General features: G+C 33.6%; 1 long non-coding RNA gene and 1 pseudogene across 1 annotated transcript; one reads left to right on the top strand and one right to left on the bottom strand.

The window, feature by feature from the left end:
- Positions 1-2366: 2366 nt before the first annotated feature.
- LOC147825320 (uncharacterized) lies at positions 2367-36814 on the bottom strand. Its single transcript, XR_015440762.1, has 3 exons — positions 36708-36814; positions 5655-5708; positions 2367-2416 (listed from the first exon to the last, which is right to left on the bottom strand). It is a non-coding gene; the product is annotated as an uncharacterized LOC147825320 (long non-coding RNA).
- Positions 36815-55095: 18281 nt separating this feature from the next.
- Positions 55096-57362, top strand: LOC101720914 (nibrin pseudogene; annotated as a pseudogene).
- The last annotated feature ends 14727 nt before the right edge of the window (positions 57363-72089 follow it).

A 72089-nucleotide genomic window follows, 5' to 3' on the forward strand; every position in this document is an offset into this window, starting at 1 on the left:
ATACATACAAATAAATCTTCAAAGTGATATTATTAAAAAGTAATTTTTCCTGTCTTAGAGCTAAACTAAGAGCTAATAATATGAAAAAATCCCAGAAATTTAAAACTTTAAGTATTAGTGGCTAGATTTATTGTATTATATTTCCTCAAAGTAGTATATTCTCAAAGTAATCACTTGTTCATATAAACATCTTCCTAATGATACATTTCACCATTTTAATTCTCCATTGTCCTCTTGTTGCTAAAACAAATTATTATTAATTTTTCAAAATATATTTGAGAGATGAGTATTGCATACCAGACATGCAACATTATTCTGTGACAATACAGACATAAGATTCTTAATTTCTATTGGATTAATTACAAAGGAATATTTTAGCTCTTTTCTTTTATGACTATGGAATTCCAATCTTTTTACAAAATAGATGAAGTGGTATAGACTTTATCAACCTAAACAGAAAGAAATGTAAAGCATTTAGAGAAATGTAAAGCATTTAGAATAACAGAGAGTAAATTCTACACACAGTTTGAAGAGTTAGAAAAGCAATGAAAGACAGTGTCACTCAGTCATTGTGCAAGAGTAGAGTTCTCTACAGCCTAGAACAAGAACCTGGAAAGCTTTGTTATTATTAATTTTCCCACTATTACAGCCTGGTGGCCATACATGTATATATATTTCTAAGCTCAACATTGAATCATTTGTTGTTCAATGTAGATGCAAAACCTAATTACAAATTAGGTTGTCTCAACTACCTCATACTGTGGGACTTGTATCTCATACTAAAAGTATTTTTCAGATTTTTCCTCTTAATCTTCCTTAGCTTCACTGACAAATTAACATAAACCAATTTGGCTAACTCTAAGATTATGTTAAATTTCTTCTCCTACAACCTGAGTATGTACCAGAACGATCATAAATTTAGTAGAACAGATATGTGAGTGACTAAGGCTCTTCCAGATGATACTCTGTTTTTAAGTTCTTGATAGAACTTCTACACATTTAAAAAATAACGTGAGATGTTGAGTATAAGAGCAGAATTTGATTTTCAAAATTTAGTTTTAGACTTAAACTAAATGTCACTATAGAACACTCTTCATACCTGAGATGAAAAAACAAAGAGTACCTTAGTGTTTGGAATGGTCAACATCCAAGAGTCTAATTAAAATAGTGGCTTTCATTTATAACCTCTTGTCAAAAAACATCAAACATGTTATTTCCTTTGACACTACTGGAAACATTTCAATTAACTACTACCTGAAAATAGTGAGAAATCACTGGAAATTAAGAAACACATTCAGTATGTGATATGTAGCTAATAAATGCAGGATCAAGAATTAAAATCCAGGTGGCTTATTTCTAAAGACATTGCTCTTCACCAGCATGTCTCAAGTTTAGTGTCAGTGTCAGTGGCTCAATGACAGATGATTATTCTCTTTAACATGTAATATTTAGCTTTATTCCCTTCACTAGCATAAATTTAAGTAAAGCAGATATTGAAATTTTATTTTAATGGAGAATTATTTTTCAGAAAGAAACTTTCATAAACTCAACTGTTAGAGAAGCACTTAAAGGTTCACTGTCATTAGTGTGAAGATAGAATTTGTGCTATTATCAAAGTTGTCTGAATAAGGAAGCAATACAAAGTAAGTTTTATGAGAAATGTAATGTAATTAGTGGAAACAACATTAGATTCTCAGTTGTAACAACATTAAGTTTAAAACATCAAAATATATTTAAGCATTTACATAAATATGTTTGTGTTTTCTTAAACACCAGACTTTTCTTAACCTTGCAAGTAAACATTGGCTCCTTTTGTCAAAAACGTAAATAGAAAATACATTAAATTTGATGAGGTGACCACATTAAATACACAGAAAGGAAAATTATAGAACTCATACTACAACAGTAATATTAAGGTGAATCAGTAATAGAAAAATGTTATTTTTTAATTAGAAAGGTAGATATTCAAGTAATGAAAGCAAATTAGCGCTTTCTTAGGATATGAGAGCACATTGATACAGTTAATTTTTTGCTGAGTATAATACTTTCTGATAACTATAGCTATTACCTGTACAATATAGTAGCATCCAACTGAGAAATATTAGTTATTGCTATTGTGCTATACAGAGATTTTTGTGCATTTAATTTGATAAGTGTAAATTTGTGCAAGTAAATATTACTGTTGAGGAGTTAATGTGTTACACATTTTATGATACTAGATAATTATTATGTATGGCAAATATATACTAATTAAAATTAACTTTATGATACTAGGTAGATTTAATTTATGGTTTAATGAAGCCAAAATGGTCAATAAAATAATTATATTTAGAACAAAAATCACTTTATAAAGACTTACCAAGGCACTGCAGTAGTCATTCTCCACAAGCCCATCCTGAGTAGTTAGCATCATGACCTATCAAGCGTGAAAGATTTTTATGTATTATAGTATATATTGTTTTTATATTAGTTATAGACTGAATTGTGTTTCTCAAAAATTCATTCAAAGAAGCCCTAACCTCCAATGTGATTGTCTCTTAAACTAGGTATCTTAATACAGAAATCAATGTTAAATAAGGTTATAAGTGTGGGTTTCTAAACCTATTGTCCCGGTGCCCAGAAATCTTTCTGTGTGGCTGGAGAAAAAGTTGCATGAGAGAAAACAGGCAGAAGTCACTCATCTACATACCACAGGGAAAAACTTCATCAGAAGTCAACTGTGCTAGCACCTTAATTTTGGACTTCCAGTCTCAAGAACTATAAGGAAAAAAAAAATTTTATGCTTTGAATCATCTAGTTTATGGTATTATATTTTGACAACCTCAAAAGATTAATAAAAATCTCTGAATGAATCCATGCAAAATAAGAGAATATTATTCCATCAAAGTGATTTCTTCTGTGGATTGGCATTGACCTCATTAAAAAAGTTATTCTGCTCCTACCCAGACTACAATACAGTACTGAAAGGCTTACTAATTATGCCCCATAGTTAGATATTTCATATAATTGGGTTTGACTGATTGTTCTGATATTGCTGACCTAGAGACTGAATCTAACCTTAAGCAATAACTTCTTGGAAACTTCAGAAAACTATAATAGACAAAATAGTACTATAACTAACAACTGATCCTAAAAAGTTAACTCTGGCACCCCTTGCTTCCAGTCCACTGAAATATGCATATAATTGCTAAGAAGGGAAATCCTTAAACATAAATACAAGTCAGAAGAAGGCAATGTTCAGGCAAAAAAGTGAGAAAAGCATAAAGCTAAAAAGTAAATTTACTTTGTAAGGAAGAAAATCACAAAAGAATGTTGTCCAATTTTGGATTTCTTTATCATTCAGTTTTTAATCTCAAAAGGCTGGTCCATCTGTATTATTTGTCATGCCCCTCTTCACCCTGGAGCCTGTAGCACATATCTGCTGCCTGAAGACCAGGGGTGTGTACCTCAGTTAGCCACAGCCTAAGATCAATTTTTCCATTTAAGGACCAACAATAGTTCACAACTAATGTCTTTTTTTTTTCTTTTTCTGTCAAAATGCTCAAACCACGTTATTTTAGGGAAATAACTAAAAATTCTGGGAAAGCATCATAGAAAACATTAACTACAAATACTTATTTTATCTTCTCTATTCACATCTGCATTATAATTATCTTTAAAAAAATTGTCATTCTATCTTCTTCCATTAAAGTAATATTAAATATGTCATCATAAAATAGGATTCTACATCCATTTCTGCTTATCTTTAGAAAACATTAAAAACAACCTTCACTAATTTTAAAGGCTAAATCTGGTTCATACATGACACCTCTCAAAATAATTATTTTTCTGTAGTTTGAAGTGAAAAACTCTGCTTCAGAACTACAAGCTCAATTTAAAATGATTACATAGCATCTTTTGTATCATTTTGTTGTCAAACAGAAAATTACTCTCATCATTTGGCCATTCAAGAGGACATTCCATTAGAATTGCTGTAGTATTATTGCTGTTTTTATTTACTAAGATTGCTGATAATTTTCATAAAATATGTGCCATATTAAAATAAACTTTTTGCTGTATGACCATTCCAAACATTTGCTTATTTAAACTCAGTCACACTGTTTATTGATTGCTATGGTATGTGTCAAGATACTACAGTACTGGTAAATTTAACAGCTGTGTAAAGGTTAAAAACCTACCTAATAAAAAAATATTCCTGCTATGATTGTTCATACAATGAAAAAAATTGGAGATAACCTTAATATTTTCAGTATGTACTTGGTATTTTATATCCATCTAGGAAATAAAGGCAATATTTTATAAAATGTATAACATTCTATGAACAGATATTAGAAATTTTAAAGATATATTAAATGACAAATTGAAACTGCATATTTTATGTTGTTCTCTTCTTTCTATGGGAAATAATTATGTGTGTATATGTACATACACACATGTATGACTGCAAATATACACTAAATGATCATGATGCTTCCAGTCCTCACAGAAAACAATGCTAATTTCTGATGTAGAATGGTTTGGGAATTGAGAGTAGTCAAGGATGGGGATGCACTTTACTTTTATAGAAAGATTATCTTCATTTGTTACGTGTGTAACAAAAACAGAAAAAATAACTATGATGAAGAAGATAATCACAAAAGTTTAGGAATATCTTAAATTCAATAAGTAAATTCTTTCAAACACTAGACTTAGTCCTGTAAAATGAAGGGAAATTTAACTATGGATAAAAGGTTAACAAATTTTTAGGAAAAATTTTTGGAAGAGAAATACACTTATTCACAATCTAGTAGGTATAAATTTTAATAAGATATAAACTATTGCTTCAAGATTTTAGTAACTTGAAGAAAAAGGTGGAAAAAGTATCAAGAGTGGATTATCTTCATGTTGAAAGAAAAAGAAAAGTATAAATATATCTCAACTTTCCTCACATAATACATAAAGTCTTGGTGATAATAAAAGCTGCATATCAGACAACATAATATAATTGTTGCTAACCAAATCAATAGATTTAAACATATATCAAATAAAATTGTGGAAAAAACAATAAAGTAGAAAGTAATTGCCAATATTAAAAATAAGGATATAAAAATAATTTCTTATAAGAACTTACTCCAGAAAATCTTTTTGTGAAAAAAGAACTTATTTTCTAATCTCATGCTTTATTTTCTAAAAATAGTCAGGATATAATGTTTTATTTCTTATGTCTAAAAAATTGGTAATAATGCTTTTAACAGCTTTAACTTTGCACCATTGATCAGTTTACTTCATTTTAAATTAATACAATTACACAAGATATTTTTGTTGGAAAATAAAAATTGAGAGAGAAAACATGATGCTAGCTCTTCTGTGTCTACCTGAGAGTAGAATAATAATTACTAGAGATTGGGAATTGTATGACAAGATACACAGAGCAGGCCAAGAGCGGCGCAGGGCTGTGGCTCAACAGGCCGGGCCTGGCCCATGGGCAGCAGCCAGGGCCGCGATGACAGACTACAGCCAGTGAGGAGCCGCGAAACGAGTTGGAGGCTCCGGAGTCCATCTAACCCCACTCCTTCACAGTATTATCAGAAAATCCACCCAGCTTCACCATCAGTGTGGCATCTGAGGCTGGAGAAAATGATGAAACTGTCCAGACTACCCTCAAGTTTACTTACAGTGAAAAACACCCAGATGAAGCTCCTCCTTATGAAATATTTTCCCAGCAAAACCTAGAAGACAATGATGTCATAGACATTTTAAAATTATTACCATTACAGGCTGAGGAAAATCTTGGTGTGGTCATGATCTGTACTCTAGTGACAGCAGTGCAAGAAAAATTAAATGAAAGAGTAGATCAGATAAAAACGAGAAGAGAGGAAGAAAAGAAACTAAAAGAAAAAGAAGCAGAAAAGCAATTATTCCATGGCACCCCATTACAGTTGAGAATTTCTTATGTTGGAAAGCCAAGTTTGATGCAGAACTCTTGGAAATTAAAAAAGAAATGGATAAAAGAAGAAGAGCAAGCAGGAAAAAATAAATTAAATTGCAAAGAGCTGTTTGAAAATGATCATAATCTTGACACATCTGATATCCAGTTCTTGGAGGATGCTGGAAATAATGTGGAAGTAGATGAGTCTTTGTTCCAGGAATTGGATGACTTGGAGCTGGAGGATGTTGAGGACGACCCAGACTACAACCCTGATGGCCCAACGAGTGACTCAGAGGACTGATGCACCACCTCCGGAGAGCTCCACAGCCACAGCATCTGTGGCTGTGCTGAGAGGTTTTTAATTTTCCTTTCTTTTTTGCTAAGAAAAAATAACTCTCAGGAGAATATTCTTCTGATAACTTTCACCATTGAACTTAATAAACTAACCATAAAACTTCAAGATTAAAAAAAAGATACACAGAGCAGATGGCCAAGTTTATATGGTTTTATATGCTTTTCTTTTGTTAGTTTGTCTCTTGATATAAGATCACATCCATGAATCTTACATTTGTGAGAAAAAGATATTGTTTATTTAATTTTATGAGTATTATGTGATGATACAATATATGTATACATAATGCAATGTTGAAAAGTCAAGTTGAACATGTGTATCTCCTCATTTGCCATTTCTTCTTTTATGGTGAAAAACTTTTACAATCCTTTTCTTGCCTATACAAAGCAAGATGAAGAAACCAATATTGACCTTGATTTTCTACCCTCAGAAATTTGGGGAATAATACATTTCTGTTCACCTAGTTTTTGGTACCAGATGTGCAGGTTCAGCTAAAAAGCATCTATTACATACAATATCACTTGCCACTTGCATGGAATTCTTTCTATAAAATATCCAAACAACTAGTCAATTGTTAATTTTAAAAAACGTCTGTACTTTTTACAGACCTATCTGAGTCATACATTATAAGACATTAAAAAGCAGCAGCATCTTGTCACATTTGGGATACTAAAACTACAATTAAATTTTATTGGGGAAGTTTGGGGCACACTTTTCTTGATTTTCACAAACAAGTGAATAAATGTATCTTCATATAATTGTATACACATTATCAGTTGCTGCTGACCCAGTCAAAATAATTTTGCAGAAATTCTGGGGTTTTTTCCTATTGGATTCACATCAATTTTAAAGTTAATATCAAAAGAAATCATAATTTATTAGCAAATATTTTAATTTTGTCACATGATAAAAATTCTGCATTTCCAAATTTTAATGAATTTATTACTTATAAAACATTTCTCAGACAAAGAAGCAGAAATAGCAAATAAACATATGAAAAAATGTTCAACATCACTGGCTATTCGAGAGATGCAGATGAAAACAACCCTGAGATTCCACCTCCCCCCAGAAAGAATGGCTGCCATCATGAAAGCAACCAATAACAAATGCTGGCGGGTCTGTGAGGAAGGAGGAACCCTGCTCCACTGCTGGTGGGAGTGTAGACTGGTGCAACCACTGTGGAAATCAGTAGGGAGATACCTCAAAGAACTAGGACTGGAAGTCCCATTTGACCCAGCTATTTCCCTGTATCTTCCCCAAAGAATTAAAAGAATCATACCACAGTGATATATGTGCACCCAAGTTCATAGCAACACAGTTTGTATTAGCTAAAACTTGGAAACAGCCCAAATGCCCATCAACTGGAGACTGGATAAAGAAAGTGTGGTTTTTTAATAAAATGGAGTATTATTCTGCCATAAAAAATGAAAAACTAGAGGCATTTATAGCTATATGGATGCACATTGAGGAGATACTCAAGTGAAATAAATAGGACACACATGTTTAAATACTGAATAATTTCTCTAGTGTGAGAAACTGAAAGTGTAAATAAGGTCTAAAATGTATAAAATAATTCACTCTTTTACAAATCATAGTACTTATTAAAGTATACTATTATTTGTTACTATTTTGTGCCTATAATTTATTCATATTTGCCCACTTTTTTTGTAACATATTTTTTCTATCAGATATTTATATCATTTCTAGAGTATCTGCTTTAAGAAATAACACCATCTTACCATGAGAAGAAAAATGTGAAAGGAGTCAGGAGTTTCATAAGACCATTAAAAACTCTGTGACACTGAGTATGGATTCTGGAACAGAACAAACTGAATAGATACTCTGATTCCAGAAGGAAATGCACATGTGACCTTGAACAAAGTACACCAAACTTATATGTGTCCCTTTCCATTTTTTTAATCAATGTAATAAATATTTATTGTGCATTTTAAATTTGTTAATGTATGCAAAGTGCAGAGAACAGCCTCCGACTTACCACAAGTTTTCCATAAATTGTATTTAAGACAATCTTTAGCCTTGCTTTTTAAAAATGTGAATATGCAGGACCTTTTAGCCTTTACAATATTAATATTTTTGGTCATGATGGTGGATTCATTTATGCTTGAATACTAAAATTAGGATATGTTTCCTTCTTAAGGTTGTGTTACCATAGCTTTCATTATTTAATAGATAAAGAAATGACTATGGATTACAACGATTCTTAACTTTAAATTATGTTGTGAACACATTTTAAAACTGCTAATATTTATTTTCATGCCAGAAAATTTAAATCAATGTTTAGGTGTGGGGTTTAAGCCTGGTCATAAAAATTAAGGCTGTTAAATGGTATCTACTCATAAGATAATCTAAAAGGATATGATATTTTCTTCTTTATAGTTATAATTTCCCATTAAAATTTTATGTATTGAAATTAAAAATATATTTTAATTGATTATATTGATGATTAATTAGTAACAAAATCAAACAAAAGAACAATTCTAAATATCAACTTAGTCATTTGTCTATCCAATTTTTCTTCAAATTTTTGGTACTCCCAAATTCTTTCATTTTACCTCCAGAATATTTTTAATGATATTTTAACTCTTTTGCATTTCCATATGTATGATCTTCATGAGAATCATTATTCCTTGTTTTTAGCCATGTAATAGTTAAAATACAAGCCTCATGGCTGCTCCATTTTATGACTTAGAAATTTTGAGATTTGATCATGAAACACAGTTATTATAACTTGTACAGTCACTGTTTTTCATCTAAAGCTAAATTTTTAATTATCAACAGTCTAAAGGTTCCCTTTCCTATAAAGTTATGATTAATAGCTATAGTTCAAATAATCTATGAATATTCCAAACCCTGAACCTTTAGTCCAATTAAAAAAATGGCAAAGCATGATTATGTCTTTAAATAACAAATCTCTAAATTTTAAATCTCCAACTTTCTATTAAAATGTTATTCAGGACTGTGATTATTTTTCTTCAAATCTGTATTCTCTCAAATGCTTTATTTAATTTATTTATTTATTTATTTATTTGGTACCAGGGATGGAACTCAGGACTTTGCGCTTGTGAGGCAGGTGGCAGCACCACTGAGCTAAATCTCTGACCCCTCTCTCAAAAACTTTAACAGACATAAAATTTAATTTTCCCCAGAAAATATACTGAATATTTACTAGTAAAAAAGAACTATGGAATCTAAGATACAAATAAATACAAAATAAATTTACTAAAGCAACTTCAAAGTTTCTCTAGAAAATATACATCTCAGGTAATATTTCAGGATTGATACTCATGCTAAAACATATCTTTAATGAAAATCCAATTTATAAAACAGAATCTGTGTAGTCAGAAAGAACAATTCATAAATGATAGAATGGATTCCTCTTCCAGAGTTTTTTCCAACACAACACACTTGCCCCCATTTCTCCACCCCCTCTTCATGAGAACTGATTTTAGAAGTTAGAATATAGAAATACAGCATATAACAAGTATTCTTTGAAATGTGACATTAATTAAGCCTATGAAAACACAATAATCTTCTTTCGCCTACCTTAACTAAACAAATGCTATATAATTCTTTATATTCTTTTTTTTACTTACAGAGAGAAACTGAGATTTTTAATATGCCTCTAAAATAGTTTTTGCTATGCATTGTAGAAAATAATCAGAGGAAAGAATATTCCACTGGAAATTTTATTCATTCATTTGTACTTAGTACAACAGTTGGGACAACACTCTCATTGGCTTCCATTTCTGCTTACATTACCCAACAAGTACAATGTTAAGATTTTTATGCATAAATTATCATGTCTCACTTAAGTTGATTCAGAATATTAGGAAGTTTTCTACTTTTTCTTTCTATATGATATGCTTATAGAAGATATAGATCATGACTCTTGATTATGAAAACCCGTAAAATTCAAACGACAAAATATTCATTTCAGTTATACAGTTTTATATAAGAACAGATGGCTGATAAAAAAAATCTACTCCATGGTATTGAGGCAAAAGCAGCAATCGAAGGGCAAAGATCACCCTTTCCTGTGGAGTTTAAATTAAATTCAGATTTGTTTCAGCAGGACTTTAATAGAAGCTCCATGATAGGAATGTTTTCACTTAGCTGATATCTCCACATGCTTTTCCTATGTCTAAGCCTATTGAGTTATTTTGAATACCAATAAAATGGTGTTAGTGATAACCAACTACTATATTTATTAAGCATATGCTCATTATATTTTTTACCTGTTGCTACATTTCTTAAAATTACAAGGTTTAAGAAAAGCACATGAATAATTCTTTATTTATTACTCACATTTAGTCTTTGCCTCTGTACTTTTTCAGTCTCCAGTGTCAGTCCTACTGCCCCATATCCAGCTAAATTTATTTTTTCCAATAGAATTTCTTTTGGCAGTAATCTAAGAAATTTACATCTGGAAGATAAAAGTGACTTAGAGGCTACAATACTCAGGAGTATTGTACTGGTAGAAGTTCTAAAATAGGTTTCTTTTAGTCACCATAGAAAAGAGAGCCAAAGTAAAATAAGGCTGAAAATTAAACAAGAACTTTTTTTTTGGTAATTTTCTTTCTTTTACAATAATTCTTTATGTCTGCTTTGTTCCTTTGTTGTGACTTGAGAGCTGTCAGCATCCTAAAAGTGCTGAAAGTAAAAGAGTAGATCTTCCAGTGAACTAATGTATTTGAACTGCAATATTTGGTCATGTGCTGCCAATAAGCTGCAAGGAATTCAGTAATAGCCTTTATTCAACAATGGTTTCCTTTGGTATGTTTTGAACAACTCAATATACACAAAAAGGAGTATGTAGAAAAGAATATTTATAGAGGAATTTGTACATTTACTTTGTGAATGTTTCAGGAAAAGTCAGTTCAGGGGCATGAAAACTGAATGCCAAACGACAGAGACACTGTGAAACCAAAGGAAGAAGCACACAGTTCCAAGATTGCACAAAATACAAATTGTTGGAGACTTACAGACAAAAGTCTCTTGTTTGAGGCAAGGGAGGTGGATCTGCCCACCTCAAAGCAGAAGAAAATGATTTATGTGTGAAGTTAGTGAAGGCAGGCTGTAGCCAACCAGAATGTACCTGACCTTTCTCAATAAACATCATCAGGTCCAATACCAGTTACAACAATTTTGGGGATCAGTGGCTAGCTCAACTTGCTTGGCAATTTAACAGCTTTATTTTGTCCTGTCAGGTTCAAGATGGATGCCAAGGTCGCCTGATGTGCAAAATTGCAGTTATAACAAAAATGTTATTATAACAAGGATTTTCTTAGACACAGAGTGAAAGAGAAATAGATGAGAAAATCATTGTTCTTTGTCAGAATGAAAATATAGGAAGGCATTGTTAAAATTTTAATGAATGATTTTTTTAAGTGAGTCCTGCCTAATGCATAGTACTTTTCTTCTGGTTCAGATCACTGTGGTTGATTACTATGAGCAAGAGTAGAAATAACATGAAGCAGAGATAATCAGAGTTTCTGAATAAATCTCCAAACTGATAACATAATCTGCAGTCTTTGAAGGCAAGTCAATTTGGACCTTAGTATTTTGATATTCACAAATATAAATACAAATTTTATCAGGTTACTATTACCTATCTTTCTCAATATCTCATGGTCAGAAAAATCCTTGCTATAATTTTCTACTTTGCTCTAATACATAGGCAAATTTCGTGGCTGAAAGCAACCTAAAATTGTAATATTTGTAATACCGTATAGATCTCTGGTTCAGAAATTTGAAATCAGTTTTACTGTGCTAAATTTAAGATGTTATCATAGCTGTCCTTTTCTGGAGGTCCCATTAGAGGAACTGGTTTTGTTTTACTTTGTTTATCTTTTCTAGCTTCTAGAGGTTGCTTACACTCCTTAGCTCATGGCCTCTTTCATCTTTACAACCAGCAGTGGACACTCATTCTTTATCTCCCTGATACAGACCATTTAGTAACTCCTTTCCACCTTTAAGGATCCTTGTGATCACATTAAGCCCAGGATCTTGTCATTATTTTAAAATCTACTCATTATCAACCCTAATGTCATCTGATACCTTAATTCTCTTGTTCCATGGCATATTCATGGCTTCTGGAGATTAAGGTGGACATTTTTGACAAGATATTACTCTGTGTACCACATAGAGTTTCTCACTACATCTCCATATTACCAAAAAAAAAACCCCACAATATTTGAGACAAAGTTCCTACTTGCTAAACCTGAGCATTTTCCCTCTCACACCCACACCCACACATTCACATACATTTTTCTTTGAAGATTATCTTTAGCTATATTGTACTTTTAATAGCTAGTTGTTGATGAGATCTGGGGTGTGTTAGTTTCCTATTATGGTCACAGAAATTACCACAATAGGGTGAATTAAAAATTAAAATGGAGTCTTGCATAATTCTAGTTGTCTGAAGACTGAAATCTGATCATTTTTCCAAATATAAGGCTAAAGTTTCTATCAAAGTTAAAGCATTGTTTCATATTTTTTGAGTAATATTATTTGAGGAAACTAATATAGGCAAGGAATATGATGTATATGATGTATCATATTGCATTATTGGATTTTAGTCCATTTCTATATCTAACTGAAAATTTGTGGTAGCATTTTAATGCTGGGTTCTCCTACTGTTTCAGAATTAATCAAGTTTATTTCAACATATTTAATTTCCTATCTTTTGTAGGATTTTTATTTTTATTCTTTTTTGGGTAGTAAATATTTCAGAGCTAAAGGATAAACTCAAGGGAAAACAAGACTATTTCACACAAATGCTCTGAAAATTAAACAGACATTCTTTGCAAAAATTTTAGTGTCTTTAGTGTGTGACCTTACACCCCTAGCTTCCTACAGAATTTCCATTAATGTACTATAAATAGTAGTAGTTACATAAGCCAAAGATAGAACATTTTAGGTTACTTAAAGCAACAGCAGGGCAAATCTATTCTGTTCATATTTTAAAATGTATTTATTTACTGAACACCTAATGGGATCTGCCAAGTCTGATATTTTACATTAAAAGATAATGTTTATTTTTGTGGATTATTCACAACCATATACGATAATAGATACATAAAAAACTTGTTCACTAGCAGAGTTTTTGACATTGACAAAAATAAGCACGAACAAAATTTTATTTGAATGACGCAGAAATGAATAAAGTAATTACATAGATATTTTTGGAAAGTGCATAATGAAGTTTTTCAAAGAAATTATTCCACTCTATCTATAGTACTTCTATCATAGGTAAGGAAAGGGATAGAATTTGAACAAGTATAGCAATATAGTTATAGATTATAATGATATATGCAACTGACTCCTCTGCCTTAGCTGTTTAAGACATGTTAAATTACACAATTTTGAAATTATGTATAGTTTAGTAGCTAGATCTTCTTTATCCTACTTCATCTATGATTGTAATGAAATGGGTGAGTAACAGATTGATTAATAAATGTCAATATAATAATCATAACATGATCATTATATGACATTATATTCTTTATACAAATGGGGAATAAAATTTCCAGTATGCCTTGTAGGACTTATATTCTCATCTTTTCTATGTATCTTTTTTTTTCTTGTATTATATTTCTTTCAAATTTCATAAATCCAAGTACTTCACATTACATCTGGTATAGTTGTATATTTCTTATGATAGTATCATTAAATTCATTTAATAAAACAAGTTTTATTATGAATGTAGAAGTCTAAGCCTGCCAGTAAAATTTTCACATTGTTACACAAAATTCACCTGGGTAGCTTCTGCCCCACTTACTTGACCTAAAGGAAGTTAGACAGCTCAATGGTGTCAAAAGCAGATTTCCAGCATGAGTAATGTTGACAAGTCTTATTGGATTAGTTTAAGTGAACACAGAAAGAGAACAATTAGAGATATTCTGCATAAAAAAGTTTAAGAAGATTCTTTTCTAAAAAGGAAAAAGAAAAATCAACCTTTTGTGGAAGGAGGACTATATGTTTAAGACTAATTTTGTATGGGGGCCACTAGTTTTGTACACTAGTTTTGCATGCGGTGCATGCCTTTAGTCCCCACTGTGCTGGAGACTGAGGCAGCAGAATTGCTTGAGCCCAGGATTTGAAGCTCAGTGTGGGTAACAACATAATATCCTGTGCATGTGTTTGTGTATGTGTACATGTGTGTGTGTGTGTGTGTGTGACTGTTAGTGAATAGCAACATAATATCCTGTGTGTGTGATTATTAATGTATATAAATTGCAGAAAATTGTGCTTACTTTGGCAGCACATATAATAAATTGCAGAAAATAACAACTGTGTATACTTATAGAATAATCCGATAAGTATTTTCAAAATATTAGTGTAAGATGGAAAAAAAGTGATAAATATATTGTCTTAGAAGGGATCAGAAGGGGTGAGATTCTTACATATAAGAAAGGGTCAGATTTTGTTCAGCTAAGGAGGAAAAAATTATAAAAGTAATAGGTGTAATAAGGAACTTTTGTATGATCTATTTCAGTGGCTTCGGTTTTGACAGTGATGTAGTAAAAACCAAAACCAGCTGAAAGTACAGAGGATGAAAAAGTTTTGGAGACTTAGGGGGAAAAAGGAATTAAATGGTCATCCAGGAGTTTGAGAGATTACATACAATTAAACCATACTGGAGCAATTCTTGGTAACCATCTGAGATCATAGTCATGAATTTAAAGTGAGTTCTACCTACATTGTCCTGTGTTTTCCTTAAGTTAACTTCAGCTACAAAGATACAGACATCCAGGTGACCCCAAATCAACTGATACTAGGAAATGATTTTTTAAATGGTGCATGAATCTAAGTCATATAAAGAGAGATGTGAGCACCTGCAGTTTGTGAGTAGCAGTAAAATGTTTATAGGTCCAAGAAAATGTAGTTCCAGGCATCAAGTCAAAACAATAAGAGAAATGAGTTGGAAAGAGGATGAATGATAGTGAAATTATGATACTTGATACTGAGACTTTTAAGAGACTGTAGTGGTTAGGAAAAGAAATAAGTAAAACTTGAAGTTATGCATAAAAGAATAACCCTAGAAGAGATCAATACTTTTAAATAAGAAGTAAAGGGAATATTTAAAACAGATTTAGAAACTTTTTGATAGCTTGCCATAAGCTTCAGGCAGTAGGGTGGAATTTTAGGAATCAAGTAGGTAGGAGATAGAGTCAGAAAAAGAGGTATAAAGATCTGTGTGTGATGATGTGGGATGTTAGACATAAACTCATATTGGATGTCCATACAAGTAAGGACAAAAGACGTAATGAATTCTGTTACAAATACTCAAGATTGAAAGTGAAAAACAGATTTGAGTTTAGGGAAAGATAAACTTATTTATGAATCAGGGAGTTCTAGCAGGTATTCTTCACTCCTAAAAATATTTCCATGAGAGAGGAAGAGAGTTGTTTAAAAGGAAACCGAAAACTCAATGAAAATAATATGTCATGAACAATAGAGCAGACCAACTCAAATAAAATAGTTAGAATTGAATTGTATAACTAGTTAAATCAGATACTCAATTAATTGCTAAATAGCACCCTAAAATAAAGAGAGAAGTAATAGAAAAGAATAGTAATAGAAGTAATGGAGAAAACCTTTTCAGGAAGAAATTTTAAAAATTGAGAACTCTCTTAATAACTATAAAGGACTACTTTTTTTCTTAACATCTTTTAAATAACTATGACTGCATCATATTTATTATGGAGCTGTTTAGAGCGTTTCCAGGTAAATTCTGGAATTCTTTAAATTTGAAATCAAATAAAGAATAAATATTTCTTATGAATATGTTTCAAATATTGGATGGGACTTATTTACACTGAATACTGTCATTTAGCTGGTATTTAAACTGAACTGAGTATTGGTCTTTTTATTTGGTAAGTTTGGATATCTTAGGAAAAATATAATGAAATCTGGTATATTTTTAGCACAGAACATGAATTTTGGAGGACACAGACATGTATGGTTATAAAGTTTCTATTTTTAAGCAGTGCAATATTAACTGCAAATAATATGAACACTTGCATATGATAATTCTTAAAATTCTTAAAATTATAAAAAGCGATATGGCTAAAAATTCAATAAGTAAGTAAAAGTAGAACCCAAATCATCCATAGGGAAGAAAAGGAGAAAACAAACAAATAAAAAAACAGAGAAAGGGAAGAGAAAAAAAGAGATAACAAAGAGGAAAATGGAAAGTCTAATTCAAACAACTCCAAAATATGACTATAAATATAAATACCTCAGTAATAACTCAAAGTACAAATAAACTAACATTTGTATTTGCAAAAAGAGATTATCTATAAGAACTGCAATTAAATATGACACATAAAAAAGTAAAAAGGAAATATGACATATGAGAAAGGAAAAAGAAAGAAAAGGAACTAATGGAAAAAAAGAAAGAAGGAGGGAAGGAAGGAGGAAGAAAGGAAAGAAGGAGGAAGTATAAAGGGAGGTAAGAAGGCATATGGTGATTGGATTTAATGAATAAATTAGCAGAAACACAAACCAGAAACACTGGAAACAATTCTTGCTGAGGGAAAATCTGAGAAATCATGATATGACCATAGAAGTGAAAGTAATAATTAACACTCATACAGAGTTGTATATACAGTTCGCATATGCTCAACACATGTACTCAGAGAAAGGAAGGAAAAATTAGTTTTAATGATAGTTTCTATAGATAAGAAAAGGGGGATAGATGGGAGATTTAAGAGCATTTGAAGAAATGAAACAAGGTATGAGGAGGAAATTTAAATGAAAAGTGAGAGAAGATACATGGAGATTGAAATCAATTAATGAATAACAAAAATACTGTATAGCAAACCCTATGAAACTACCATTGGTGTAGGAGAACATAATATCATAGACAAAGAATTAAAAGCAATAACTAGCAATTGTAAGCACCTACAAACACATTTATATCCCCTGGCACTTTCAAAAGAAACAGCATCACAAAAATAATGTCTACTATTTCTCCTTGAGATGGTATTTACACTGGAGTCCAACTTAGTCGAGATTTCTCCTCCCCGAGTACAAATATGAGAATGACCTATGGAGCTTTCAGGAGGCTGAGTTTCACCCCTCTGTGATTGTGGGTTGGAATTTGGTGAGTCAGAGTGTGGCTGAGTTAAATCCAATTTACTAACTTAAACTCTTCCACACACATGAGAGAGGAGGGTGGAAGATCTAAATTACTTGCAAATGTGTCATTTATGTAGTGTTTAGTCAGGCCCAAAACTGCAAATAGGTCTCCATAAATTTCCAAACTATGCTTTTGGAATCATCACATTCTGGCTCTGACTGTGCCTTGCTGTCTCCATTTGAGTGCCTTAGTGCAGATTTATGGGGCTGTGGGTACACAGCTGCATATTAGGGACCACTAGTTCCCAGTCCTTAATGACCCCTGTAATTGTACTACCTGACATATCTTCTTCCACTGCAAAACATCACATGATTATATTAATTGCTACTTTCAATCTGGTGCTATGTTGGGCTATCTATACTAGTGTCAATATCCCAGCTCAGATTTAGGGTCTCTGTGAGCTGAAGTGTGAGGTCTCTCTCCAGATCATGCAGTTTTAGTTTTACTGTGTCAGAGTTACCACTGTCTAGCAGCAACTTTAATCACTATGATTGGTAGTCACTCTCTTTGTAGTACTGGAGTCATAGTCATATCTTGACATTATGGAAATTTCTGGGTTTTCTGCACCTATGCAGAGGGAGTTACTCGAAGTGGGATTCCTCCCCACCTCAGCCTAAGTCCATTTTCTGTTATTCTGTGAAGGTTAGGGTCCAGATTCTCACTCTGGCCCTGTCTAAATCTCGGGAGACAAGATTGGAATTACCACTCTTGGCTCTGTTCACTGTACTGTAGTCAGATATCCTGTCTGCATGGGCTGTACCTCTTTCCCATGGCAGAGCCAGTGCTCCTGAGAGAGTCTTGAGCTTTTACTTCTGCATAGGAGGGGAAGATCTCTCTCTCCCTCTGAGCTACTATTCGTTTAGTTCCAGAGTGTGCGATTCATTTATTTTTCTAATTAACAATATTTCAGGGTTTCCCCTGGTTACTACCTCTCTCTAGTCATAGTCTCATACTTTTCTCTGTTCACCTATCCTCTTACAGATCTGTCTGAAGCTTTGAATGAATATTCCAGAGAAATTTGTGAGTACAGGCTGCCTCTAGTCTGCCATTCTTTTGTTCTGCCTCATTTTACTTTTTATTCATTTAGGATTTTTAAACTAAATATTCATATAGCTAAACTGACGAGAGTAACTATAAACTGAATTAAGTAAAATGATTATTTAAATTACTTTAGAACAATAGATAGAGGGCCAGGGATGTAGCTCAGTGTTGCCATGGCTGCCTGATACTCACAAGGTCTTAAGTTCATTTCCCAGTACTGAAAAAAAAAAAAAAAAAAAAGAACACTAGATAGAATTATTTATAATATGAAAAGTTTTTAACTATTTACTTAACTAAAGAAATAAGAATGTATTTGAAGTCACAGGTATAAAAATGAGTAGGTGAGTAGCAATCTGTTAACAACAGTAATTATAATATCATTATTTGAATTGTTTGCAGGTATTTTGTAATACAGTTTTTACTGCAGTTCTAGGGTTAATTGCCTCTTCTCTAAATTTAAGGATAGCAATAATTTCAACAAGTGTAATAGAAATTATAACTAATATTTTTAAGCACAATAATCAATCTTCTAAGCCCTTAGATTGTATCAGCTCAATTAAATCTCACAAAGCTATATACAAGTCTGTATTATTGTGCTTGTTTCAAAGAGGAGGAATCAGAAAAATTGGGTAAATATTTTTGTTTGTCCAAATAATCAGTGAAGAAATTGTATTTGAACATAGACAACCTGCTTCTAAGAATTTGTGTCTTATGCACAGGACAATGGTTAGTCTTACATCTCTTTCAGAGAGATAAAAACATGAAATTTTGTGAGGGAAAAATATCTATACACAGAATAAAGCACATCAAATTATGCTTATCTTCCCTCTCTACTTTCAAGCCAAATCTGCTTTTTCTGTTATTATCTGTCAGTTGCTGACAATAGAGATAATTTAGATGCTCATGAAAGGAAACTGACTAGTGATACTTTGGTGGTGACAATAGAGCCATTTTTAAATATTAAACTTAAACTTTCCAAAACAAGTATGCAGAAATACACTATGTCAAAATCAAGGTAAGAAAATAAAATTTTATGGTCAAAGAATGGAGCAAGGAAAGAGATTTATTTAGACTGTGGGTAAGAAACTGATTTATAAATGGTCTTAAATTCTGAAGGATGCTTCATATTAACTCAGATAAGTGGAGTATATTTCAAGTTGGGGGTTGAAAACAGACAGATAAGAAAATTATGAAAAAAAATGAATTGAAAACAGAGAAGATTGTCACTAGCAATCTAAGGTGTCTGGGTTTTGGAGCAGGTTACCCAAAGAATATTAGAACTGAGGAAACCCAGAAGCCAGGTGCTGAATTTTTTATCATTAAAGACAACATGAGAAAATGGGAAGATTTAGAGTGAAGAGGATAAACATGACCTGAGACTAAAGTCTCTAATGACTTCAAGAGGCTGAGTAGCTTATAGAAGATATCTGTAAATACAGAGATTAGGTAGTATTACAGAACAAACCTTTACATTGCCATCTCACAAAGAACAGTTAGAATGTCTGGAAGAGGCATTGAGTCTTTTGTTTCTTCACCATAACTCAACTGTTGGTAGTGGTTTTAATTCCTACTTGTCAAATAGTATTTAAAATTGCCCCATTTCATCTGTTCTTTCACTTCTTTCATTTCATTCTTCAAATTTAATATCATTTAAGTATCACAAAATGTATACATCCATCGAAACATCACATAGTAGTACCTCATTAATATATAATTTTTATGTTTTTGGTATTAGTTAAAATTATTTAAAATTTAAAAATCAGTGCTACTCATTTTCCTCAAGTAATGTAATTTCCTCAGTTAATGTAAAAATAATTGCAGATCTCACATAACTTGTTCCCTTCAGCAATTTTCTTTCCAGTACAGGGGAATCCCCAGCCCCGCTTCAGCAATTTTTAAAAATCTTGCTTCTTCTAAATCTTTCAGTGATTTTCAGAAATTTATGTGAAATATCCTAAGCTTCTTAATAAAACTAATAAAGTGGGGCTTGGTAAATGTTATTGGACTATGGGGCGTGCTATAGTTGAATTACTGTTAGGAGGTGGTGACTGGTTGGAGATGGGTTCCTGAGCTCACTGATATAGGAGAAATATAACTACTAACCTGCTAGGTATCAGATATGCTGAGTTCATGTCCCCTGAAATCAAAGAATGAATTCCAAAGGGTAAAGGCAGTTAAGAGTAGGAAAGGTTTATTGGGGACTAGGAATAGCTCCTGAGAGACAGTAGAGGTTTCCACCAATGCCTTTCATCTGGGCTAATTTATACAGCAAAGTCACAAGGTGGGTAGAACGTGGGTCAAATCACAATCAACCTATAGGATTACAAGTTAGCAGTTTAACCAATATTGATTCAATAGGGAAGCAGGTCATGTAGCAAAGGAATATGGTTGACATCATAACCTTGGCTTATCTATGACTTCAAAAACATTAATATTTTGGGAAGTGGTCCAGATGTTCTGGTCACTCACCTAGGTGTCTGATGCATATCTGGGCTTAATGAACCGGGTGACACTAATTACAGTATAGTCCCAAGTCATGCTTATCCCTTAGAGAAGTATGCAAGCCTGGCTATTGTGAGTTTACTGTTGATTTTTATTTTAATAAAAGTCTCTCCAAAGGGAGACCTGGAACCCCAGAAAGCACCAACTTTTAAAGAAAGAAAAGGATACAGCCTGGGGGATGAACAACAGTTTAATTCCTCTGGCACTATTTGACAATCACAAAGGAAAGAAGCAAGGCTTTTATATATGTAGGAAAGCAGCTTAGTTTTTCTGGCTATTGTCTTTCTGATTTTAACCTCTGATGATAACCAGTGACTTTAAGTGACTCATAAAAGCTACAGGAGAATTCACAAGTGCCCTGTTTCCATTGACCAATCCCATACATCAAAGAGCTCACTGCAGCCCTCTTCTTATCAGGTAGTATCAAGAGAGCAGGAGGATTTCAGCCAAAATCAAGCCCACCAGCCCACCATAAACATCACAGATGTACATAGTGAGTCCTATCTCTCTTACCACCCTTAGAGTCATTGCTTCTCAGGCCTCTGATCCTGGAAAATGGTAAATAAGAAAACTAGGAAAACCTGTTTTTGTCCTGTGAGACTTTTACAAGGTCTCAAAGTTTTCCGACATTCTTTTGACAAACAGACTTGTGGAATTTCCCAGAAACGACTTAATTCTCTTAGTTAACAAACTTTTTGTGATCTATTCTTACAACTGGATAGCGAATTCTACCATTTCCCACACTTTACCTTCTTCACATGCACCTCCAGGTGCAATTCTAATGTCTTTATTTTCACTGATTTCCTTGAGAGCCTATTCCCTCTCTGACTATATATTAATTTCTGTCTATCTTAGCTGCCTATAATATCATGACCAGAAAGTATATAGCACTCTCTCTGGCTCTTCTTTTCTGTAACTGGCTCCTGGCTGCCATGAAATGAGCAGAATTTCTAAACAAGACCCTTCTGTCAGGCCTTTCCTGCTTTGTAGCCAGCCAAACATGGATTGAAAATTGGGCCTAAAATAAAATTACCTTTAAGTTAGACATATTGGTTAATTGATTCCACTAACAAGAAAGTTACTAAGACACTATTCAAGATCAGCATGCCATGGCTCCCAGGCATGAGGAGGCTTCCAGTTAGGCTTGCTGCAGCTATGAGCCCAGAGGAGGTGAGCCACATGGACAGCAGGAACACACACCAACCCTACCCCCTCCCCCAAGTCAAAATGAGAAGACAAGTAAACAAACCATAGAAAAAGACTTCCAGATCACCTACAGCAACTCCAAAGGGAAACGAGATGGAAAAATCTGATACTCAACCACCTGGACTCCCTGAACTAGCAAAGAAAGAAGATCTGGAAAAAATGAAATCAGAAATAATTTCTCACAAAACAGCAGTGACTGTGCCCATAGTGCAAGACATGATTAATAAATCTAGAGAGGATACAGATAAAAAATAGAGGAGTTGAGGAACATGATGGAATGCCAACATAGGAAACAAATTGAGTCCATAAAACAGATGCAAACAGATTTCCAGGAGATTAAAAATTCCATTGAAAGCTTATGCAGCAGAATGAGCCAATGTGAAGACAGAATTTCAGATATATAAGATAAGATTGCAATTAGTGACCAGGAAAAGAAAAAATTCTTTAAAATTTTAAAGGACCACAAGAAATTAATCCAGCAGCTGCTAGACAATGCAAAGAAAAATAACATAAGACTGATTGGAGTCAATGACAAAACAGGAGAGAGTGCAGATGACATAAAAAAACTGTTTACAGAATTGATGACAGAAAATTTCCCAAGCAGGGGAAAATAATTTGACATACAGATAAGCAAGGCATTATAGGACTCCAACTAGCCTTGATCAAAATAAATCTACACATAAGAATATAATTGTTAAGATCTCAGAAACCCAACAGAAGAACAAAATTCTACAAGTACTTAGAGAAAAGAAACAAATCACCTACAAAGGAAAGCCCATCAGAATCACAGCAGAATTCTCAGTGCAAACACTCAAGGCAAGAAGACCTTGCATTGATGTGTTTTAAGCCCTAAAGGAAAACAACCTACAACCCAGATTGATGTACCCAGGGAAACTATCTTTCAAAATTGATGGTGAAATAAGATACTTTCATGACAAAGAGTACCTTAGGAACTTCATGAATACCAAACCAGCACTCCAAAAAATTTCAGGCAAGATCCTAGGAAAAGACAATGAGGATCACAACCCCAGGAAGCCCAGCAAAATGAATCCACCAGGCACAACAAGAAATTAAAACCAACGGGGGAGGATCAAACAAAAAGAAGAAGTCATGACAATGATAACTCAATACATATCAGTTATAACCATCAACGTTAATGGTCTCAACTCACCAATCAAAAGAAATAGACTGGCAGAATGGGTCAAGAAGCAAGATCCAACAATATGTAGCATACAAGAAACACACTTAATTCAAAAAGAAACTCATAGACTGAAAGTTAAAGGGTGGAAAACAATACTCCATGTGACAGGATCCTGAAAAAAAGCAGGAGTAGCTATCCTCTTGGCAGATCAAGTGGAATTCAAACCAACACTGATTAATAGAGACAAAGAAGGACACAACATCCTTGTAAAGGGAACAATCCAAGAGGAAGAGATGACAATCATAAATATCTATGCACTAGTGCACCCATCGATATAAAAAAAAATACTAATGGACATTAAAAACCATATAAGCACTACTACAATAGTAGTGGGGGGACCTCAATATCCCATTGCCACAAATAGATAGATCAACTGGACAAAAAACAAGCAATGAAATACTAGAACTCAATCAAACTATTGAAGATATAAACCTAACAGATGTTTTCAGAGTGTTTCATCCCACAAAATCAGAATACACATTCTTTTTGGCTACACACAGGTCGTTCACCAAAATAGACCACATACTCATTCATAGAACATATTTAGCTAAGTGCAAAGGAATTGAAGTTATCCCCTATATATTATCAGACCATAATGTGATGAAATTGGAGATCAACAGCAAAAGAAACTGCAAAAACTTCACAAACACATGAAAACTGAACAACACACTTCTGAATAACCAATGGGTCACAGAGGAAATTAAAGAAGAAATCAGACAGTTCCTTCAATTAAATGCCAATGACCATACAACATATGGGAATCTATGGGACACAATGAAAGCAGTCTTACGAGGGATATTATTCATTCAAATAATCATATGAGGAAAACAGAGCAAGCCCAATTAAAGAACCTGATGGTGAACCTCAAGCTTCTAGAACAAGAAGAGCAGGACAAATCCAAAGCTCATACAAGGGAGGAAATTGTAAAGATCAGGGCAGAAATCAATGCAATGGAGACTAAGAAAACAATACAAAAAAATCAATGAAGCCAAGAGTTGGTTCTTTGAAGGAATCAACAAAACTGACAAACCCTTAGCCAACCTTATCAGAAAAAGGGAAGAATAGTCCAAAATCCATGCAATTAGGAATGAAAAGGGTGAAATTACAACAGACCCAGCAGAAATCCAGAGGATCATCAATACCTACTTCCAGAACCTATACGTCAATAAGATGGAAAACACAGAAGAAATGGACAGATTCCTGGACATGTATGAATTACCAAAGTTGAATGAAGAAGACCTAAAAATTCTAAACAACCCAATATCAATCAGTGAAATTTAAAACGTAATTAAAAACTTACCAACCAAGAAAAGCCTGGGTCCTGATGGCTTCACTGCTGAATTCTATAAGACATTTAGAGAGGAACTACTGCCACTACTGTTTAAACTCTTCAACAAAATTGAAAAGGAAGCAATATATCCAAAAGCATTCCTGGAAGCAAACATCACTTTGATCCCCAAAACAAAGAAAGACCCAAGCGAAAAAGAGAACTATAGGCCAATCTCACTAATGAACATAGATGCAAAAATCCTTAATAAGATACTGGCAAACAGAATGTAGAAGATCATCAAGAAGATCATACACCCTGACTTAATGGGATTCATCCCAGTGATGCAGGGATGGTTCAATATACACAAATCAATCAATGTAATACACTATATTAATAGAGCCAAGGACAAAAACCTTATGATCATCTCAATAGATGCAGAAAAAGCATTTGACAAAATCCAACATGCATTTAGGATAAAATCCCTTCCAAAGATCAGAATAGATGTTCTCTACCTCAATCTGATAAAAGGCATCTATGAAAACCCAACAGCCAATATCATACTAAATGGTCAAAAAATGAAATCCTTCACACTAAAATCAGGAACAAGAAAAAGATGTCCACTATTACTACTCCTGTTCAATATAGTTTTGGAAACATTAGCTACAGCAATTAGACAAGAGAAAGAAATAAAATGTATAAAGATAGGAAATGAAGAAGTCAAATTGTCATTATTTACAGATGACATGATACTCTACATAGAAGACCCCAAGAACTCCACCAAAAGTTTTCTAGACTTAATAATCAAAGTCAGTCAAGTAGCTGGTTATAAGGTTAACACACAGAAATCAATAGCTTTCCTCTACATGAATGACAGACTCACTGAGAGAGAAATAGGGCAAACAATTGCTTTCAAAATAGCATCCAAAAAACTGAAATACCTAGGAAGCAACCTAAGAAAAGAAATCAAAGACCTCTTCTCTGAAAACTATAGCACTTTGAAAAAAAAAGAGTGAAGACGATATCAGAAAATGGAAAGACATCCCTCGTTCCTGGGTAGGAAGGATCAACATAGTGAATATGGCCATACTTCCAAAACTGCTATATAGATTCAATTTAATCCCAATTGAAATCCTAGCAGCATATTTCATAGACCTTGAGAAAACAATCCAAAAATTCATTTGGAACAAGAAGAGACCCAGAATAGCAAAAGCAATTCTAGGTAACAGAGACATGGCAGTGGGTGTTACAAGCCCCAACTTGAAACTATACTACAAAGCTACTGTGATTAAAACAGCATGATACTGGCCAAGAAACAGACTTGAAGATCAGTGGAACAGGTTAGAAGATGCAGAAATAACTCCAGACACACTCGGTCACCTCATCTTTGACAAAAGAGCCAAACACCTTCCCTGGAGGAAAGATAGCCTCGTTAATAAATGGTGCTGGAAAAATTGGATTTCAACCTGCCAAAGATTAAAACTAGACCTATTTCTCTCACCATACACTAATCTAAAATCAAAATGGATTAAAAGTCTAAATATTAAAATAGAAACTCTGAACCAGCTGGATTAGAGGTTAGGTAGGACTCTTCAATACATAGGTGTAGGAAAAGACTTTATGAACAAAACCTTAGTTGCCCATGAATTAGCACAAACAATGAACAAGTGGGATCTCTTTTTACTAAAAAGCTTTTTCACAGCAAGAGAAACCACTAGCAGTGTGAAGAGACAATCGACCATGTGGGAAAAAATTTTCACCAGTGGTCCCTCAGACACAGGTCTACTATTGCAAATCTATAAAGAACTTAAAAAAAATCAGACCTCCCAAATTTAAAGACCTAATCAAAAAATGGGCATCTGAAATGAACAGACATTTCTCAAAAAAAGAAGTAGACATGGCAAATAAACACATGAAAAAATGTTCAACATCATTGGTCATTTGATAGATGCAAATGAAAACAACGCTGAGATTCCACCTCACTCCAAAAAGAATGTCTGCTATCATGAAATCAACCAACAACAAATGCTGGTGGGACTGTGGGGAAAGAGGAACACTGCTCCACTGCAGGTGGAAGTGAAGACTGGTGCAACCACTATGGAAATCAGTATGGAGATGCCCCAAAGAACTAGGACTGGAACTCCCATTTGACCCAGCTATTCCCCTGCTGGGTATCTTCCCCAAAGAGTTAAAATAATCATACCACAGTGATATATGTGTGCCCATGTTCATAGTAGCACAGTTTGTAATAGCTAAAACTTGGAAACAGCCCAAATCCCCATCAACTGGAGACTGAATCAAGAAAATGTGATTTTTTTTTAAATGAAGTAACACTCAGCTATCAAAAATGAGCAATTAGAGACATTTATTGCTAAATGGATGCACATTGAGGTGATACTTTTAAGTGAAATGAACTGGACACGTGTAAATACCAAATAGTTTCTCTAGTGTGAGAAACTGAAAGTGTTAATAAGGACTAAAAGCTATAATAGATAATGTTAAACAGGAAGAAAAGGGGCAAAGGGGAGGGGGAAGTAGGAGGGGTAAGGGAAAGGAAAGAAAGAAATGGAATTATTTTGAGAAAATGAATAAAATGGAAACAAAGACTTTGTAAATAGGGAGGGATGGAGGGGTTGAAGAGAGGGCAGGGGAAGGGGGAAAAAATAAGAACCAAGAGAGTATGTAAAGGTGCATATCTCCAATTATGAATGTCATTATATTGTACACCTAAAATGTACCAATAAAAGGATATGCAAAAAACAGACAGTATTCATAATATGCCTTCAGCCTTCCTTTCAAACATCATCTCATGCCACTATTTACTTAGGACTTTAAGCTTCAGCAAATGCAAATTTTCTGTTATACTTCAGCAAACCATGTAGACTTGTCTTCTAGAACATTTATTTATTGTTGCTGCTATAGTTCATATCTTTATGTTCCCAAGACCTTCATATATTGATAGACAAACATGTGAAAGATTATTGGAATGTGAGACATTATTGCTGACTTGTTTTGTACATCCTGTTCAGTGAAAGCTGACCAGGGGGCACAAACTAGAAGGATATATCTCCCTTCCTGACCCCCTCCTTTAGCTCTCTGCTTCCTAGCTACCATGATCTGAGTAGCTTTCTTCTGTCCATGCCCTTCCACCATGCTCTTTCTGTATATAAGCCTGATGAACACAGACTAAAGCTTCTGAAATATGAGCCAAAATATGTCTTCCTCCTCCCTTAAATTGTGGGTGTTAGGTATTTTGTTCTAGTGATAACAGAAGTTTCTAAAACAGATTTGGGTACCCAAAGTGTTGTTGTGATAGTACTACCTGCCTATCTGATTCAGAATCCATTCGAAATTGTTCAGGGGAAGAGTTTGGAAAAGTTTGTAGTGCTAGTTACAGAAGACTTAGAATGTTGTAAATCAAGATTGATGAGAAATTCTGATGAGAACTCAGAACACCCCAATGCGGAAACAATGCAGACTGTAAAGTCCAGGCTCAGTAAGTTTCAGTTGGGAAGAAAGACTCCATTGGCAATTGAACTAAAGACTATGAGTGCTACACTCTAGTAGAAAATTTGTCTACATTTTGCTCATGCCCTAAGACTTTCAGGAGACTGAGATTAAGTGAAGCAGACTAATTAATCTGAAGGAGGAAATTTCAAGGGAGCCCAATAATTAGGCTGTGGTGAGGGTACAGCAGGAAGATTTTAACCAGGTTGATATTGAAAATCAGGAGCAAAAATTGAATTAGAAAAGATTGCAGTTCACTGTAGGGAGCAATGATACATAATTTTAGGGAAAAATCCTAGTTCTCCTGCCTACTGGCCAGCTATGGCATTTTGGCCCCCAGTCAAAATTGAGACTTCAATGATAGGGTGATGCTGTGATGCTCCAGGACAAGATTACACCCACTGAAGACATCCTGGGAGGAACAAAATCTTCATCTACTCAATTCCTCATTGTTCTTGCATTGTTACACTTTGTTCATCCAGATGTACTGAAATCTCTGCAAGTCATTTGTTATACCTTGTTTATCCCAATGTACTGAACTCTCTTCAGTACTGACTCAAATGTCCTGAGTCATTTTTTACATCTGTTTCTCCTGATGTACTGAATAAAAGGTATGGAAAGCTGGGGGCTTTTGTCTTTGCCACCCAGAGCAGCATTGATCAGGCCCAAAGCTCAGCTTCTTCTCCAAGTCTCATTTTTTCTACCTTTCCTGTGTAATAAGTTAATTTGCCTTGTTCTGCCATGGGTCACAGGAGACTAAGACTTACTGCAGAGGTTCTAGTAACATCCCCTTTCCCTGTTCCCTACAGTACACTGTCACCAACAAATTTGAGATTCAGAAAAACTTGCTTGTTTAGAAGATTAAATTAAGAACAAACCAAGGACTTTATATCAGGACAATATGGAAAATGCCTTGTGGACATGTAATGAATTCAAAAAACCTCATCTATGACAGGCTCAAGGACACAAAGCTATAAAACTTTCATTTGAGAAGGCAGCTGTGGGACGTATTGCTTAAGGAGGGCCACCAATGGAATTGGTTTTCTGGGACTTGGTTCATAGCTCTTAGTTATTCATGCACTCAGAGGCCTCTACAGCTATAATTGAAGGGGCGCAATTATTGCTTCACCTGATGACAAACCTTAGGATTATCCATGATGTTCTGATTTTATAGGCATGCAAAATGTAAGAGTTGTGTCAAGAGAGGGTTCTATCCATATTTCAGAGGAAGGGTTGGGAGGTCAGGCAGTATGCCTTGAGGAGGTATTGTGTGAAGCTTTGAGAATAAAGCTGAAAGTAGAGACACCAGAAAGCAGTGAGCAAAACCAGCCCAAGAGAGAAGCATGTAGATTAGCACCAGCCATGCCATAATGGTAAGTCTGCCAAAATTCTTTGGAGTTTGCATCTTGCACCTACTTGCCTGGGGTAGTGGAAATAGGGTTACAGGATTTAATGTTTTCCCTGCTGAATTTCAGTCTCACTTTTGTAACATTTCTTTATATCCATCTATTTCCTTTTGGAATGAGCATGCTGACCTTGGGCCACTGTTTGTCATCAGTGTTTAACTTTTCTTTTGATTTTTAGAGGGGATCACAACTGAGAGTTTGCCTTATGTTTCAGAGGAAATTTGGACTTGGACTTTACTTTTGATGCTATAACTGTTAAGACTTGGGACACTCATAGAGTTGGACTAAATTCATTTTGCATAAGGAGATCCACCTGTGTCTCTGGGGGACCAGGGACAGAATGTTACAGTTTACATCTAAATGTTCATCAAGAACATAATATGCTCATGGGTGGGCTTTTGAAAGTTGATTGGATTATGCAGGCACTATAGCTGACTTGCTGTTAATGAAGCAGACTCTGGTCAGAAAAGGCAGGTCACTGAGGGTGTGAGTTGGAATGGTATATCTCCTTTCCTGGTTCCTCCTTAGCTCTATACTTCTTTGTCACCATGACCTGAGAAACCTCTCTGTCCAAGACTTTCCACCACACTGTTTCTGTGTTCAAGCCTGCCAAACATCGACTCAGACTATTGAAGCATGAGCCAAAATAATCTCCTCTCTTAAATTGCAGCTGTCAGGTATTTTGCCCCATTAGCAAGACAGTGACTAAGACAGTTCCCCTTAACATAAACAAGAATAATTATTGACTTTATATCAATTTGTAAGTTATTTGAAGGGTGATTATTTGACTAGCATAGTCCCCGGAAGAGAATAACACTTAAAAAGTTTACATGGTTTGATTGAATTTAGTTTAAATTTCATTGTTGATGGAGATATGAAATTTTCTGTAGAAGCAAAAAATAAAGAGAACATCCCTGTTTTCAGAACTGGGAAAGCCTGTGGGTAGCACCAATATTCTAAACTAGTCCTTCATTAGGGAAAAGGGTTTTAGTTGATATACCATTGAAAAGAGAATATTCTGAAGAACAAAAATAGAGCCTTAACAAAAACACAGAGGCAGAATATGTGACATGGTAGTAGGATTACATATGTTCTGTATTGCCAGAATATAGAACATATTTTTTTTGAGCCAAGGTCTCACTATGTAGTTTAGGGTTTCCTTTAACTCATTATGTACTCCAGGCTGGCCTCAAACTCATGGCGATTCTCCTTCCTTAGCGTCCCAAGTGCTGAGACCACAGGCATGTGACACATGAAATTTGAAACATAAAATTTTTAGAAATGTGGAGTTAGAGACAGAGCTAGGTAAAATACAGCGTGAAAATAGATTTGGAGACAATTAAGTTTGCATTAATTAATACAATTTATAGATGATATTAATGCTATTTCTGGAAATAAAAAAGACTTTCAGTACAAACAAATTTTATTATTTCTAACCTGAACTTATTATTGATAACTAGAATTTATTTCTGATTTATTATTCCTAACTGTATTATTTCTAACATGTGTCATTATCACATGTGGGGTCATTCTCAACTGAAATAACTGATGTAACTGTATGAAGTTTGCCACTAGATTTATAACCACAGATACTAAACCCTGTATTCTCATAATTAATCTTATGGCAACTTACATACTGAAGGATTTCTCCCAAAAATTTTAGTATTTTTTTCTCAGGTGGTTGATCAGATTAAGTTTTTGCAGTTATAACATGCCAGTGAACCCTGGCATTTAAGTTAATAAGGTATAAATGAAGACATACCTTGTTCTCTGTATGGTTGTAACAGCCTGCTGGGTTTCATCAATCATGAAGCAGTTCATGTTGAGACTAAACAACAGGAAAAACACTAACAATGGTGGAGAACAGAAGAGTGTTCTTGCTTTTGAATGACAATGGGAATATACCTGTCATACCAAAAAGTGACAACCTACCATATGAATACTCATAAATGTTTGAAAGGCTTTATGTTATAATTGTTTTTGTAAGGATGACATACACTATTTTCAAAGATTAAGTTCCTAGACAGCTGTTATTTAATTAAATAAAAACTATATCAAAAAGTCTGTAAAATTTAAGGTAACATTTATCTTTACGTCCAAATGGCTTAATTCTTGTATGATTTAATTTTTGTACAAGGGGTGGTGAAAATGTATGGTTAGTATTTTAAATTTTTTAAAATTATTACAGAAAAAAGACACATGATCATTAATCTCCCTTGCAATACTCTCCCTCACTTCCATTTATTCATTTTTCCTTGGAATTTTCTGAAGCATTTCTGGAAGTCCTCTTTTGTCAGTGTCTTTCTGAGGTCTGATCAAAAATATAATGTATGCTGTTGCCAAGTGCCATTTAATGGAAAGGCAGTTTTATAAAAACATTACAGGTGCCCTCATCTACCTTATTTACCATAACTTGCCCAAAGCAACTTCTAGTTCTTTTGCAAAGTTAAAATGACCATGAAAGGTAAATGTTTTAAATGAATTCAAGACATCAAGGAAGCCATGTCAGAGCAACTAAAGGCACTCAAAGAGGACTTCTAGATTTGTTTCACTAAAGCGGCAAGAATGATGGGACATGTGTGTAAAATGAGAAGGAACATTGTGAAGGGGACTAATGGCAATGTGTTTTTTTATTATAATGATTTTTAAATGTAAATATTCACTTCATTGTTCAATTGCACATCCTATATATGTCTCATGTTTCCATGAGATCCTTATTTAAGTCAAGATATTTTTTCTGAAAATCTGTATGTCACTCTCTTAGAGTTGTTTACTTATTTAAAACTTTTCTTCAAATATATTTTAATGTTATAAAATCTCTTCACAAAGTAATTTTCTTTTGCTGATAGAGAATAATTATTTGTTTTAAAAATACTTTAAATTATACCTGGCTTTCAGTAGAAATATAATTTCAATCTTCAAGCTGTTTTAGGTCTTCTTTTCTTTTGAAAATTTTATAATAAATTTAACAATGTAAAACTGAATCCTTTTCAAAAGAACATCTAGGTAAGATAAAAGGAACTTAAAACACATACTTTTGATTATTAAGTAATATATACTACTTGAATTACATGTGAATATCTTAAGCTAATAGTGATGTCATTTTTTGTAAATTGATCTACCAAGCCAGGAATATTACTCTTGGGAATATAGTGGGGTTGAAATGGACATGAGTGAAGTTATTACCATTTGGGATTTTTAGCATAAATATGAAAATTAATTAACTCACGTGCTTCTTATTAATGATATTATTAGATTTGGTTTGGAAAAATTTTCCATTCTTCACTAACTACAAACATATAATATTTGTTCATAAAGAATTAGAACAGGAAATTATTAACACAGACCTGTATTTTAAAATGAGAATATCTCTATGATTCAAAATTAAATGCACTATACAAGGCAGAAGATTTAACTTAGTGTGACCTGGCTTCTGAAAGTATATAAATTTTGCAGATATTTGAGATTAAAAGTTATTCACACTAGCAGTTTGTGTGCTAAAGAGAAGGGGCACATCTGCTTCCAGAGACAGGGGAGGGATTCTTCCATTCTATATGCATCTAAAGAAAAGGTTTTGCTAATTGTTGCTTTTTGTTCAGTGGTTTATTTGAAGCTTCATGCATAAGAGGGTGGCATAATACATTAAATCCTAGATTGGGCCAATTTGATTGAAATATACATTGGATTTGATTGATTTTTAATATTCCCATCACCATAAGAAAAGGGAAATTTTCAAATTATTTAAACTTAATTAAAGAATGACTCCTTCTGGCAAATGTGTTTGCCCATTCCTGTAATCACAGCACTTTTAGAGGCTGAGGCAGGAGGATTGTAGTTTCAAGCCCAGCCGAGGAAAATTAAAAATTTAGTGAGACCATGTCTCAAAATAAAGTGAAAAATGAAGGGGCTGGGGATGTAGCTCAGCGCAAAAGTCTTAGGTTCAATGTCCAGTAATACAAAAAATAAAAAAGAAAAGAAATTTTCACTGAAACCAATACTAAGCAAATGTAAAATTATTAGTAAAACAAAAATCAGTACCAAAAGACGGGTCTGAAAGACAAGGGAAAGATATATTTCATTTATGAGTAAGTGAAAAATCAAAATTCATGGTGAGTTTTGAGAAAATATGAAAAAAGTCTACTACCTCTAACAAAATTCAACTTTTACAAAATTAATTATGTATAAAAATCAAAACAATTGACAAAGTATGTTTAGGCCTCCAAAACAAAAAAGAAAACATGTTATCTAAAACAAATCTAACAACAGAATTGTTCTAAAGTGTTATAGAACAATAATAGGCAGAAATAAATGAAGCAGCTATGAATATGAAGATTAACATTTATCATGGAAATGAAAAAGTCATTAAAAAACAAAAACATAGATCTATACTATGTGCTTATATATGTGTGTGTTTTTACACATCTTTTTTGGTTTTCAGTGATTTTTTCACTTTAATAGTATGTATCCACGGGTTTGTGCATATCTGAAATTCAGTTACAAACACTATGCAAGAACATTAGAGGAGATCAGGATTATGACATACTATCTCTGCAAGATTCTATTCTTAAGGAAAAACAAATTTGAAGCATTTTTGTGAAAATGACAGTATTGTTAAAGTGTGTAAGGAGTCTTCCAGCTGTTTCATTATATAACCCTCAGTGATGGATAATCTTGTCAATTTGATTGATTTGAATGATGCCCTGGAGATTAGGAAAGCATGCTTCTAGCTATGTCTATGAGGGTCATGAGGCTGTAGCATTGCACACTGTAAAGGTGCCTGACCCTTTCTTCTCTAATGGTCTTCTCCTACTCACTTCTTTGGGTGCCATGAGTTGGGCAGCTTTCCTCTGCCATTCCTCCATGCCATAAAATTTCTAGCTTAGAGTCAGCAGACCATGTAAAAATGGAACAGTATATGCATTAACACTATTAAAATAAATTATCTAAAGAATACATGTGATTAACAATCTGGATGATTACACATTTCTAAAATAGGATATATATATATATATATATATATATATATATATATATATATATACTACATTTTTCCAGTCATTGAAAGCTTTGATACTAATGCAGTCAGGATAGCAAGTTTAAAATTGGTGTGCATGCACAGTGTTTATAAAAACCTCATCAGTTTGTAATACTAATGTACATTTATTATTTAATAATATATTATTTTTAAATATATTTATTAATTTTATATAAATATGTTAATTTTATATGAATATAAATATAATGTATTAATTTAGCATAAATGAGAAAGGAAGGGAGATAAAGTTAGCTGTGACTAAGAAAGCAAAATTCTCTTCAAATTATAAGGCTGAGATGACAAATATAGATAAAGTCAGCTACAGAGTTTACAAGAAATGATTTTTTCCCAAGGGCAGCCTGTAAATTTAAGGCATCATCACAATGACTTCTTTGAGTGAAACTTCCCTCTTAGTCCATGAAATTAATAGATTCAGAAGAAAATATAATAATTTAATACTCATTTATGATATGTAAAAAAACAGATTCTTAGCAAAATGTGAATAAGATGGACTTCATTAATATAATTAAGACCTAATTCATCAAGAAAATATCATTAATACAAATATGATAGAATAGTTTTAATTAATATGAGTAAGATGGTGATGCTCTATTTCATTGTTTCCATTACTTTGTCCTAGTAGTACAATAAGACAATAAAAAGTAAGAATTAAAGATGTACATATCAAAAAGGGAGACAAAATTCAAATTTCGTACAATGAAACCTTTAAAAAAAAAGTTAACATAAGAGGCTGGGGATTTAGCTCAGTGGTTCTGCCACCTGCCTCCCAAGTGCAAGGTCCCAAGTTCAATTCCAGGTACAAAAAAAAAAAAAAGTTAGTACAAGGTAACCTACTGAATTAAACACAAGATAAATACTTACAATGGATTTTTTGTACCTACCAACAATTGAAAATATATCATTAAAATAAATAATTAATAAACTGTGACAATCAATATACTAAATGTATGTGATTTTTTTTTTTTTGGTACTGGGGATCGAACTCAGGTCCTTGTGCTTGGGCAGCAGGAGATAAAACCATTGAGCTAAATCGCCAGCTCTGTATGTGATTTTTTAGAAATATAAAACATGTTTTAAGAGGTATTAAATTCTTAAACTAACAAAGCAAGATGTTAATTTTCTTATTTTAAATGAAAAGTCACCAGGACAGTTATAAAATTATTTTTAATAGAATTTAGAAATAGGTCCTAAATTTCATATAAAAATTTCAAAGAATGGACAAAATAATTTTGCCAAATGACATATTTAATTTCCCTTGTCAGATTTCAACACATTATAAAAGTTGGTAATTAAAACAATATCATTGTAGAACCAACATAAAGAAATTGACCAATGGTTCAAAAAAAGAAACTTAGCCTGAAACCTACAAATTTATAGACTTCATATATGACAGAGGTAACTACAAGTCAGGAGGAAGTGAATATTTTATCCAATAAAATGACCCTTAAACAATATTGTATTACTATTTAAAAAGATAACATATTGCTGGTCTTTTTGAATGTTTACCATTTGGAATAAAATATTTCAATTTATAAACAACTTTCTAAGGCTGATGATGGTTTCAGTACATCACCAATTAGAGAAATAGATATAAGATGTGGTCTCTGAGACATCTATAAATTTACTAAACAGAAAATTATGAACACTTTGAGATTGGAGGGAAATCTTTGTTTCAAGTTGCCTAGCATCCTCTCTCCCGATGGTAAAAATGTAGGACATTACTATAGTTTAAATTAGGATTTCACTGTCTTTTCCAGTATCACTTTTTTAAACAGAGGCACTTGTAACTACTGCATTCACAGAACCTTGTGTACAATGAATTTTTCCAAGGAATGTCCTGAAACTAGGCAAAATTATTTTGCACTATTTAGTACACTTGCAGGTGAGAACAGTTTCATTTCTTTTAAATCATGTTCTTTATTTTCTAAAATAAGTTGTATGTACTATTTATAAACCATTTAGTACCTTTAATGTGCACAGAAAAAAAAAAAAAAGAAGAGAAAAATGTCCTACATAGCTGAAAGAGAAAAGGAAGCAGCAGGGGTAAAAAGAAAGACTATCTTTTGAGTTTAAGGCTAGAATTGCTCACAATACCTGAGCAAAATTTCCAGGGTGCAGAGTATCTATGCAGGTCAGCAGTAATTCTGCCATCTGAAAGCTTTGATTCCTTGTAGCTGGGCACTTTTAAAAGCTGTTCATTCCTTACGGTAAACTTAGCATTTCTGCTGTCCTGGCAACTATGCACTCGGTGCACAGCCTGCATCTGGCTGTTAAGTTATTCTTGTCAGATTACCTCTTCCCGCAGACAAACTGGAGCCAGCGGAGGGAGTCTTAGGCCGGCTGCAGCATACTGCAATCATGTACTACAGTCAGAGAGCTGTAACTACCACTCACAGGTTGCTTTTCCTGGATGTGTAGGATTTTAAAAAATGCTTTGAATTATGCAGAAATTTTGATCTTTTAGAGCACACAATATTTTAAGTATTTTAATTGATTTGTTCTCTCAGAATTTTTAATTGCAAGCATCAGAATCTGGCTTTGGCTTATTTAAATTGGGAATTTAACAAAAGAAAACTCAGTAGCTCACACATTTTACTAGGTCTCTGGAATCAGGTGTCTAAGCTGTGTAGCCACAGGTAATGTCAAGAGTTGTATCACGTAACAGTTACATAAATGCTCATTTGCAAATATCCGCTAGTACAGGTGCTGCCAAGTGCACCAGTGACTCCAATAGCACCAACTCGTAATACTGAGAGTGCTGAGGAGCCAGGTTTATACAGTCACCACTGCGGGTGGTGGCTATGCAGCCTTCAAAAAAATAACTTCATCATAATGACTGCTTTTAGGGTTTTTTATTGTTTTCTGAGTTTTATTTATTTTTTTTATATTTTGGAATTCCAGTTGCTGGAAGTGGAAATTACTGATGAATCCTACATGATATGCCACTGTCTTGACTCTCATGTGCCTAAGAAAGCAAGTAATGTGCTGTTGAATCTTCAGTAATAGGAAGTGAATTGTGCTTTATTACTTGACATGGTAATTCATGGGCAGTGGTTTTACATTTTTTAATATATGATGGATATGATATAGAAAATATTTTTACCAATATTATACCTATCTTCTTGTAATATCTTAGCATTCTTAAGTTTGATGTGATAGTCTTTGAGATTTTTCTGCTTGAGCTATTTGCCCCATATTTCTATCTTGTTGACTGGTTTTATATATTACTGCCATACTTAGGATTCAATGCATTACTCAAATATTCAGAATGACTATATTCCATTGAAAACGAACACATCACTGTAGTTTTGTGGGGGTTTTTTTGAGACAGGGTATAGCGATGTAGTTTAGGCTAGCCTTAAACTTACTATATAGCCCAGGCTGGCTTCAAAATTGCAATGATCCTGCTGCCTCAACTTCCTGAGTGCTGGAATTTCAAGCATGCACCACCACACTTAGCTACATGCTCTTATTTTATTTTATTTTATTAATAGCATATGTTTGCAGTACATAACGTTTACATTCCTTGTGGCGAGTTGGTACATGTACCTAATACATCTTAATTCCTTTTATATTGTTTCGCTCCCCTCTCTCCTCCTCTCCATTTGAGAAAGAGCTCCTTACTTCCTACTATGTATTTTTATCTTGCTTTTTATTTATAATTAAAGTTTCTCATATAAGAAAAACAAGATGATATGTATGTTTGTGTGTCTGATTTATTTCACTTAACATTGCCATCTCAATTATGTACCCATTTTCCTACAAATGACTCAAGTTTATCTTTTTATGGCAGAGTAGTGCACCATTAGGAGTAATACCACGTTTTCTCTATCCATCCACATCAATTTCAAGGAAATACAGACCAACACCCTGAAAACAAGAAGTAATTCTCTAGCTCACAGAGTTTTTTGAGTTTTGTTGCTAGTAAGCCTGGAATCAGTCATGGCTTTAAACATGGAGTATTTGAACTATAGAAGAACTCTGGGGAAAAGGTGAGTTTCCTATCAGATTCTTACTCTTAATTTACAGGAATGAAGCTGGTTCTTGCAATTACAAAAATAAAAATAAAGTATCACTTCTTGGTTGAGTTTGTTGTGTATTTTTCCGGTGCCCTTTGTATCCTGGTTTGTCTGGAAGACTTAAGAAATATTTATACAAAGTTTATACTGAGTAACATTTCACCCTATTTTATGTATATGGGTGGATAGAGCAACATAAAACATTGAAGAAATATAATACCGAATTTTTAATTTAGTCATCTATAATAAAATTGAACATTAGAATTGTGAGTAGTTTTATTTACTATAAAATATTGAATATTATAATTTCATTTTTAAAATTCAATCTTAAATATTCAATTTTTTAATTAAATTCTTTTATTGGTACATTGTAGGTATATAACACAATTACATTTCTCATTGGGAATTGTACCTTTACATAATGCATCTTGGTTCGTATTTTTTCCCCATTCCTAGTCCTCCCTTCACGCCCTCCACCCTTCCCTATTTGCAAAGACCTTATTTCCATTTTTTCCATGTCTCATCATTTTCCCTTTCCCTTCTTTCCTTTCCCCTGCCCCTCCCACTACCCCTACCCCTTTGGACCTTTTCTTCCTATTTTGCATTATCAATTATTCATTCTAATCAATGGTACATTTTAGGTAAACAATATAATGACATTCATCATTGGAAATTTGCACCTTTACATAGTCTCTCTTGCTTCTTATTTTTCACCCTTGCCCAGCCCTCCCTTCAACCCCTCCAGTCCTCCCTATTTACAAAGATTTTGTTTCTATTTTTCCATTTTCTCTTATTAATCTCATTCCCTTCTATCCTTTCCCCTAGCCCTCCCACTTCCTTCCCCTTTGCCCCTTTTCTTCCTATTTCACATTACCTGTTATACATTTAGTCCTTATTTACACTTTCAGTATTCAATTTAATATTTTTATTGTAAACCTATACTCAATATGCAATGTATATTTCATATTTTAATATTTATAGAATATTTTGAATAAAAAATAGTTTCATTTTTCAGTTTCTCAAATTTTAATAACAAGAATAAAAATCTATATGAAAATATATATGTAAATGTCTGAATCAATATTGAGAAAAAGAATAGAGATTGAATGTTGGCTATTGTGTTTTGACTGATCTATTTGGAAGGAAATAGGTACAGAATGGTAATATAGTACGAAACTAAGTAAACTTAACCCAGAATGTGTCTATATTGTAAGACCTTTCATTGCCGGTTCTCTGATCTATAATGCACAAATAATATTAATTTTTTCTCAGTAGATATGTTTTGTGAAAATAAAGCAAATATATTAAGAGCAGTAATAAACTTCATGGTAAAGCTATTATTAATATATTGTGGTTATTTAATAATGATTTAAATTTAATTAAAAAGTGTGAATGACTATCTATTCAAAATAGAAAATAAATTTGTGTACCATGCATGAAATTCTTTGTTGGTCTTAAATATGGCTTTCTATCTCAAAATAAAATTATAAAAAATTGTATTCCACAAATTTTTAATGATTACTTTTTAATACAAGCTGTTTACTTCATGGCATTTTGAATTGTTCTTCAGTTTCTTTTTTCAAAATCTCAGAAGTAGTAAAGAACTCTCCTTAGTTGTATCATCATAACAAAAGGTTCTTCTATAAATAATTTAGGGACAAAGACCATGAACATAAAGGAAAATAAGTTATGGAAAATAGAAAATGTATATGATATGCTGAAGCTGAAAGCCTCCTCAATTTCATGACTATTTGAGCATGAAAACTGCTCTAAAATGTTAATGGTTTTAAATGAATAGATTACACTCTGGGATCCAAATTGAGACCCTGAAGATCTTAAAAATTATAAAAGTTAATAACTTACTAACTCGGAACTGTAAATTAAAAAATAGTTTCTGTGAGAATATTTACTTTCTAAAGTACAATTCAAAAAAAATGCAGGGATTTGGGAAGGAGCATCACCTAGTCTTTAAAGAGCTACCGCATAGTCATGCTTTTAATTAGTATGTATTTAATTAATTATGACATTTCTTTATACATGTCACAGATACTTCAAATTTATATCCCTGCACATACAAACACATGTATGCAACATATATACCCTTCACTTAAAATTGCCAAATCACTTAAAATTAAAATTAAAATCACTTACAATTGCCAAATTTTGTATGTAGCTAGAGTTTAATGATAATAAAATCCGAAGCAGATGAATTATTAGATGCAGAGAATATGAACTCACAACATTTTGAAGTTATTCCCAAATATGAAGTCACTCATTGATAAATGGAAAATGTGTAGCCTCATTACCAGTGATAATTACCTAAAAGAATAGTGTCACTATTAAGCAAAAAAAAAAGTATGAAAGTTTCAAAAGGCAGATGGTTCAAGGACTATTTTATGAACTCAAAAATCTTTAAGCAGCAAACACATAGATAAAAGGATACATCAGAGATAACCAGAGAGAACGTTCTTTTGTATATAACAGGAAGGTTCCAAATCACAAAAATAGTAGTACTGGTGGTAGAAAAGAGACTTTCATGCAATTTATGTTAGTGTTAACTTCCAAGGAAAAGCTAACATTTTTGAAACAAACCTATAGTGGTAGACATGGAATAAAGTGAACAATTGACTTGCCTTTGACTAGATAAACTATGTTGCAAAAAACCATAAAAAAGTTAATCTATAATTTTTTGAATAACATGGAAATTGTGGATATAAACCCTCAAACTACAAACTTATTCATAATAATTTTTTTAGAAAGCCAAGATCATGAAAGATCAGCCATGTTGATACATAAAAGAGTTATGGGCATGTAACCACAGATAAGTATGTTCTTTTGGCTATATATTTTCTACATGATAGGCCATGCTCAATATGGAGTTCAGGGCCAAGGGGCCAAGTTTATTGTAATGATTAATCACTTCTAGGGTAGGACATAAATGGAATCTTGGATACTACATTCCATAAAAATGATGTATATGAATGATTCACTCCAAAAGCCTGTGCTATCTAACATGAGAGCTGCCAAAATGTAATGATTTTGGAAGTTTACTCCTCTAAATCATGCATATGTTGGTTGATTTTATTCGCATTTTCAAATGGTCTTTAGACTTATTCTGCAAATTATAGATGACCTGTAGTCTTGTTTAATTTCTCAGTATTTCAGGATTTTCCTTCTGTCTTTCTCTTTTTTTAGATTCCATTTGATTCCATTGTTCTGGGAAGAAAATTCCTAAAATGCCTATCCTTCAAAATGCATTACTGAGTGTTTATGGCATAGAATATTGTTGATTTTTGTTTGTTTATTTGTTTGTTTTTGGTACCAGGGATCAAACTCAGGACCTTGCACTTGCAAGGGAGGCATTGGAACCACTGAGCTAAATCCCCAGCCCATAATATTGTCTATTTTGAGGAAAGCTTCATATGAATTTGAGAATAATATGTACACTCTGCTATTGTTAGATGGAATATTTTGTAACTGATCAGTTAGAACCAGTTGACAAATATTTTTGGTCTTGTCATCTGGTGGATTTTTTTCTTGTTTTGTCATTTATAATGAGAGCAGTGTGTTAAGTCCTCAAGTATAAAGCATATTTTCTCAATTTTTTTTTCTGTAACAGAATCTACACCTACTCTTATGGCTGGTATGAATTGATGTTCCCATTTCTTCTTTGTGGTACTTCCTCAGACTCTATGACATGTTTGAGGTCTTCCACCAGGTAAACTGAAGCACTGACTTGTAAATTCAGTCAAAATTTCAGCTTCTTAATTTATTTTTTTACTTTAGCTCTTTGTCTTCTGATAGCATGGCTTCTCCCCCCCACCCCCACCCTGCACCCACAGCCTTCTCCAGCTTTTTTCCCCTTATTTAGCTCTCAGAATCTCCTAAAGTCAGATAGAAGAATGTCTTCTGAATAGCTTACACATTGATCTTTCTCTTCCTTAAATAAACAGAATTCTGGTAAATTTTTGTTCTTCTTCTCTGTTCCTCTCAATAGGAAGAACAGCAGTGAATTTTTTCACAGAAAGGTGAAGGAGGCCTTCCCTCCAGACTAAAATAGGGTCCCACCTGTAGGAGGGAGATGTGCCTGCCAAACTAGGAATGGTAGCTCATAGGTTCCAGAAGTATGGTGGATTCTGCCATGATGGGTAAGGGGGCACAAGCACTTCCCCACAACTAGCCTTACCCCAGAGATGAATATTGGCATGGTTTTGTCTGCCATGCTCCCAAATGCTTTAATTTAGACAACCACAAATATCCTCCTCATGTCTGCCAGCCCTACTGGGTCATAGTACCATCTTGTCCATTGCTCTTTACTCCATGTCCCTCCTGGGATATCTCTGGGTCTGTAATGCCAGCTGGCCCCGTCCTTATCCTTTGTTTGATTTTGTCTTTATGATGTCCTCAACTTTGTGTTTGTCTACTTATCTAAACCAATAAATGGTTTTAATTGTTACAAAGAGGTATTTCCAGACTTCTATTTTTTAAACCATAACCATTTTCCCATGAATTCTTTACATTAATTACAATTCCATATATATATATATATAAACACATATATACACACACATATATATATACATATATATACACACATAAACACACACACATACATGCACACACACACACACACACACACATATCAGATTCTAAAACCATACTAGTGGGACTGGCTGGTGCTTTTAGATCCCTGAAAATTTGAGGCTGCCTCTTGCTAGTCTTCAGATATATCAGAACTGATTGATGTTATCAGACCTCAGAAAAATGAGCCAATGATATATATTAGGACACACATACCTAGGCATGAGTGCAGGAACTAAAATGATATTATCTTTTTTTGTCTTTATCTCTTTTCAGAAGCACACAAGGAAGATCTTAAAAATGTGAGGTTTTTGTCTTTTTTTTTTTTTTTCCGGTACTGGGGATCGAACTCAGGACAACTATGCTGAATCCCTGGCCCCAAATGTGAAGACTTCATTTTTACAAAAGGGTAACTAAATGACTGTCATTAAAATATCACCCTAAAATGTGTTTTCCACAATAATGACTGATTTAAAACAGAATATTAAAACAATTTCTTGTGAGTTACATAAAAATACAAAAGTACTATTTATTATTCCCCAGGCAGACCACTAACTATCTAGTCTATTTTTAATTATATGCCTAAAATTAAGTTTAAAAATATTATAATCCTACATAGACAACACATCTAAAAGAACACTTTGGTTTAAAGTCATAATTTTATATGTCTTATGTACTTTTTTTGTTGACCTGCTAATCTATATACAATAGTTCACTAAAGTGACCATGAGCTGCTGAATTTTATATTTGCTTTTACGCTCATATTTTTAATTCTATTTTCTGGTTTTATCTTTCCCCCCCTCTGCATAGACTTCTCTGTCTCTTTGGGCTATTACCAAAAAAAATAAATAAATAAAGTAAAACAGTTGAAACATTTATATAGATGTTCAAGGGTTACTATACTTATTTGGGATATTGAAGGAAGATGGTTTAAAACTCAGTCATTGCCACAGAAATTGGTAGGCTCAAATTTTATACATAGGTACCAACACAAACCTCAAAATCTGATGACGTAAAAGTTACATGGTTTGGTTAACATGTATATTTCTCTGTGCAACATTCTGGTACATATATCAACATGATAAAATTCTCCCAAAAGTTCTGTTTAAATTCATTTTTAGATAAATAGGTACTCGTGTAATTCATCTAGACTTAAGTAAACTTTTAGTAAATGAGTTAATTTAAATTAATTGGTAAAATAAAAGTAAACATATTTAAAATTGGTGACTTACATTTTGACTAGGTAATTATTCAACCAATTTATTTTTATTATTTCTCAACACAATTTTAGGAGCTTTTTGACGAAAAAAATCAATCACAGTATCAGTTATGTTTACTCAATGTCTTCATTTCTATAAATAACAAAATTTGTTGTTAAGACAGGTGAATTATAAAAATATAAAAACATTTATAATAAAACATATGAGTCATCAGTTCTAAACATCAATTCAAGTGTTCTTGGCTTCTTGAGGTTTGTAAAAAGGAAAATATTTGCATGTATTAAATATGTTGAATAAATTATTAATATAGTCAACAGATTTAAAATTACATTCTTAGGACTAAGAGTTGAAATTCATGTATAAGATATGAATAATTATATATAGGATATGAATATATATTTATGGCTGCAAAGAGATCCCTCGTGGCTAAAAAAACTGTTGGACAAAATTCTTTTACAGCTTGTCTCTAGAGGCCTGCCCACAGCCTCATGTGGTCATAGGTGGGGCTTTTTGGAGGTGGCTGGATCTAGGGTGTGTGCTACTGGGATCATATGATGCTGAGATTGATTCATAATGTGATGCTAGGATTAAGACGGCCCCACCCTGGGTCTGAGTGCTACTGCCTTAAGGGTAGGTAGCCAGGATAAGTTATAAAGGACAGAAAGGGGGTTGTTGCTTGCTGCCTCTACACTACCCTGCTGCTTTGCTGGCTTCCTGCTTGCCATGGACTGTTTCTCCTCTGTGATGCTCTTCTGTCATGCTGTTCTGCCTTGGAGCCAGCCAAATATAAACTGAAACCTCTACAAACTGTGAACCAAAAATAAACCTTCCCTCCTTTACCTTTGAATGTTAAGTATTTTGTCTCAGCAACAAAAAGAGTAACTAAGACACTCTCCTTGACTTGAAAAAGTAAGTGCTTAAAACAATTTTCTTCAATTTTATCTCATAATGAATGACCTATCCAGTTTTCCTAGGAGTTTTTGTGGCCCTATCACAACAAATATTACTAAAAAAATTACATGTAATTAAGTTTCTATAATTAAAATGTTATATAGTTTTCACAATTCAAAATTTAATACACTTACATAAAACAAAAATCTCAGCATCAATCTAGATAGTTTTTTTATTATATTGATTTGCTCGGTAAAAGTTTATAAAAAGACATACTCAACAAACAAAAGAATGTATATTTTATTAAGGTAATTTTTTATGTTTTCTGCTATTGTATTTAAAATTAGTTTGAAGAGAAACTAGTTTATTTAAATGTGAGGGTGTTATGAAGTTTTTTAAGTGATTGGTTTATACCTCTGATTAAGTGGACAAATACTATTTTATGTTATTTTAGTATATTTTATTACACATGATATATGACTAAAGATACATATCAATATAAACACATAGATATCTAAGGACTAAATATATTTATGGACATTATCACAAATGTACAAAGGTTATAAACTTAATACATAAGTTTATTACATATAAAGTAAGCAATATGTTTGCTCTTTTATGCAGTATGCAATGAATCTGAATTTAAACATATAAATGATCAAAATTGTTTGCCTTTCTGCTTCTTGTATTCAATAGAGTTCAGTTCTTTCATTTATGCTTGATGTACATCTATGATCAAATAAACATTTTGTTATTATATGCATGAACTATATATTGTGGCTAAGTCTATTTATAATTACTAATATTGTTTTCATAACTTGCAGGATGTCTAAAGTTATTTTGTGACTATTCTCAGTCCTGCTACCCTATGTAGAGTTAAAGGACTCTAAATCACACTCAAAAGCTGAGTTAATATATGTAAAAGATTTTTGTTTACCTATGTTGCTAATTAATGCTAACTTCTTTCTATGTCACAGAATTTTATGTTCCCCAGATATAAATGCAAATTTTAGAAAAACACCCTTTCATCCTAATATCTTCCAAACTAAAATTGTTTGTAATGATAGACTTTTTCAGGTTTGTGTTTTGTTTAAATGTTTCTAATTGTTTTATCACTTTTGTCTCTAAATAGAAATTGTTTTGCTTTTATTAGTTTTATTTAACAATTCCTTTATAAAACTTTGTAACTTTTCTACACTAACATTCTACAAAAATATGAATAACAACCTAAACTGTACTATAGCTATACATATAACATGGATAGAAAATGATACTCACAATATTAATACTAAACCCTTTTAGATAAAAGGAAGAACTGTCCTCCTATGTCATGTTATATTTCAAAGTGCCTCAATATTTTTTTAAAAGTTGCAATAATTAGGATTAATACTAACTTCAAGACTGGTATACAGTAATTGACATTTTTAGTGTTAAGCAAAATAAAAATGAAAGAGTTAAAAAGTGAAAGGAACAACCAATATTTTAACCTTTTCAAGCTCAATCAGAGCCCAGGGAATAATGGGAAACTCTCTAAAGAGCTCTACACCTCTGGGGAGTTGCCCGATTTCCCAAGCAGAGAAATCCTGAGGATCCAGGTGATCAAAGCCCAGCTGTTATTTTATGTCCTGCAAAGAAGAGGTCACCATGAAAAAATGTCCCCATGCTTCCGACGAAGTCACATGGTCAAGCAAAACCAATGATCCATCTTGGCAGATGAGACATCTGGAAGAGAAAAAGCTAGAGGAACTGAAGGACTCATCACATGGCCCCAGAAGTGAACCATGAAGAGCCTTAACTGAACTAACAGACAAACAGCAACAGCAATAACAAAAATGCATGTGTGTGTCTTAAGGTATGATAGGCAAATATTGTAAATTCTTTGTTCTGTACACCAATGACCTAAGAAAGAAAACCCACAGGACCCTTCTCCACCAATCCAGTAACATTTTGATCGCCTCTGTTGGTGATCTCCTCAGGCCTGATCTGGTGACAAGGTGACTTCCTTATTATGAAATAATTTATTCTAGCAGAGAATCATGCATTATAATTAAAGAATTATAACTTGCCCCACCATATTTGTTTTCACCTGCAAATTAGTAAACAAAATAATACAGAGAGTAAAATTGGGACCATGAGACCACTCTCTCTCCACTCACCTGGACTTGGGCAATGCCACAGAATCAACTCTCCTCATTTGCTCCCAGGGAGCCAGAAATAAAAATAATAAAGATGCCAGGACATTTCTGAAATTCCTTGAACAGATGTTAGATCCATTGGCATGAGCTAGAATGACCTTTTCTCACTTGAAATTTGTTAATGGTTCATACATATGGACTGCATGTCATGTGTATAATTAAAAGTTAGTGAATTATGGGAAAGGACGTGCAGTAGGCACAATTGGGATGACTCAGAGCCCTGTCAATCACCCTAGGTGGGACATACATTTTTAAATCCAAAGCCCATCTTTTTCCCAGGTCATTCTCTTCTCATGGTCCCCACACCTTTTCCTTTCTGCTCTTGCCACTCTTCCCATCAGTGCAGGCCATGCTGTCATGAACCTGCTCATTCTGAGCGCCTCTTTCCCATTTAAGCATTATTAAACTCAGTTGTTTTTTCTGTATCATTGTGTGCAATAGCCAATGCTTTGTCATGCACAAGAATCTAAAAACCAGCCCTAGACCCCACCATCCACTGTAACAGAAAGATCATCTAACTTTACTTTTTCTTTGAAAAGGAAAATGTCTGTGTATAAAGGTTATTTTGAAGTTCTAATCTAAACTATATTTATATTTAAAGTTAAATGCAACTCTTTAACTTCAGTTGCAAAATAGACTGCAACATTTATTTCATAAAGCAAGCACTAATAGAAAACTAAATGATGCATATAAACAATGAATATGATTTTAGAAAATAATATTTAATGTCTGAATTAAAAATAATTATTTAGAAAAATAATACTTAATTCCCTATGAAGTATCAGTCATTATGTTATCAACCACATAGGTCTACATGCTCAGGTTTGTTTATTTGTCACTGACCAAATCAAAAGAGGCTATTTATCCTGGTAAAGGAGGAAAAGAGATAGAAAAACCTGTATTCCTCAGCTTACCATCCCACCATGTACAGGTATACTAGATATTTAAAGAAGACATAATCTAAATATTTAATTGAAAAATCAGTCATTTTTAGGATATGTCAGATCAAACTGAAGATAAACATACAAGAAATATAAGAAAACTTTTGAGATTAAAAAATGACCAATATTTACAATCATAATACTTGAAATAAAACTACATTTCAAGAATGTATATACATATATATATATATATATATATTCTTTAATTATAAAGCAGTATGGTAAAAATGTAATATAAGCATAGATGAACATTTGATTTTTATTTTACTTCCAAAATCATAAGTATCATATTTATCCCAAGAACAGACTAAAATATTATCCTAAGAACAGACTAAAATAGAGGAATATCTACTGATATTTAAAAGGGAAAGTTTGCAATTAGGAAATCTATATCTTTATCAGTTTTTATTTTATGTTTGATAGAACAGAAAAATAGTATTAAGTATGCAAATAAGCATAAAATGAAGTCACTTTATAGGATAAAGCCAGTCCCCACTTGAACTTTCTGATGAAAAAGATCACCCCCAAAAAGAGAGCTGCTCTTGTGAACTGAAGATTCTACTCTGAAAGCAAGATTCCTGTACTGCTTCTGGTGCAGGTAGGTAAAGTCACTAATCCACCCACATTTGGACTACCATTTAACAAATTAGATTCATAATTGTGGCAATATTACTGGGGCTAGGGTTCTCAGGGCTCTTGGCAGTGTATTTAATATTCCCCTTTGCCATGCTCTCTCTTCCACAGGAAGCACAGAAATAAAATTTAGAAACTTCTCACAAAGAATAAGATGGGAAAATAATGTCTCTAATTGCTGGGTCTATCACAGTCCACCTTTGAAGACAAACCAGGAAATATTCTGACCTCCTCCTTCTCATATTTGAGTTCTGCATCCTCAATCTAATAGTAATTTTATCCATTTAAGGCTTCAGATAGTCCAAGTTCTGACTATAGCCATGACTCTTCTAAAAAATTCTGAAGCTTTCATCCATTTAACAGGTACCTCATCATTTCTTCACATATAGACAACCCACAATGTGGGAAAAAATCTTCACCTGCTCTTCCTCAGACAAAGGTCTACTATCTCGAATCTATAAAGAACTTAAAAAGATCAGACCTCCCAAATTTAAAGACCCAATCCAAAAATGGGCATCTGAAATGAACAGACATTTCTCAGACAAAGAAGTAGAAAAAGCAAATAAACACATGAAAAAATGTTCAACATCACTGGTCATTCAAGAGATGCAAATGAAAACAACGCTGAGATTCCACTTCACTCCAGAAAGAATGGCTGCTATCATGAAATCAACCAATAACAAATGCTGGCGAGGCTGTGGGGAAAGAGCAACCCTGCTCCACTGCTGGTGGGAGTGTAGACTGGTGCAACCACTGTGGAAATCAGTATGGAGATATCTCAAAGAACTAGGACTGGAAGTCCCATTTGACCCTGCTATTCCACTGCTGGGGATCTTCCCCAAAGAATTAAAAGAATCATACCACAGTGATATATGTGCGCCTGTGTTCATAGCAGCACAGTTTGTAATAGCTAAAACTTGGAAACAGCCCAAATGCCCATCAACTGGAGACTGGATAAAGAAAATGTGGGGGTTTTTTTATAAAATGGAGTACTACTCAGCCATAAAAAATGAGAGATTAGAGACATTTATACCTAAGTGGATGCACATTGAGGTGATACTCTTAAGTGAAATAAATAGGACACACATGAATAAATTCTGAATAGTTTCTCTGGTGTGAGAAACTGAAAGTGTAAATAAGCACTAAATGTATAATAGATAATGTGAAATAGGAAGAAAAGGGGCAAAAGGGAAGGAAGTGGGAGGGCTAGAGGAAAGGATAGAAAGGAATGGGATTAATAAGAGAAAATGGAAAAATAGGAACAAAATCTTTGTAAATAGGGAGGAATGGAGGGGTTGAAGGGAGGGCTGGGCAAGGGTGAAAAACAAGAACCAAGAGAAACTATGTAAAGGTGCAAATTTCCAATGATGAATGTCATTATATTGTATACCTAAAATGTACCAATGATTAGAATGAATAATCGAAAATGTAAAATAGGAAGAAAAGGTCCAAAGGGGCAGGGGTAGTGGGAGGGGCAGGGGAAAGGAAAGAAGGGAAAGGAAAAATGATGAGAAATGGAAAAAATGGAAATAAAGTCTTTGTAAATAGGGAAGGGTGGAGGACATGAAGGGAGGACTAGGAATGGGGAAAAAATACGAACCAAGATGCATTATGTAAAGGTACAATTCCCAATGAGAAATGTGATTGTGTTGTATACCTACAATGTACCAATAAAAGAATTTAATAAAAAAACCCATTTCTTCACATAGAAGCACTAACTCATTTTTTGTTGTTTTCTGATATGATATATTTTTTGTTTTCAGACCAGCCAATGAGCCACAACATCTAAGATAGTTGGACAGCACATAATCCATGGTAAGTTAGGCCTACAGCTCCTTTCACCTGGAAGTAGCCATATGAAAACAGGGACCTCCAAATCCTCAGCACTCCAAAAAGAATTACAGGGATTTATGTTTTTCAGGGGGAAATGAGGCAGAAGATTAGGGAATGGCCAAATGGCTGGGAAAGTGGGGGGAGGGGAGAGAGAGAGGAATGTTTTCAAATAAATTTGCTAGAATCTTGAGTAATTTTACAATTCTGTAAATTGTAGATTATTAAAAATAATGTGGATTGTTCTTTCCATGAATATGCAAGTTAATTATTTAGATGGAAAGTTTTTCTTCCCTCAATTCAGTTTTGTATCTACTTATAAATTCATTTCAATATTCTCTTGTCATGAAATAGGTCCTAGAAGAACCAGAAAAAAGGAAATAGGGACCTCAACTCACCTCATCCACAGGGAAGGTTGTAGGTTCACTGAGTTGCATCACAGAAAATCAATTTTGAAGACATATTAATGAGGGACACTAAAAGGTCTATTAGACAGAATTTAAAAGTATTCAGATAGGTTAGAGCATAGGAGCCTCAAGAGAAAGTTGTACTATGGTCTTGAGCTGGGTATATGCATGTGGTATTGGGGATATCTTAAAAATGGGTGATGTAGGATAAGGATTTCTATGATCTGTCAGGTTATCCATTAGATAGACTATTTTGGAAGGCAAACCATTTTCATTTATTTGGATATGCTTGCTGTTTAATAGTGCTGCTTATGTGAGGATGAAACTCTGTAGGAGGAAGAGCAATTTACTGCTGAAAAGCAGGAGCCCATATCCCAATTTACAGGCTTATTGTATCTTGAAGTCTGTCAGGAATTTGAGAAAGAATGAGTTTTCTGAAAGGAAAAAAAAGCACTGTTACCTTGGGTAACTTATGGGTCTTGAAATCTGAAACCCAATTTGAATATAATTTAACTTGACTTCTACTTACCTGTGTTTCTTTTATTGCTTCAGTGTGTGTGTGTGCACTCACGTGCATGTGTACATGTGTGTAAATTGTAAAACTAAATTCTCCTTGGAATAATGTTATTGATTGTCTTGGTCACTTTCTTGTAGTTCAGACAAAATATCAACACTCACGACATACAGGAGGAGAGGTTTATTTGGCTTCGGTAAATTATCAGCTGGCTTCAAGCAGAAACAAGATTATAGATGGGCTTGATAGAAGGGCATTGTGGAAGAAAAGGTGCTCAACCTAATACAGACAGCACAACTGAGTGCCACAAGAACACTCCCCTCCACTCACTTGAATCTAAGTGATGTCCCAGGGACCACCGTGGATCCTACCGCAGGGGCTACTAGAAGATGGAGAGAAGGGAAACAAGGTCTCAAGTTTGCTTTGGAAAATTTTGGAGATTCTAAACCAAGACCCATGTGCACTAGACCTCCCTGCATGATTTAGGTTAAACTTTCTTCCGCTGGGGCTCAATGAAATATTATAACAAAATGAATCATGGGAAAGGACACATGAAATAGATGCTGTGGATATGACTCAGTACCTTCTCAATTGTTCTGTCAATCATGCTAAGGAAAACCCTGATGGGAGGCACCTTTAAAGTAGGCACAACATTTAAATTCCTGCACTCTAAACCCTTAGCTCAGGAAATATTTTCCTTTCACCTGAGGTGCCTGCTCACTCACTCTGGGCTTATTTACATCTTAATAAACTTTGCTGCTGTTTTCCTGTCCTTGTATACTATTTCTAATTCTTTTTTTTTTTTTGCAAGTAAGAGTCTGGAAAACAGACCCATACTAATAAAACTATGGTAAACAGAAAACAGAGAGTGAAGGGAGGAACTGGACATGAGAACATCACTTTCAGATCATGCCCAGGGATCCTTCTCTCACTAGGGCCCACCTCTTAAGAACACATTCCACAAAAGTGACTCTGCAATACAATCACCTTCCAAACACATGAGTCTTCAGGATGATTTTAGGGTTAAACCATAACAGTTATCGCCTCAGTAATTATTTAATTTAATTCAACCTTTAACAGACTTTTGGTTTGTTTGCTGTTTGAATCAGAGCCACAGACTAATTTCCTCAAAAATTTAGTTTTCAAGTTTTTAAAGAAAATATGATCTGGAACTATCAAGCCACCTGAAGTTAAGAATAGTCAGAAAGTTTTCTATGAAGTAAAGAAATGTTAAATCAGGTTGAAACACTTTTATTTTACTCAAACTCTTATTTTATTTCTTATTGTAGTACAACAAGTGAAAATGTTTTGAACCCAAAATTCTTCATATTGGTGAAAAAGTTCTTTGATTTAATAAATTATATCTTTTGGGGGGGGTACCAGGAATCAAATTCAGGATCTTGGGCCTGTGAGGCAGGCGGCTGAACCACTGAGCTAAATCCCCAGTCCTATATATTATATTTTTTAATGAATTTTTACAAATAATGTTAGTGAATATCTTCGGTTATTGAGAAAACTTTAATGTTAAAAGCTCAAACAAGGCCCAGGGATTTAGCTCAGTAGTTCTGCCACCTGCCTCGCAAGCACAATGACCCGAGTTCAATCCCTGATACCAAAAAACAAAAACAAAAAAAAACTCAAACTAACCCATGAAAAAGTTAGCATGTCAGTTTTTAACTTTTTAAAGCTATGCAAAGAAAATTACAGGGATAAATTTTGCCCTTACAAAGATATTTTATAAAGTTTTTAAATCCTTATTTTATATTTTGATATTTTCATTCTAATTTTCTAAAATGATGAATAAAAAATAACTTTCTCTTTTTTTAAGCTCTATGTGTTGGGTTTTCCCTGTAGTAAAAAGGTAATCAATAAATATCACTTTAAGTGAATAGCAGCCTAGGAAGGAAACTAAAAATTATGAAGAATTAATCAAAGTTAGAGAGCTTGATCCAAAAATAATAACATATCTAGCCTATAAAAAATTCCAAATTTTAAATGTGGAAGGAATAAAGAAAAACAAATTTGCTATTTGAAAAATATAATAATTGTTGCAGGCAAAATCCACTACTATCTTTAAAAACTAATGTGCTTTAAGGAAAAGCAGGATATTTGCATATTCTTTAAAGAGAATGTTAATTCCCTGATATGGGAGTTTTAACACATGCCAACAAATTCTTTCATAATCTTACCTCTTAAAGGTAGAAATTAATTCTCACTTCTTGGATGTGTGCTGGATCTTGTGACTTGCTTTGTATGAACATGATTGTGGAGACAAAACTTGCTGTCACAAGTTTTTCAATGAAGAAACCTCATAGACAATACTTTAAGCAAGTGATCATGTTTACCGTTTTCATTAATGATGACGATATCACATAACATCTAATATGATGTCATGAAAATAGCACTTTACTGTATAACATTATTCCCCCCAAATTATAAGCCCAATTTGATCGTGACAAAACAATACCCCAAATCAAGCCTATCAACATTTTGTATCATATTTGACCATTAAGCTTCACTTAAGAAGGTCAAGACAGAATTCTCACAGATTGAGGAACATTAAGAGAACATGATAGCTAAATACAGTGTCCTAGATTGGATCTTGGATCAGAAGAGGATACTAGAGAAAAACTGGTGATATTTGAGTAAAGTCTAGTTCTGCTAATAATGTTCCACCATTGTTGACTTCTTTTTTTGATAACAAATCCATGATAATGTAAATTGAGTTATCAGAGAACCAGGGGAAGGATATATGGTAATGATCTGTATTCTCTTTGGGAAAGTTTTTTTCCTTAGTCTTGGTTTTATATTTTTCAGTATATATAAATTAGTATTCTAGGAAGGGTTGATTTGCATAATTAACAAAATGTGCTTTTTTTATGCATTTAAGGGAAAGCAGTATCATCTACAGTGCAGAATGTGTATGCTGGTTTGCTTGGCTGTGGAGTGTGCGGTGATTTAATGTTTACTATGAAATTACATGAATTACTTCATTCAAAATGGAATATGAATATCTAGAATAAAATAATCTTGCAAGTAATTTACATGGAGAGAGACAAGTCAATGTTACAAAATGTTTCTAATATTATTTCAGCAACATTTACTATTTTCAAACAATTCTTCATGGTCATTAATGAGATTATATTCAATAGAATATACATGTCTCCAACAAAAACAAAAACGCAAGAAGCTTTGGCTGCACACATCAGATACGTGCTCCAAGGCTGCGCAGACCCTGAGAAGCCAGACACATGTGGAAGCTGCTGCTTGTCATGGGCCCGCTAGAGAACCATATAGACTTTTGACTGGTGTTGAATATGTTGTTGGAAGGAAAAACTGTGCCATTTTAATTGACAATGACCAGTCCATCAGTTGAAATCATGCTGTGTTAACTGTTAACTTTTCTGTAACTAACTTGCAGTAAACAGGTGAAGTTCCTACTTTAACAATAAAAGATAATTCTAAATATGATACCTTTGTTAATGAGGAAAAAATGAAGAATGGCCTTTCTCGAACTTTGAATACAGGGGATAGAGTTACCTTTGGAGTGTTTGAAAGTAAATTCAGAGTAGAATATAAGCCTTTGGTTGGGTGCTCCTCTTGTTTAGATGTCTCTGGGATAACTGCTTTAAATCAATCTATATTACAAATTGGAGGACTTATAGTAAACAACTGGAAGGAAGAACGTACTCACCTTGTTATAGTATCAGTTAGAGTTACCATTAAAACAATATGTACACTCATTTCTGAATGTCTGACTGTAAAGCCAGAATATTTTACTGAATTTGTTAAAGCAGTTCAGTCCAAGAAATAGCCTCCTCAAATTGAAAATTTTTACCCAGCTGTTGATGAACCAGTTATTTCAAGTAAAAATATTGATCTGTCAGGATGACAGGAAAGAAAACAAATCTTCAAAGGGAAAACATTTGTATTTTTAAATGCCAAACAGCACAGGAAATTAAGTTCAGCAGTTGTTTTTGCAGGTGGAGAAGCTAGGTTGATGACCGAAGAAAATGAAGAAGAAAATAGTTTTTTTTGTCAGCTTCTGGAACTTGTGTTGTTGACATAGGAATAACAAAGACACAGATCTTAATTTCTGACTCCCAGTAAAAATGAATTCACTCAATTATAGATATACTCCAAAGGCAGGGTCTTAGACCTATTCCTGAAGCAGAAATTGGATTGGCAGTTATTTTCATGACTACAGAGAATTATTGTGATCCTCAGGGCCAGTCAAGCACAGGATTAAAGACAAAGACTCCAGGGCCAAGCCTTTCACAAGACTGGTAAGTCAGTGAAAAACTGATGTCAAGTGCTCCTGAGAACGCGGCAACATATGTAGCTGACACAGAATCGGACCAGGTATATACATGTATGTATTCAAGTGAAAAGCCAAAAGAAATAAAAATCCCCAAAATGGAACAAAAATGTGGATCATCTTCATAAGAAATACCCATTAAAAGAAGCCCCCCAAACAAGCTCCAATAATAACATAGTGTCAAATACTCTGGTTAGGGAAAATATCCAAAACAATCAGCTTTCATCAAATAAATTCCCAAGTGTAAATAAAAGTAGCGATCGTGCTTCTCAGCAGCAACAGACAAGTACCATTAGAAACTGCTTTCAGCCATCTCCCCCCAAAATGGAAAGAAATGAAGAAAACCAAGAAATGTCTTCATCCAAATCAGCAAGAATAGAAATTTCTTGTTCTCTTTTAGAACAAACACAACCTGCCATAACCTCACTATGGAAAAAAGAGCAAAGAGCAAAATCTATCTCAGAATGAATCTATGGACACAAAATCAGAAAACTTATTTTCAGATGATGAAGATTTAAAATCCAGTGTGAAAAATTCTGACAGTAAATCTGTTTCTACAGAAAGTCTAAGATTAAAAAAAAAAGAAAGAAAAGAAATTGATTTGGCCATAGAAGATGAACTATCGGAGCAGTTATTCAAGAACACAAGACCAGAGTTGGAAATTGAAGTGAAAGTTGAAAAACAAGAAGATGTCAACATTAGAAAAAAGCCAAGATTGGACATAGAAACAAATAAAAATTTTGATGATAAAATAATACCAGAAAGTGACAAAATACCTCAAGAAAGTGAAGTTGGGAAGAAATGTGAGCTCAAGAAAGAATCACTGTGGTCAACTAAAGAAATATCTAATAATGATGAACTTCAGGACAGCAGTGAGATGCTTCCAGAAAAGTTTTTAATGACTGAATTTAGATCACTGGTGGTTAACATCTCCACTTACAGAAATCCGTGTGGGATAAATAATTACCATGGTCATCAACTAAAAATTTCAAGAAATTCAAAAAGGTCACATTTCCTGGAGCAGGTAAACTTCCTCATATCATTGGAGGATTAGATCTAATAGCTCATTGTGCTCAAAAGAATGCAGAATTAGAAGACTGGTTGAGACAGGAAATGGAGGTACAAAAACAAAATCCAAAAGAAGAGTCTCTTGCCGATGATCTCTTTAGGTATAATCCTAATGTTAAATGGAGAAGATAATTGAGAACTTAAAAAAGGAATTATGAGTTGTTGCTTGACTCACAAGTACAAGGTCCTGAGTTTGATCCCTGGTACCCCCCCCAAAAAAAAGGAAATTATGAAAACAAGCTTCCCAGCAAGCATTTACTTCAGGCCAAGATATATGAATACAGTGTATGGAAAAGATTTAAGATTTTGTGGCCCAAATTGGTCAAATAAAATGCACAAAATTTAAAAAAATGCAATTGGAATAATTAATATTAGTGTGACCAATACAGTATCAGGTATCAAAAACTGAAGAAAAATACTAAAAAAGGAATAAAAGTTGTTTAATCTTGTAGATGAAGAAAAATACTTTGTGATATTATTTCTTGTGTTTGATGTTCAATGTAGGTTGAGAAATGAAACCTTATGAAGAATAATGTACAACTCTTTATACATGTGCACTTTTCATATACTACCACTGTGATAAAATAATATGGTCTTTATTCACTTGAATAATGTGAGAAAGAGAGAGAGAGGTTGAGAGAGGTTTTCCTCACAAACATTAATATAGGTCACTAGAAGAAAAAACACTTGAATAAAGTAGAATAATTTCTATGCAAGAAAAAAAGAACAAAATTTTTTTTTCAAATTTAGAAACAGTCTGATGGAGTGCCAAGAGAATTTTTTGAACAGAAAAATTATTGCCTCATCTGGGTTTTGTTTACATTAAGAAAATGCATAAAAGCAAAGCAGGATTTTTGTGCCCCTACAAATTAATTTCCCATAATAAGAGACTAACTAAAATGGCACTTTGATTTCTATAATTTGAGTATATATTTTAGGTTACACTGATATTTAAGAGTTGGTATCAGACTTTAGAATTACGCACATTGAGTTTCTATTTAGGGAATATACTACAACAAGAATAGGATTTCTTATTCCTGTAATTGTCCTAAAATGGAAAAATAAAAAATAACACAAATGGAATACTATGTTTTTTGCATTAAAAACAAAACTGTAATATTTAAAAGATATTTTAGGCTCAAATTCTGTCATTTGTAAGAATAATTATTTTATTAGTGGCAATAAATTAAAACAAGATGAGAATTTTTAAAATGTTATATCAGATGTATGTAATTGAAATCCCTCATCCATCTGTATCATTATTCTGTATATTATAGACCAAATTTTCTTGGATTTTGATCTTCAGTAGATATATAATGAAAGGATCTAAGTGCTTTAACTGAGATACACTATGGCAGAAAGCACTGGAGGAGACTAGCAGAGTCCACAGTTGGCATACCCTGTACCCTACAGAGGAGTTAATGTGAAATGAGTGCTGGGGGTCTTGGAATACTAAAAGTAGGGGCTTTGGGTTGAATGAGTACTCTGCAATTCATGAATTGGGACTTTAATTTCCAATATGGCAGCTTAAGAAGTTGGGAGCTAATAGGAAATGTTTAGCTCCTGAGTGCTCCACCCACATGAATGTAGTAAGGTCTTTCTTAAGGGAATGAAAGAGTTAGCTCTTCAGGGAGCTAGGTTTTAAAAGAGAACTCTTTTACAGGTGGCACTTGCTTGTCCTTGCACGTTTGCTGAATAAGTTAATGTACCATGAGAGCACTTGCCAGACACAGGCCTCACGTCCTCGGACTCCCAACCTCCGGAACCATGAGCTAAACAAACTTCTTTTCTTAACAAATTATCCAGTCTGTTTTTTTTCTATCATAACAACATAAAACAGACTAAAACAGTAGGTTCCTATGGAAATGGGACAGTGTGAAAAGAGACTAAAAGACAACAGAGGAAAGCCTGTGAAAATTCATGGTGGCAAGAAAAACTTGGAAAGTCTTTGCATATTTACCACAGTACAGGTCTGTTTTTGAGTCAAGGACTGGATATGAGTCAAAATAAATAAGAAGAAACTGGTTGCAGAGGCAGGAATAAAGTCAGCTTAGTGCCAAGGATTTCACACTTTATGAGATGCAGTGCCATTTATGGTTTTTAATGGCCTGACAGCATTTGTATTTTAAAAAGGTCAGCTCTAATTTGATTTGAAGAAAGGTCTCTAGATGAGCAAAGAAAGATACTATTTAAAATCTCTCTTAAAATATTGCTATTGAAGCACTGCTAATGGAAGAGGAAAGAGAATCATACTGCAGGGTTTTCCTGGGGAATCCAAAAAGGTACACTAGTTCTAAGAACCAGAAAATCAGCTTTAGAAATAAATGTATACAAATATTCCAATATACTCTGTAAAATCTTTGTAATTATTCTCTAATTGAGACATTTCATTCCTCTCTATAACAGTTTTTCTGAGGAAAAAAGAAAGCCCCAGAAAAAAGCCTCAGTTTATTCCTTGGCACCCTTATTTAACCACTAGAGGAGACCAGCAAGTTTAAGGAAAAAAACAATAAACATAATTTTACAAATAATAAAAAGGTGTGCTTAGCAGAAAGAAAAATACATCACCATATGTAGATGATTGAAACAAAACAAAACAAGAAAAAAATCAAGTATTTTAGTCAAATTAACATATGAATAATTGTACAAGAAAAGTTTACCTGACATAAACACCATATCAGTAAAGTATGCATTATATGTTGATAAATTACATTTTAGAGATGATTTATTTAAAGTCCTCAAATTGCTTAGAGTTGTATTTGGAAAACTCATAAGTAAAACAGCCTTTCTTCCTGCTGATAATATACTATCACATGAAATTTTCTTAAAATTTGCATTTGGTTTGCAAGTAATTTAAATTCTTAACTTTGTGGAGAATTCAATCTCAGCTGAATGTCTCTGCTATCACTTTAACTCTAAATACTAAAGTGAGGAATGGTTAGCAAGCACCCTTATCATAATTCATTCTTCCAATTACATTTCTATTTCCCCTCAAACTGAAAATTTATTCAAATTTAATAATAAATGGTAAACTTCTTTTATTTCCAAGCTCTCTTCCTTGATACTAAGAGTTTTTAAAGCCTTTGTGATATTTAATCCAAAGTCGTACACTATTTGATATCTAAGGTCTAAAGCCATATCGTATTATGAGATATTTACATATGTATATGTTTTAAAAAATCTTTAGATAAATACCTTCTTGGCTGAAAAGGAAATTTTCAACATAGAACAGTATAAATGAATATTATCAAGTATAAATCGGGCCGGGGATTTAGCTCAGTGGTTCCGGCGCCTGCCTCGCAAGTGCAAGGTCCCAAGTTCTTAGCCCTGGTACCAAAAAAAAAAAAAAAGTATAAATTAATGTTATGTCTGGAAACAAAACTTTTCTTCTGATTTGGGAGCACAATGACCTTTTTGCCCTAATTATCTATACTCTGTTATTTATACATTCTGTGATATGTTTGCAGGTCCCACTGAAAAGTTCTACCAGATTAGTTGCATAGGAATAGTTCAGAGCAGAGCTCAGCCCATCTGATTCACAAGAAATACATTTTTCCCTTTCCATTCCCATGTCCCTTTCTTGTGACAAATTCTTTCCTTTGAACTACCTCCTCTGCATTCCCAAGTAGACACATCCTATTGGAGAGGGCACTCGTATTTATTTGCCTTTGAGGGTAAATGGTAAGCATGGTAAGGTGATTGGCAGCTTCAGTTTCACTTTTATCTCAAATCCCTGCAACGAAGTCAAGCCACAATATGCCATCTGACTTTATTTGCCACTCTATTTCTCAGTAATTTTTATTTCAGGGACCTCTTTTGTCTCGAGGAGTCCAAGCTCATTCAGGGACACTCTGAGGGATTCAATTTCCTAAAAGGAAGTTTAAATTTAACAGAATATGGGAGATAGATGTACACAAAATTGTAATATAAGATGAAAAGCATGTCGAAGTTGCTTATCAAAATGTAGAAAAAAGATATCTGCTATGAATACAAAGAAAATAAAAACAGATTTTGTCTTTGCCTGTATCAGTACAATTTTCTAAAAAAGAGAATACCAATTGATACATTTTGAAAAATGAAAAAATAAAGAGAAAAGAAAGCAATATCAAGCACAGAGAATAGAAAAAAACAAAAACATGGAAAAAGAATAGAGAAATGTTTCTCAAATCTGTGCTCTCAGTAGAGAGCAACAACATCATCATAGAACTTATTAGAAATGCTAATTTATGGGCCCAGTCTAGACCTAGTGAGTCAGAAATTGTGGAGAGCCTAATAATCTACACATGGTCTCCATAAGATTCTGAAGGATAAGAAAATGTAAGGTCTACAAAGCAAGTCTTAAAACAATGTAACTACTTCACATAACTCAAATGTAGAAGGGTGTGTATTGAAAGTAAGTTCAGTGTTTACTCAGTAGGAAATTAGGCAATATGAGAAATAGAACTGACATATTCATAATATGTTTTTAAAAACAAGTCTTGTAAATATGTAAATAGGTTTATGAAAAGTGAGAATCACATATTGGAAAATGAATAAAAAGCTTGAACATTTATAATACTAGGAAGGACGGAAATTACTGCAAAAATGAGAGTAACTAGAGACGTAGTACTTCTTAGGTAAAGTAGAATCTCGCAACTAGATATTTCATACTTCCTAGATAATGTGTAATCTTGCAATAAGGTTTTCTGGAGGAAAATATTTACAGCAAAGAAAATCAAATATGGGAAATTTTAAGCACCTGAGCATATTGATGGTGGGCGGGTGGGGGGGGGGTTATGCTTGCTTGACTGAACTTTTTGATTCTCTTTGTTGCTAAAGTGACTCGATCCCTTAGAGCAATGTGCAATATACAATGTGGAAATTAAATCAGAATCATCATCTTGGGTTCTGTTCTAGCCAGCTTTTGTTGCTGGGACATAATATACATCACCCACAATTTAAGGAAAGAAAATTCTAATTTGCCCATGGTTTTACTCTAGACAGGTATGTTAGAGAGATGTTAGCACACAGGCAGAATGTGGTTGGAGGCAAATCTGAAGAGACTAAAGCCTTGGGATGGAGAAGCAATCACAAGCCCGGCAAACCTCCCTAGAGATAAACAGCACTTAAAATTATACTGTAATTAGCACCACCTGGTCCAGTGGGCCCAGATGGGCAACAGATGCAAAGGTGGGTGACGAAAACATCTTGACTCATACTCCCCAACCTTTCCAAGAATTACTTAAATCTTTCCATGTAGCATTGTTATGTGACTCATTTTCCTATTGAATCAATATCAGCTAAGCAGCTATACTGGCAATCCTACAGACTGATTGTAGTCTAACCCACATTATACCCACATTGTGATTTTGCTACATAAATTACCTCTGACAAAGGGCCTTTGTGGCCACCCACTCAGGACCCCTCCTGGAAATCTAGGAGCTATTCTTCTTTACCATGTCCAGTAAAATCCTCCTTACTTACTCCTCTTGTTCACAACTTCATTCCTTCATGTTACAAGACCACAAACCCAGTATATTTGGCACCTTACAGGTCCAGAGTTATATTTTTCCTATATCAGTTTCAGTCCTTGGACAGATGTCTTTAAGGCACAGACATGGTGAATGTGGCTGAACAAAGTTGCTTAGTTCATGCAGAAAAGTGCCAGAAAGGAAGGGGGGAAAGTGCCAGAAAGGAAGACGTGAGGGACCCAAGGCCAATCTCTCATGCCCCACTCAGATGCATTTATTGGTAGAAGTGCCTTCCATCAATCCCCAGGGCAGATCCCACAGCCAAGCAAGTCAAAACTCTACCCCAACCACCACATGCTCTTTATTCTTCTTTCAGTATGGATTAATGAAATATGGAGGTTTCCATTTATAATATCATACCTTATTTCCTACCCATGTAATTATAAATGTATTACTTTTTAGTGGAAAAATGAGTTGCATATCTATTCAAATATTTTAAATATATTAAAATGTACAGAAAATAATATAAACTATAAAGTACTTTAACGAGTTCTTTGGTGCAGAAATGAAAGTGCTAATTGGTGAGATGAGATATGTGAGCAAAGAAAATAGTGATAAATCACCACAAACTAAGGAAATGTATTTCGTAAAAATAGAATTTTTTTGGCACAGCTAATTTCAAATAAAACTGTCTGTTTCTTAACTTCATTTTAATTTTTCTTGCAGTATGACTCACTAGTAGATCATTGTGTTGCCATCCAAATAAATTAATATTTAGAATTTTGATAACATAATAGAAGGGTACATTTTTATCTCATTAGTATAGCTATTCTGACTACAGAAAAGATTTTTCTAATGAAATTTTATTGTCCACTTCCCACACATTTGCTTACATAAAGAATTTAAGGAAATACTTTTGAAGGTGCCTGCTGCTACTGAAAGTTACATCCCTTGGTACTTCATCATCTGTTTCCACTGAAATGTGGCAAGATAGCTGGGGAGCTACCTGCAAAAGTAGACTACACTGAAGATGCACAGTGAAAAGTAAAGTTAGAAGTTTCCTGGCCTCAAAGGTGCATCCTTATCATTCCCACATTAGCTGTGTGAGGATTTTACAAGAGAAAAAAAAATCTTTAAAAAACCCTTACCAGGGGTTGGGGATTTAGCTCAGTGGTTCCGTTGCTTGCCTTGCAAGCACAAGTACCTGAGTTCGATCCCCAGTACCAAAAAACAAAAAAACCAAAAAAACCAAAAAAAACCCTTACTGACTTCTTTTCTTTGGCACAATGTCTTCTTCCTTCATCCATGTTGCCGTAAATGGCAGCATTTCTTTGTTTCTTGAGGCTGAAGAGTATTTTATTGTTATGAAGGCATCATGTGGTCATTTGAATTTTTTTTACATCCTAGCTACCATGAAAAATGCTGCAATGAACATGAAGATGCATTAATCTTTTCCAGATTCTGATTTCATTTATTTTGAAAATATATCCAGAAATCAGATTGCTTGATCACATGAAAACGCTTCCTCCTTCTTTAATTGCTGAGAGCTAAGCCCAGTCTAGAGAATTTTCACAGAAACACAATTATATAACATTTTCCCTTTTCTACACACAGTATAAGTTTTGTAAAATGGTATCTCAATTCCCTTTATATTTTAATTTCATATACAGTAATACAGCGATCTTTAAACAGAGGTCCTCAGTGAAACTAAACATGAAATTAGTTAATGTTTTTTGTTTTTTATTGATTTACATAACCTTTGTATACTTTATATTTTTCTTAATTGAATGTTTTCAAGTAATTTATTTGAGAAGTAAAGTGAATTTTGATAGTTGCATATTTTCATAGGGTCCCTACTAATGCCCTCTTTAGGTACCTTATAGTTTTAATGTTAAAAGTTGGCAATCTTGGGATGAATGGAAAATCTGCAACTAATGTTTCCAATTTAATATTGTTTAATGATTTTTTTTTCAGAGACAGCATTGCTTTTACTTAATGTTAGCTGTGATAATCAAATATTCTATGAAGCAATATATTTTGCTAACTTGTGCTTTGTCATTCATAAATAGTCATTGAGTTATCATTTGGTTCCACACAAAACTCTTATCTGTTTTTCCAATAACTAGTTGAGTTATCTTGTGGAAAGACAAACTTAAAATCTTGACCTAATGATCAGGAGAGTATAATATGAAGGGACAAAGGATCTAACTATTGTATATATACACCTTCATGGAGTTCTCCACAAGATTTACTCTTGACAGAGGTATATACTGGCCACAGTAAAATTCTTATGGAAATAATTGGATATAAGAAAAGAAAACATTGGCAGATGTATTTCTCACATTTTTAAGAAGCTGTTTGTGAACCTCTCTTGTAGTTTGACAAGTCCTCAATAAAAATAAATCAGAATGTTATCAAGTCTCTATGTTCTGGTATATGAATAGAGTAAAACATGATAACAAAATTAAAATTCATTACTAATAGTTTTGTAGTCCATATTTGTAAAAGAAAATGAAATAATAAAAAGTGTACAGAATTTACTAGTAGAGAAACAATGATAGAGGAAACTGACAAAATCACCACACATCTTAAAATATATAGCAGTAGTTGCTGGGATTTTATGTTACAGTATATTCAGTAGGTTACAGTATGGTTATCTACTCAAGTGATAGATTCTGGGACATATGAGGCATAGGACATGTTACTCTCACACCTTGCCCAGGTCTCCTCAGAAACATCACAGTGGTTATAATTCAAGTCTCAGTTCTGGTCACAGGACCAAATATTTGGGAGAACTGAGGAGTAAATGTTCTTATGCAGCTGCTTCTGTCACAGTTTGGAGAGGAACACTGTACTTACACTAGACAATGACCAATTTCCTTTCTTTTTGGCTGATTCCTGGTCTGAGAATGATCCTGAATCATATTCTTTATTTGGTCTTTGTGTCTACACTCATGTCCACCTTGGATGTTCCCCTCTTTTTATTTTTTTCATTTTAACCTTCCATGTTTCTTTTGCTTAATGAGAGTCTACTAGGTTTCTTCTCAGAGGGTGCAGAAATTGTCTGGCCTGACTCAGGGGTCCTTATCTCAGAATTAAATTCACCTTCTAGGGAAATTGAAATCTCTGGAGCATTAGGTACCATTACCCTCTCCCCACTGACATTAACATTATCAGGAGCAGAAGAAGTGATTCCTTGTCCTTTGTCTGATTGGGTAGGTAGTATGGTCTTTGCACAAGAAGTCTGAAAAATTAAGGCCAGATCCCATTCTCAAGCACTCCTTTTGGGTCTTGCATAGCACAATCTTCTCTATCTCCTCAAATTCTGCACTGATAAAAATTTGTTGTTCCTTTTCTCATCCTTCTCTGATGGCTAATTGTCTTGAGTCCTTCCTTTTCTCTCCAGGTCAAAGCTTGGACCATTCTCTATGGTTGTGGTAGTCTTTTCCTCCTTCTTCTCTAAGCTGGAATTTTGTGGGATTGGCTTGGCCTCAGCCTCTGTAGACTGATCTCAGTTTCCTATTGAGTAAGTTATGGCCATAAGGTATCATGTTTTACAGTTTGTGTGTAGATAGGGTAAAAAAGTTTTTGGTCTCTTTCCACACTTTTCTTTATTCTGTAGTGTTGTCATCATTCAGCTCAGAAATGACACTTTCTTTGCCTCTGATCAGTAGAGAAGAGAAATTCAGGAAGTCACTTTCTGATAATTCAAATTGCTGCTCCCTGTATTTCAAATGAATTCCCTTCCTCCACAATAATAAATATTGAAAGCTGTTTCATAGATAGAGAAAAATACATAGTTAATAATATATGGAACATCACTAACTTTTTTCTGAACAGACAAGGGTCCCTAGACCCACAATTAATGCTTAAGGTTTTAATTTATTTTCTCACTTTGAATAAAAAGAAGATAGAAAGGGAGGGAAGGAAAAGGAGGGGAGCTTCCTTTTTTTTATAGGGCTTATAAAAGAATCCAAGGGTTTACCAACCCCCAAAGGGTCCATGGATAGAATTTAATGTTCTCAATATCTACTCTCCCCGCCTCTCTCCCTCCCTCCCTCTCCCTCTCTCCTTTCTTTCCTCTCTTCTTTCTCCCTCTGGGTTCTGGGCATCAAACCCAAGGCTTCTTGGCTTCTTGCATACTAGGCAAGGACTCTACCACTGAATTACATGCCCACTCCACCTTATTAACTTTGAACTAAAATGTATTACATCTCTTAATTAGATTTGTATGCAAAATCCCAGATGTATTATCAATATTTGTGACTTGGAACAAATAGAAAAAACAAAAACACTTGATGTAGATTGTGTACTTAACAGCGTACTCAGAACCTAATAAATATAAAAGAGAGCTCCTATTGAAAGGATTGTGGTTATTCATATTTCTTTTCCATATTGAATAGTGATCTAACACACAAAATCTTTTATTATCATTGTATGGTGCAATAGGATATAATGCAGTGGAGGAAAAAATGATTAAAACTTGATGGCTGATAGTAAACCCATTTCTCATATTTCTTTACCTAATATACAGTACGTAACTTCAATGATAAAATGTAGTCTGAGTTCATTCCTATTGATACTTGGTACAATCTGGCAACCTACTGAAACATATTTAATCATTTTATTTATATAAATCTAGAAGTTAAGTATATTTTTCTGAAATTTTGCTTATCTTAATTTACAAAAAGCTTCCAGAGTCATAAAGTTTAATTTTTTCATTGGGCTACATAATGTACATAAAAAGACAGTCCAGACAGAGCTTTTTATACTGACTATTTTAATGGATGATGAATGCACATTTATAGCTACAAATACATTTTATTCCTGAATCTGGGAAGTCAATTTCACTGAAAGTAAAGAATTACTCACATTCTTGGAATAGTACTTTGGGGCTAAAATTTAAATACAATTCAAAAATATTCTACCTCAATGACAAAGAGAACTAAACTAACCCCAGTTTATTAATAGAATTCTAAGTTCTTGCTCAGTGGATTATATTAAACTTCATTTCTTATTTATTTAGGATCACTTTATTATTAGTTCTTAGTAATTTTTATGTTTCCTTACACAAATAAGTATGCTACTGTGTTCATGTATACTGTTGCTCTTTGGCTGCTGCAATAATTGAGAATAAAATTGGTGGATTAAAATATAAATTTATTATCATAGAGTTCAGTAGGTTAGAAGCTTAAATTGAAATTCCTAATTTAGCAACAAGATGTTGGCAGAGCTGTCTTTTTTTCTGATGGCTTTTGAGAAGAATGATTTCCTTAACTTTTCCAGCTTTTAGATGTTATCTACAATTACTGTTTTATACCATTTTCTTTATCTTCAAAGCCAACAGCAGAGGGTTGAGTCCTCAGTATGATGTCTATTGAGTTTTCTGAAGCCAGAAACTCTGTTTTTAAGAATTTCTGTGATTAGATTAGAGCCTATTAAATATAACATATATTCATTCATATATATGTTCATATATATATATATATATTCATTCATATATGTGTGTATCTGTGTGTATTCACTGCTACTCAATTACAAGACCCTGAGACAATATTCAGCAATCTTAAAATGGTTATTTATCTAAAGGACAGGAAATCAGTTAGTTGAAGACACACATGACTGACCATGTTTATTTTAACACTAGTTACAGAAGTCAAGAAACTGAAACAGCTTAAGTGTCTATCAATTGAGGAATGCATAAAAGAAGTATGGTACCTGCAAACAGTGGAAACTTTTCAGCTCTATGAAAAAATGGAATCTTGTCATTTATAATAATGTGGATGGAATGGGAAATCATAATGTTAAGTGAAATTAGCCAAGTGCAGAAAAACAATTATCACATAATCTCACTCATATTTGAAATCTAAAAAGAAAGGTTGATCTCATGGGCATTGAGAGTAGAATGGTGGTTACCATAGGGAGGAGAAAATGAAATGGGGAGGTTTGGTGGAAGGTTTATCAGTGAGCACTAAATAACAGAAGCAAGAATTTCTGGTCTATAATTGCACTTTGGAGACTAGATATAACAAACATGTATCATAAATTTCAAAAATCTAGAAGAAAATTTTTGAAAGTTTTGTCATAAAGAAATAATAAATGTTTAAGCAAGTAAATATATTTACCTAGAATTGAAGATCACATAAGAAATACATGTATCAAATATTACATGGATATCCATTAATATGTTGGATTTTTATGCTTTTAGATATAAATTTCAAAATAAATTTTGACAGAAAAAATGTGTTTACAAAGTTTACTATCTGGATCAAGTAAATTTTCAGATCATTAATATTCATAACATATTATGTCAGAGTTTCATGTAGTTATTTTGCTCCTATAAGACCTTAGATATGTCACAGATTAACAGTAATTAGAAGATAAAAAATCATTCTGAAGGAGTTATAATCCGGTAAAGGAAGCATATGTTAGTGAGCTCATTGTGATAATTTTAGACCCCCCTAGTGCCAAAGAGGTAAAACTTCCAGGCTGCCGTACCATTGCCACCAGTGCCAATGGACACAGATGTCCCCAGCACTAAGAAGGTGAGCTATGTTGGTGCCAGCAACACATCCCCGCCCCAATGAAATGAGAAGGCATGTAAACAAGTCACAAAACCAGACTTCCAGATTACCTAAAGTAACCCCAAAGAGAAACCAGATGGAATAATCTGATAATCAACCACCTGGACTCCCTGAACTAGCAACAAAAGAAGATCTGGAAAATATGAAATCAGAAATAATTTCTCAGATAACAGCAGAGATTGTGCCCATAGTGCAAGACATGACTAATCAATGTAGAGAGAACATAGAGAAAAAAATAGAGGAGCTGAGGAACATGATGGAATCCCCAAATAGGAAACAAATAGAATTCATAAAACAGATCCACACCAATTTCCAGGACATTAAAAACTACATCGATAGTTTCCACAGTAGAATGAGCCAATGTGAGGACAGAAGTTCAGATATAGAAGACTGAAATTAGTGACCAGGAAAACAAAAATTTCTTTAGAATTGTAAGGGACCATGAGAAATCAATGCAGCAGCCTCTAGACAAGAAGAATAATATAAGACTGATTGGAGTCAATGAAGAAACAGGAGAGAATGCAGAAGACATAAAAAAACTGTTCACAGAGGTGATGACAAAAAACTTCCCAAGCAGGGGAAAACAACTTGACATACAGATAAGTGAGGCATATAGGACTCCAAATAGCCTTGATTAAAACATATGCCTACACATAGGCATATAATTGTTAAGATTCCAGAAACACAACAGAAGAACAAAGTTCTACAAGCAGTTAGAGAAAAGAAATAAATCACATACAAATGAAAGTCCATCAGAATCACAACAAACTTTCTCAATGCAAAGCCTCAAGGCAAGAAGAGCTTGGGGTGACATATTAAAAGCCCTAAAAGAAAACAGCTTCCAACCCAGATTGATGTACTCTACAAAACTATCTTTAAAAATTGATGGAGAAATGAGATACTTTCATGATAAAGAGCACCTTAGGAACTTCATGAATATCAAACAAACACTCCAAAAAATTTTAGATAATATCCTAGGTACAAAGAATGAGGATCACAACCTCAGATCACAACAGCAGAATGAATCCATCAGGTGCAACAAGAAATTAAATGTAAAGGGGGAGAACACAACAAAAAGAAAAAGTCATGACAAGGATAAGTCAATACGTTTCAGTCATAACCATCAATGTTAATGGTCTCAATTCACCAATCAAAAGAAATAGACTGGCAGAATGGGTCAAGAAGCAAAATCCAACAATATACTGCATACAAGAAACACACTTAATTCAAAAGGAAACTCATAGACTGAAAGTTAAAGGGTGGAAAACAATACTCCATGTGACAGGAACCCGAAAAAAAGCAGGAGTAGCTATCCTCTTTGCAGATCAAGTAGATTTCAAACCAACACTGATTAAGAGAGACCAAGAAGGACACTACATCTTTGTAAAGGGAACAATCCAAGAGGAAGAGATGACAATCATAAATATCTATGCACCAAACACTAGTGCACCAAACTATATAAAACAAATACTAAAGGACATGAAAAGTCATATATGCACTAATACAATTGTAGTGGGGGACCTCAACACCCCACTGTCACAAATAGATAGAACAACAAGACAAAAAATAAGTAAAGAAGTACTAGAACTCAATCGAACTCTTGAACAAATGAACTTATCAGATGTTTACAGAGTCTTCCACCCCACAAGATCAGAAAACACATTCTTTTCAGGTGCACATGGCATGTTCGCCAAAATAGACCACATACATGATCAGAGAACATGTTTAATTAAGTGCAAAGAAATGGAACTTATCCCCTGTATTTTAACAGACCATAGTGTGATGAAATTGGATATCAATAGCAAAAGAAACCAAAAGAATTTTATAAACATATGGAAATTGAACAACACACTTCTGAATAACTAATGGGTCACACCTGAAATTAAAGAAGAAATCAGAAACTTCCTACAATTAAATGACAATACAACATATCAGAATCTATGAGACACAGTGAAAGCAGTCTTATGAGAGAAATTCAAAGTAGTGAATACTCATGTTAGGAAAACAGAACTAACACAATTAAATAACCTGATGCTGAACCTCAAGCTTCTAGAAAAAGAAGAGCAATACAAATGCAAAGCTCATACAAGGGAGGAAATTATCAAGATCAGAGCAGAAATCAGTGCAATGGAGACTAAGAGAATGATGCAAAAAATGAATGAAGTCAGGAGTTGGTTCTTCAAAAGAATAAACAAAATTGACAAGCCCTTACCCAATCTTATCAGAAAAAGGAAAGAAAAGGCCCAAATCCATGCAATTAGGAATGAAAAGGATGAAATTACAACAGACCTAGCAGAAATCCAGAGGATCATCAATACCTACATCAAGAATCTTATGCCAATAAGGTGGAAAACAAAGAAGAAATAGACAGATTCCTAGATACATATGGATTGCCAAAGTTGAACAAAGAAGACTTAAAAATTCTAACAACCCAATATCAAACAATGAAAATGAAAACGTAATTAAAAACTTACCAACTAAGAAAAGCCCGGGTCCTGGTGGCTTCACTGCTGAATTCTACAAGACACTTGGAGAGAAACTACTGTTACTACCGTTTAAACTCTTCAATGAAATTGAAAGGGAAGCAATACTCCCAAATTCATTCCTGCAAGTAAGCATCACCTTTATTTCCAAAGCAGAGAAAGACCCAACCAAAAAAGAGAACTATAGGCCAATCTCACTAATGAACCTAGATGCAAAAATCCTTAATAAGATACTGGCAAATAGAATGCAGAAGTTCATCAAGAAGATCATACACCCTGACTGAATAGAATTCATCCCAGGGATGCAGGGATGGTTTAATATACACAAATCAATCAATGTAA

The sequence above is a fragment of the Heterocephalus glaber genome, unplaced genomic scaffold (assembly GCF_053883595.1).
Source record: "Heterocephalus glaber isolate CG9 unplaced genomic scaffold, H.glaber_assembly_v1.0 deba00001504, whole genome shotgun sequence".
In the NCBI taxonomy this organism is placed as follows: domain Eukaryota; kingdom Metazoa; phylum Chordata; class Mammalia; order Rodentia; family Bathyergidae; genus Heterocephalus; species Heterocephalus glaber.